We start from the raw sequence: 72089 nt of genomic DNA, 5'->3' as shown, positions 1-72089 counted from the left end.
TTCCAAAACCCTTTGAATGGCACTTCTCCATGTAGTTTCCTGATGTGGCTCAAGTTGAGAGTTAGATTGAGATGATTAGATACTACAGCAGGCTTTCATAGCTTTGAAATTTTTTTTCTTTTTAAAAGGTGTTTTGGGTACTTTGTAAACCCTGATGTGCATATATGTTGTTTAGAACTGGATAAATGGCTGAATCTGTGGATTTTCAGTAGTTTTAGGTTTGATTCTTATGACAACCTTGTGTTTGATGTCTTGAGTCCTACATTAACTTTGGCCCTCTTGTTTTGTGCATTAAGTGTTTAGAGTTGCTAAAATACTGGTCTTAACTTCTAGATAAGCAATAACTCTTAATAATGGTACTCACTTTTATTTGAATCAATAGTGTGAAGCTCATTCTTTAGAAGCCTGTGTTAGATATTTTGAATGGCTCTATTTAGTTGGAATACACATTCTGAGGTGCTTTTAAAGCTGAAAACTGCTTCCGTATCTCAACATGTTATAAATAATTAAATACAACATGTTGTTTGTTTTGTTTGGGGTGGGTTTTGCTAAGCCTTGTTCCAACAGTGGATGTGACATTTTCACGCTTGATATTTGGTTTAAACATCTGCTTATTTGTTGATATTACAACCTGATTTCTGAATCTCTGAGTGTGGTATCTTATATCTCCAGTTATTTCATAGAATCTGACCAAATGAACACAGTCTCCTTTTGATAAAAACAAAGGAATTGAGTATGTTCAGTTCTGTTTTATAAGAAAACTAAAAAAAAATGATTTTAACTTGAACATTGTATGATCATGTCTATTTAGTATTCACATTCATGTAAATCTTGATTTTCCTGCTTTCCATTATCTCTACACTAAGGCTTAGGTGTCACTTTATTCTTTTCCTACACTTAATTGCTGGTATGATGATAGAAGGAAAATGAGGCAGATCACATGGTTAGCTCAAGTTGAAAGTGAATAGATCATTGTGTGATGTGTGTTTGTGCCCATCATAAAAAATGTAGCCTGTATGCTTTTCAGCATCATCAAGTTAGCCTAAAAACAAGAATTTTGTTTAAGTTGAGTTAAAAGGATTGGGTCTTTGTCTTAGGTTTCCAAAAGTTCTCGAAACATGGTGTGAGGGGTTTCAAACTGGTGAGGTAAAAAGCTCGTCTAATCCACCGTTCTTGTTTGAGGAGGTTGTTGTTGCTGTGCATTTGATAGATGTGTGTATGAAACTTCTAGGTGATAAAACCCCACTTGTGATTAGCTTGTCTGTCCTTAAAAGAGAAATGGTTTTAGAATAGATAAAAGGGGATAAGTATGAGTCTTAAAGAATGTAGAAAGGGATCGCATATGTGCTATGATCATAAAATCAGCATTCAACTATAGGGACAAGCTTTGAGTATTAAAGTACCAGTTCCTAAGATGTACTGCATGCCTAACATGGTCTGTTTGTTTATTACTGTGTGTTAGCTCCTGTTTTTCATTAACACTTGGTGTAACAAGATTTAAAAAATAAACTCGAACTTAAAATCTGTTCCAGTTCTAAGGGAGTAATTGACTTTAAAATCTCAATATGTAACTGTTCACTTATTTATGTAGCTCAAGATCAGATTAAGTATAGCTTGTTTGTTGAAATAATTTTCAAGGTTGAACTCCTTCGAGGTAAAGTTAGTCTTAGGTTTTAGTCCCATTGACAATGTTATTTATATTAGCTCCCCGTAATCTTATTCTGTTTGGTCAGATATTGATATAGAGTTTGCAATTCTGTATTTTGTTATAAGTTTGGGGTTAGTTGAATAGAAAATGGTTTCAAGGGAAAAGGAAACACTCATGTGAGTATGCCTTCTGTTGTTCATCCCTCCCTTGTTTTCTCATTGGTCCTTACACTTGATTGCTTGCCTTAAAATCTGTTTGCATCACTATTAATATGATCTACTTAGCTTAGTTCTTACTTTCAAAAAGTGATATTAGGATGAGCTCACTTCTTGCAGTATTTTGTTGTTAATTTGCTATTACAAAACGCATGTGTGTGAGAGAGACATTCGATTAAAGTAATGGCATATATGTGGAAAGTTTCCCTTATGAAGTTTACTGGATATTGTTTAAGGCAAGAATTATATGTGGTTTCTTGATTAGTTAGTTTTGTCATTACAATCTCTCCAGCTTGCTTCTAATCTTTTCTTTCTTTCTTTTTTTTTTTTCATGAACACACTTGGGAAAATATTGGAGTTATGGCAACTCCAAGTTCAGCCCAGAATTAGAAGAAATCAGTAGCAGCTGCATTTAAGCGCGTGTATAGATGTCCCTTATTTTCGTGTCAAAAGAGTCTCCGTCCCGCTTCCTCTCTTGACATTTTATATCTTTTGTATTATTATACATTATTTCCACCCTCAGACTAACATTTTATGGGTTTGTACTTGTAGGATTTTATTTCTTGTTTGTTCGTGAACTCGTGAATGGCCGAGCTTCGTCATTGGCCACTTTTCTTTAAATATAGATCTCGGTTTAAGGATAGCTTAGGATGAAGAAATGATAAACGTCCCTTTAACTTTGCGTATTTCACAGGTTATAAACATTTTTTTTAATAGATAAGGCCGAATTTTTCTTTTTTCTCTTTATAAAGTTAATTAACGTTCCCTTTTTAAATCCATTTTAACAAAATGAGCGATTTAAATAGGGGTTTCAAAAGGATAAGGTGTGTATTTTATAGGTAATCATTTTCTATTTTATGCTAACACATTGAACAGGTTAGGTTCATTAAGTTTAAATGAGGAAATCATATTAGGACCCAGGTATAGTGGTCCAAGTATTTTTCGAGAACTACAAGGTATATACTCTACTTTTATACAAAGATATCATTTTACATGTATTCCTTCAATCATTTTTCTCATCACATACATAGATACATCTCGTATTAATTATTTTCCTTCAACGTGAATATACCTATATACTATCTTCATAAACACGTATCATACCTATACTATCTTATTTTCACCAATTCCTTTAATCGTCTCTTCATAATATGCATATATATAAGTATTATCATGTTATCAATAACTATTTTTAAGTATACACCTAGGGTATACATGTCACAAGTATATTATTTTCTTAAAAAATATACATCTCCTTATTCTATATTTATACGTACTATCCTTATATAAAACAAATGTCACATACCTTCCTCATGCATGCATTATCATTAACTACTTCCTTTATAAAATAAGTATTTACTATGTTACTTTTAAAACCCCCCTTTTACACGAATATTTTGAGAGAGTAGTTTCTTTCCCGAAATTCTTTAAATAGGTGATAATAAATAAGAAATAATAATCCCCCTCTAGTGTTAATTAAACTAAGTTTAAAGACTGTCCTCGGATAGGCTCTGAGGGATGCTTAACACCTTCCCCTCGGGGTAAATAAAACCCTTACCTAGAATCTCACAGGTTTCAAAGACTAAAAATGGAGTTTACATTTTTACGAATGGTTTCCTAATATTTTCTTAAAATTAGGTGGCGACTCTGAAAATTTGCAAAACCAGAGGAAACATAATCATAAGTTGTGAACTAGTTTTAATCCGTTAAAAATAAGGCATGACAATAATTAAATTTGATATAAGTATATTTTTAATATATGAAAGCAAAACTTTCATTCCACTCCTTTAATATTTTAACTTCCATTTTGATGAAATTATTTACTTCAAATCAAATGCGGAGCGTAATTTGACATTTATAAGTTATGTATCCTAATTTTCTGAAGTTATTTAGTTCTAAATAAATAATCTATACATAGTTAATGAACTTTTAAGACAAATACATGATTTAACTTGTGCCGCGGATGGAGCTGCTCCTCCCTTAATTAGAGATTAGGGGTTCGAACATGGATATGAAAAAAATCTTTGAAGGGAGCGCTTCCCCTGAATGGGGGCGATACAGTGCGAATTATCTGAATTAATTGGGCTCGATACGCGGATATCGAACACCAAACGTAAAACCAAAGAAAAAAATGAGGTAGGAGGTTCGATAGCTTTTAAAAAAAGAAATTTTAAAAACAAAAAACAAAAAAATTTGACTTAAATAAATAAGATTAGGACTTAAAAGTAATTAATTAAAAAGTTTAAAAAATATTTAGAAATTCTTGTGAGGACGACAAAAGTCCCTAAGTTTGTCTTTATATGTAGTAGTAATATCCACCCAAAACTTTAAAACTTGTCTCTCACCCAAACAAATACTGAAATTGTTAAATTTCACCCAATACTTAATTATGGACATTAAGTACTGTTCTGTCCTAATTCAAACTGGTTGAATTCAATTAGGAGTACATATTCAATGTTTATTACATTCCCAATTTTCCATCATCTCAACAAAGAAAACAACGTCCAAATTTGTTACTATGATGTCCACTCAATCTGTGTGCGCGTGGGGCAAGAGAAAGAACGAGAAGGTGCCGTGGCCAACTTTCATTGCTGGACGGCTCGAGTGATATTCTTCGTAGCTGTTTGTTAAATAATAGTAACACTTAGGTTCAATTGTTTAATTGGGCCTTAGTTTATAATTAACCAAGTAAATGGAAGTTCCCCGTTTGGCCTCGGGAGGTACAACAAATAGCCGTTTCTAGGACCGTTAGTTATTTTAAAAATAATTAAAATTTAGCCATTTTAAAATTAAAATTCAGATCTCGTGTCTGAAGTTTAAGAAAGACTAGAGGTGTGAAAAACCGATTTAACCGATAAATCAAACAAAAAAAAAAAGTTATTGATTTAGTCGTATCGAGTTATTGGATTAACGGTTTTGTAAAACTACTTATTGGGTTGTCAGTTCGATTTTCGATTTTAAGTATTTAGTTAATGGTTAAACCAACGACCCAATCAACTTATATTAAAATTATATTTTTATCCCTAGTTATATGATAGTAGCTTTGAATTTTAATTTTTTAATAAAAACCCCATTCCTAAACTCTTACCGTAGACACGCTTATTCTCTCAATTCTCTTATCATTTCTACTTTCACAGTTAAGAATGCATTGAACAATTTGGAAGTTCATTATCATTTGATGATTTGTTGCTTGATTGCTACCGTGCATTTCATAGTTTTTGTCTTGTAATTTGTGTAGACTTTTATATACGAAGGCAGAGTATATATGAACAAATGAAAAATGAGGAAAAGAATGGTTAAACCGAAAATCAAATCGTTAAGGACCAAAAATCGATAAACCGAAAACCAGTAACGAATATCTCATCGGTTTGGTTATTTATCGCGTATTTACAAATCGAAAACCGATAAATCAAATCGGTAATACACACAACCAAACCGAACCAACCGATAAACACCCCTACTGACAATCGGCTAGCTAACTTCCGACCCCAAGATCTGAAATTAGATTTTGTCAGTCCAATATTTTAGACCCGTGATTTGAGGTTAGAAGAAAAAATTCATCGTTTATTCAAATTTTTAGATTGGCTCTTTATTTATGATTCTTTTAATATTCCTTCAATTTTTATGATATACAATTTTCTTTAATAGTTAATCCAAAAAATGAATTAGGATTAGTAGAGCTTTTCAAGTTCTCACATATGGATCACACAGCACTATTCTTAGTGGTCCAAAAATAGAAATCGTTCTAATATTCTAAGCAATTCATGAATATTTACGACAAAAATGATTAAGCACATCAAAATGCCGCTTGATGAATTTGAAGGAGGAGGAGGAGCAACTTAGTGGGGGCATATTAACATTCAAAAACATCCAGAGACTATAAACATAACGACAAATTGGCATTAAATTATTATAAAATATGTCTGTAGATATCAAATTTTTAGTTGAATTAATCCATACAAAATTTGAATTAAGTTCTAAGTTCATGTTGACCAAGTCAAATTTTGGTTAGTAAAGTCAAATTAATTATTTAAGTTAAAATTAGATGATTTGAATGAAATTCAAATTACATCTGGGTTTATCCATTAAATTGGGCCTCTACAAGACGAGCTCAACTCATGTCTTTTTAGCCCAAGGTCCGTTAGACTTACTTGAAAACCAAAATACTCTCAACCTCTAGCTCACACCTATATAAAGGATTGAGTTACACATCCCCTTTTAAAGACATGTTGAAAGTTGCATACCATCTTGACTAGAGGCAAAGGAGGCAACGACATCTACGTAAGTCTTCTGCAAAGGTCTTCAACAAGAAGGAGAGTTCGAGAGACGTCTTCCCTCAAGAACAATCCAAAGTCTTTGCTCAAAGTTCTTCCAAGATTCAACACATCAACAAAAGTCCATCCTTCATTTGAGAAAGACGCTACATTGACCCTCTATTCAAGGCGAACAACACGGAGATTAGAATTAAGGGATACATTGTAATTGTACTCACAAAATAATTAATAAAATGATTTTCTCTCACATTTATTTTATGATTGCAGTTATTTATTTTCTGCTAGCAAAATTTATCGTGAACAATGTCCAACATCATTATAACTTCAAAATACTATTTTGGAGCTTCACTTGTAGAAGTTAAAATTTCATGACAATGTGTCGGAGTTCTGTGATAGTGTTCCTGAGTTTGAACTGTTAGAATTTTATTAATTCTAATATGTGGCCCAATTAATTTAAAGCCCATAACTAATATTTAATGAAGAATAAATCTCGTCCGTTAGATCGGTTACTTGATGGACATACCAGATTAAGTCTCAACTCCTATAAATTGGTTCTCCCTCCACCCATTAGGGTTACCACTTATTCTATATACTTTTTCCATCACTGACAGTTGTGTTAACGTAAGGCTAGGGTAAGGAGGTAGAAACCAGTAATATACAAGTAATGCTTCCGCTTTCGTGCTAATGTGTTCCACATCATGTATGTTTTCAGTATGTTCTCTTCTTGTAAGATTATTGTGTTCAAGATCCTGGTATTTATTAAGTTAATCTTTCATGTGGCATCAGAGCCTGAATATTTGAACCGATAATCTTCGTAGAAGAAAGCCTATATTATGCTGAATGTATAATAATGCTAATGGTATTGCCGCTTTCAAAATCACGTTACCATGCCGGTAATGATTCACTGTTTATAAAAAGGGATTAGACGTTTTTGCTGTCTCTATTGATTTGCCCTATGATAATGTCTACTTCAGTTTTCTTTTATGTAGCATCTAAAGTTTACAGGCCATCCATAAAGCATTAATTTCCGGCTAATGGTGGCTAATAAAGAAAGAATGCTACCGAAGTGTTTATACTGGGAATTAAAACCTGTGGTACTATATTATTAATAATCTCACTACTGAAGTAGTACCTTTTTAATGTTTGGTCTCTTTATTAAGTTTTTCTTTTTGGTACCCATTTAAAGTTCAACACGTATGTTTAGTTTGATTTTTTATTTGGATGCCATAAAAGGGGTGTTCTGTTCCAACCTTTTAAACCCATAATGAAAAGATTTTAAGTTAGTTGCTTAATTGAGTTAGAATTGGACTCTTAACTGTTTACTTTAGGCCATAAAGTAATTTTGTTCTGAGCTATTTAAAGAATTTGGATCATTAAGTTATTGATAAAGCTATTATTGTTGATTTTATGTATGTGTTTAAAGCTATATAGTTTGTTAGTCACCAAAGTGGCCAAACTAGAATGTTTAATGTCAACCCATACATTATCTCCATGTTAACTTTATGCACGTATTATGTTTATATAGCTTATTAGTCACCAAAATGGCCGAACTAGATTGTTTATGAATTTTACATGCATAAAGTTATTAATTGTTTATATTATGTACGTGATTATGGTTTTATATTTTGTTAGTCACCAAAGTGGCCAAACTAGAATGTTCAAAATGTACGTACATAAGTTGTGTATTTATTTTATGCATGTATTAATGTCTATATAGTTTGTTAGTCATCAAAGTGGCCAAACTAGTATGTTTGTGAAAGACGTGCATATATAAATATTGTCGTTTGTCCATTAAACTAATGAAATGTCTATTATTGAAAATAAATGGATAAATTGACTTTCACTATTGCTAGAACTTATGGATTCACCCAAAGGTGAATCAATTATTCTATGAGTAGTGAACATAATGAGGTAAATTAATACTCTTTAATCAAATATGTATTGTATATCCAAAGATGTCGTATATGTTTGATTGAAAATATTTAATTGCCTATTAAAGTTGAAAATGACATTTAAATTATGATAGTGTGTCGTAGTATCACCCAAAGGAGAATTACGATATACTTTTATTGTTTGCTGAATCCATATTATTGTATCTCTATTTTGCATCTATTCCTCTTCAATCGCTTGCTTAATCTGTTACTGCGTTCAACGGATCGAACTTCTCTGAGTGACATGAACAAGTCCAGTTCCACTTAGGTGTGATGGATCTTGACTTGGCTCTACTTAAAAAGAAAAAAGAAAAAGAAAACCTGCTGTTATTACTGATACAAGCAGTGAGGATGAGAAGCCCTTCCATAAAGCATGGGAACACTCTAACAGATTGAGCCTTATGTTTATGCGAATGACTATTGCCAACAAAAGAGTACTATTCCACAGATAAAAAGTGCTAGGAAATACCTGGAGTTTGTGGAAGAATGTTTTCACTCTGCTGACAAGTCTCTCGCCGGTACACTAATGGTTGAACTCAAGACCATGAAGTTTGATAGGTCGCGTAGTATGTAAAATCATATCATCTAGATGACTGATATTGCAGCAAGACTTCAAACCTTGGGGATGAAGGCGAATGACACCTTTTTTATTCAGTTTATCCTGAACTCATTGCCTCTTGAGTATGGACAATTCGAAATTAACTACTCTTAAGATTAAATAGAATTTTAGTGAATTGTCCAGTATGTTTATTCAGGAGGTATCAATACTTAAGAAACAAGGAAGTCATTCTATTAACCTCATGGGTCAAGGAGTCGGTAAAGGACTTAAAGCGAAGGCCAACAAGTTCAAGAAGTTAAGAAAGCAATTCGCTAAAGTTCAACAGGATGCTCATAAGGAACTCAAGGCAGATGTGTGTTGTATCTGTAGAAAGGAAGGGCACTATCAGAAAGATTGCCTGAAACGTAAAATTTGATTCAAAAAGAAAAGGATTCATTATGATCCAAACCCAAATCCAAATAAGAATTTCTTATTCATGAAGAATCGTATAAAGATTCCAATTGAAGGCATAAGGACTTAATGTTTGATCTTGGAGACTGGGCATCACCTTTATCTATTACAAACTCCTTATATTCCTTCAATTTTAGAAATTTGATTTCTCTTTCAAGACTTGATATTTTGGATTTGACTTTTAGTTTGGATATGGATGTTTCAATTTATATAAGAATACCATTCTTTATGATTTTGGTGTTCTTATTGACGGTTTATATAAATTGAAACTCGATAATGTTTTTCTGAATTCTTTTTTGCTCTTCATCAAAATGTTGGAATTAAACATAGTTCATTAGATGAAAGTTCTGCTTACTTGTGGCACAGATTTTGGATCATATATCCAAAGAAAGGTTAGAAAGATTAGTAAAGAATGAGATTCTCTCAAATCTAGATTTTACTGATCTTGATATATGTTTGGATTGCATTAAGGGAAAGCAAACCAAGCACACTAAGAAAGGCGCCACAAGAAGCACCCAGCTTCTTGAAATTATACATACCAATATTTGCAGACCCTTTAATGTTCCATCTTTTGGTGGAGAAAAAATATTTTATCACTTTTATCGATGATTTTTCATGTTATGGATATATCTATTTGCTGAAAGAAAAATTTCAAGCAACGGATGCCCTCAAAGTATACGTCGATGAGGTTGAAAGGCAATTAGATAGAAAGGTGAAAATCATTAGGTCAGATAGAGGTGGTGAATGTTAAGAAAAATATAACGAATGTCCATGTCCATTTATAAAGTTCCTTGAGGAACATGGCATATGTGCACAATATACTATGCCAGTAACACCTTAACAAAATGAGGTTGTAGAAAGGCGTAATCGAACACTTATGAATATGGTTAGGAGTATGATAAGTAATTCCTCATTACCCAAATATTTGTGGATTTATGCTCTTAGTACCATTGTGTATTTATTAAACAGGATTCCTGGTAAGGCAGTTCAAAAGACTCCTTTTGAATTGTGGACTGGAAGGAAATCCAGTTTAAGGCACATGCATGTTTTGGGATGCCCAGCGGAGGCTACAATTTATAATCCACATGAAAAGAAATTGGATTCTCGAACAGTAAGTGGTTACTTTATTGCTTACCCAGAGAAATATAAAGGGTATAGGTTTTACTGTCCAAACCATAGCTCAAGAATTGTTGAAACCGGTAATGCAAGATTCATTGAAAATGGTGAAGTTAGTAGGAGTGTTGAATGGTGAATGTTCCATTGCCCATGAATGTGCTTACTTCCACACCAATAACAAATATTGCTCATGTTGTCGAAGAATATTTTGACAATACAGAACAACATTTGAATGAAACACTCCAGAAAGGAACTAGCTCACAAATATCTGACACAAATGAGCCACAAAGAATTCCATTAAAAAAAAATCGGCTATTCAAGATGATTACGTAGTTTGCAAGAGTCAGATTTTAACATTAGACTTATAAAGATCCGGTTTATTTTTCATAAGCCATAGAAAGTACTGAGTCTTATAAATGAATTGATGCCATGAAAGGAGAGTTAAAATCCATGGATACAACAAAGTCTGAGATCTTGTTAAATTGCCAGAAAGTTCTAAAAGAATCGATTGTAGATGGGTCTTTAGACCAAACGTGATTCAAATGGCAATATCGAATGATATAAAGTCAGACTCGTTCCCAAGGGTTATACTCAGAAAGGAGGCATTGATTATAAAGAGACCTTTTCACCGGTCTCAAAGAAAGACTCGTTAAGAATTATTATGGCTTCCGTGTTATTATGGCTTTGGTGGCTCATTATGATTTAGAGTTACACCAAATGAATGTGAAAACTGCCTTTCTTAACGGATACCTCAAGGAGGAAGTTTATGTGGACCAACCAGAGGGTTTCAAAATTAAAGGAAAAGGTCAGATGGTGTGTTTATGAAAGGATTCAATGTACGGGCTAAATATATCTCATGACTATGGTATATTAAGTTTAATAATACTGTAGTATCTTTTGGATTTAATAAAAGTATCGATAATCGGTGAATATACCAGAAGATCAGTGGGAGTATGTTTATATTTTAACCCATATGTTGATAATATATAATTTGTTGCTAATGATTTGGTGATTTTGCATGAAAGTTCTCTCAAAGAATTTTTGAAAGAAAGATACAAGTGAGACATCCTTTTGACATGAATGAAATATTTCTTGACAAGTCAGATTCATTGATGGGTTGTCTCAGAAATTGTGTCTCTTAAACCTCTAGAGAGATTGCATAAGTATTCACCTATAATTTATCACTTAAAAGATGCATAAAGTGTTGTGGTACCCGAAAGGAACAAATGATACATGTTTATGTATATGAGATCCAATATAATGACAGTTGATTGGATACTCGGATTCAGTTTTATCAATATTTTGACAGTTAAAAATAACAAATAAAATCACATATGTGAAGGAACAATGGTGTGAAATAATGTTAAGCAAATTGTCATTGTATTACCATTCATGGAAGTGAAATTTGTGACATTATGTTTGAAGTCACTATTCACGTTTATGATTGCAGAATTTTATTTCAAGACTTGGGGTTGTCGACGCCATTACCAAGCCGCTGAAACTTATGATGATTAGTCTGCAGTAGTGTTCTTCTAAGAATGACAAGTACTCTAGAGGTACCAAACTTATGAAGTAAAAATACTTTGTCAATAAAGAGAAGATTCAGAAACAAAGAGTGTCTATTAAAATGATCTCATGATTGTAGATCTATTAATGAAGGTTTACAACCAAAGACATTTAGAGAATATGTACATATAATGAGTCTTGGTTGTACTTATGACTGATGTACTTATAATATTTGACACTCTGAGCTCAATTATATGTTTCTGATATACATTAATGAATTTCCTGTTCTCCTGATGGTGTACACATTATTGTTTTGAGATATTACAGGATGAGTCTCCGTGAGACATTATTGTGGACCATAATGTTAAGTGTTTTATAGCTTATGAACCTAGTGTGATAAGTTGCTAATGTTGTAGTATATGGAAGGGAGTATGTAGCACAAAATTATGTATAACCGCCATAACTCGCATTAGTGGTTTGTCATATTATGGTATGTATGATGGACATTGTAGAAGAGATTTATTTTATGCGCTACTAATGTTTTATGTCATTTGATTAGTGTTATGTGATCATTGGGCCAAGTGGGAGAATGTTAGAATTTTATTAAGGGTCTTTGACATATATATACATCTTAAGGAGAAAAATTTACGAAACGTGACGATAGTTTTATATTTACAAAACATAACATTACAAATCATATACAAAACATGCTTTATATTTTTTTAAAAAAATTTTTTTTTAAAATTATTTTTTATTTTTTAAAAATCATTTTTTTAAAAAAATATTTTTTTTTTTTTTTTAAAAAATATTTTTTTAAAATTTATTTTTATTTTTTAAAAAAATTAATATTTTTTTTTGCTTAAAAACTTATGTATGAAAGTTGTATGAAATGTGTATATCTCGCTCAAGACTTAAAAAGTTTGCTCAAAATTTAGTGTATGAAAAATGTATGAAATGTGTATATCTCGTTCAAGGCTTAAAAATCCGCTCAAAATTGTGTGTATGAAAACAATATGAAATTTGTATCTTGCTCATGTCTTAAAATTTCGCTCACATTTTCATGTATAAAGTTTATGTTAGATTTCTGTAAAATTAATACAACTACAACAACATTGTATATAACTTTGATACAACATTCAAGACTTAAAATAATCGCTCAAATTTTTGTGTATGAAATGTGTATATCTTGATCAAGGCTTAAACATTATGCTTAAAATTTTATGCATGAGAATGGTATGAAATGTGTATATCTTCCTCAAGACTTAGAATTTCATTCACATTGTTTGTATATAAATTTCATATTAGCTTTTCGGAAAATTAATACAACTACAACAACATTGTAACAATTTTCATACAATATTCAAGGCTTAAAGTTTTCGCTCAAATTTTGTATATGAAAATTATATTAAAAATTTTGCTCACACATACACATTTCATACACAGAAATATGAGGTAATTTTTTAAGCCATTGAGCAAAAAAAAAAAAAAAAAAATATTTAAAAAAATATATATAAAAAATATTTTTTTAAAAAATATATATATTTTCTGGAAAAAAAATAAAAAAACGAAAAATATATGAAAATCCGTCATGTTTTGTAATATATCGTTATGTTTTGTAAATAAGGAAAACTATCGTTACGTTTCGTAAATATTTCTCCTTAACATGTATATATACGTAGTTTTCCCTTTTATTAATTCTAATATGTGGCCCAATTAATGTAAAGCCCATAACTAATATTTAATGACGAATAAATCTCGTCTGTTAGATCGGTTATTTGATGGACGTACCGGATTAAGTCTCAACTCCTATAAATTGGTCCTCCCTCCACCCATTAGGGTTACCACTTATTCTATATACTTTTTCCATCACTGACGGCTGTGGTAACGTAAGGCTAGGGCAAGGAGGTAGAAACTAGTTTATACAAGTAATGCTTCCGCTTTCGTGCTAATGTCTTCCACATCAGGCATGTTTTGGGTATGTTCTCTTCTTGTAAGATTATTGTGTTCAAGATCCTGGTATTCATTAAAGTTCTGCTTACATGAACATCTACAAGTGGAATCTCATAACAATATCTTGGAGAGACGGAAGGAGAATAAGAAGCGATTATATTTTGATTATATGCAGAGAGTTATTATCTCCTAAATATTACTTACTTATTGGAGAGTGCCTTAATTTCAAATAGTGTTGAAACAGTTGCTGATTTTTGTGAGCACTAGTAAAAGTTGCAATTTGTCAAAATCGTCTAAAATTTTAAAAATTGCAGAATTAAACCAAAATATAAGCATGCAGAGTGCAGACGCCTCTAAACTTGCAATGTCTCAATGGAAGTATTCAGAATTTTAACTTGACTGATTCAACCAATAAAGTAGGGGTGTACATGGATCGGATTGGTTCGGGTTTTTCAAATATCAAATTAAACTAATTGTATCGGAGTTTTAAATCTATAAACCGGATCAACAAAAGTCGGATTTTCTCGGGTTTCTCGATTTTCTTGGGTTTTTTCGGAAAGCTCTTAATACATAATATATAGCTTTTACTTCAAATGTTTTTTTATTCCTAGTAAGATACAACTATATAATTAGGGTGTTTCTTAAGAAAATAACACAAAATGTAATATGAATGATGACATCGGAATGAAATATTCAACAACAAAAATAATGAAATCGCATAAAATAAATATTGCTAATTAATAAGCCATAATAAAAAATGATCATAATCTAAAAATATAAAGTCATGCTAAAATAAGTACAGCTAATAAGTATTAATTAAATGACAAAGAAAAAATAAAATTAAGTTATATATTTTCACTGTCTAAACCAATGCAAAACTAAAGAATAAATATCAAACATTATTGTCATTCCTAGTGTTTGAATTGAATTTCTTTTGTTAAGACGTTAGTATTGATTCGTTTGGTCATCGCTTTATTGAGCTTACACATCATGTGGCTATAAAACACATAGTCAAGCTTAAAATAATATGTTAAAAGACAAAACCTATGAAAAAAAAAATAATACAAATAAATATTTTTATGTATAGAATATTTTTAAAAATTGTATAAATGTAATGTCGGATTGGTTTGGTTCGGTTTGACTTTTTTTAATTAAAATCAGACCAAACCAAACCAATTATGATCGGTTTTTTTTTTCCAATACCAAACTAAGTCAAACCAAATCACTAATCGAGTTTCTTTTTCGGTTTGATTCGGATTATCAATTGGTGCGGTTTGTCGGTTTTCTTTGTACACTCCTACCATAAAGTTCTTGGATTCATTACATTTTAAAATTATGAATTCAAATTTAATATTTTTAAAAAAAAATCATATATATAATTCTTCATATCGAAAACACTCGACTCAAGTGACCTTCCCTTGTACGAGTCATGTGTAGTTACACTACATAGACTGCATTTTTTGGGAATAAATCCTATGACAAAGAATATATATATATCAAAAAAGTTCCAGGTCATGATACCCAGGCCATCCAATAGAAAAGAAGTTTCAGGTATCTTGGGTCTATTAACCAAGGAAATAAAGAGATTGATGGTAATGTCACACATCCTATTGGTGCAGGGTGGATGAAATGGAAGCTTACTTTCTGAGTCTTATGTGATAAGAAGGTGCCACCAAAACTCAAAGGCAAGTTTTACAGGGTGGTGGTTAGGCCAACTATGTTAGGTGGGGCGGAGTGTTGGTTAGTCAAGAACTCTCACGTTCGTGTAAGATGAAAGTTGCGGAAATGAGGATGTTGCGATGGATGTGTGGGCATACTAGGATGGAGAGGATTAGGAATGAAGTTATTAGGGACAAGGTAGGAGTGGCCTCGGTGGAGGACAAGATACGGGAAGTGAGGCTGAGATGGTTTGGACATGTGAAAAGGAGAGGCACGGATGCTCCAGTGCGGAGGTGTGAGAGGTTGGCATGTACGGTTTCAGGAGATGTAGAGATAGGCCGAAGAAGTATTGGGGAGAAGTGATTAGAAAGGACATGACGTAGTTCCAGCATACCGAGGACATGGCCTTAGATAAGAGGTTATGGAGGACACAGATTAGGATAGAAGGTTAATAGGTCGTTGAGCGTTGTCCCGCTTAGCCTTTTCATACTAGGAGTCGCCTTACTCTTGTAGTTTCTTGTCCTTGGATTTTTGCTACCTTACTCCTGCAGTTTCTTGTCCTTCGATTTTTGCTACTATCTATTGTTGCTTGTACTTCGTTTATCGTTTAATTTGGTAGTTAGTGCGCTTTTTTCCAGACAGCTTTATTCACGCTTGTATAGTATTCTGTCATAGTATTTATTTCTTTTCCATACTGACCCCACTTTGTGAGAGTATGTTGTTGTATAAAAAAAGTAACATTTGATTATATACATGATATAACTTTCCGGCAAAAAATAATCAATTATTTGACATATAGCTACTCCCAGAGTGGCGAATGTTAACTGCAAATCCCAAATAGCATTTCCAAAAGTCGAGTAAAAAGATTGGACGATATTAGAGGATCTCTGTTATCGTCCATCTCCAATCTCAAAGTAACGCCTTGTGGGGTTGTTTTAACTGCACGACTGCATAAGACTGAAAAAGATTTGCCTCATCACCTCATACTTTTAATCTCACTTCACCAACTTTACAACCAAACAAGTCCCCACTCCTGGACCTACATAACATTCCAATCGCCATTTTTGTACAGCCCTTTCTATTCTGTTTCTTCGTTAATAAAAAACAACTAGGCATCAACATATCATATAATCATTTTCTCACCGAAAAAACCCTCAGTTTTGTTTTCCCTTTCCTTTTAACCCGACGATTTTGCGGTTGGCAAAAAGGTCTGCAGAATGCAGTAGACAAACATAAATACTACAAGGATGCCGTTGAAATATGACCAGTCTTACAGAAAATGAAACAAACAAGCCATGAATGAGAGTTCCTCTCAGATGAAAGAAATCCTATTATCTAAGACAAAGCTCACTGGAACACAAGACTGCAATAGAGGCTCTCCCCATAAAGAGATAACCCATTTAAAATGACTAAAATAGATATAAAAACTTTCAACCAAAATGAGATCCCTCCGACTAGACCTAACTTGCTGGGGGCAAGCTTCTACATCTCAACTTTCTCTCATCATTTCTTGGCGACGAGTTCCTCAATCAAGTCAGCAGCATCTTGAACTGTTGCAATAGTTTGTGCATTCTCTTCTTCCACAGTGATTCCAAAAGCCTCCTCAAGTCCCATGACAATCTCAACCTGGACATGAACGACAATATCAATAACAAAGTCCATTAGAGCAGAATTTACACAATTCAGAAATGACAAATCAGCTGCATTCCAAAATATGAATAAACTATTGGAGGTTCAAATACTAGATGAGAAAAGAAAACAAGCAGCTAAAGCTACCTTATTATAACTTAGGATGTCTTAGTAGCAGAAAATAAGAAAAAAACTTGGCATCTCTCGTATACTAAGGTTATACCAGCATTTTATCTATATTTTAAGATGTTCAGGTTGATCATTTCTAAAAATTCTGGTAACAATTTACAGACAGGAGTAGCTAGTCCCACTTTCTAAAGGAAAGCACCATTCTACCTTTACAATCCTTCAATACCACATTATCATTAGAGTTCTAAATATGTTAGATGAATCCCATCTGTTAATGGTTTCAGGAGCCATTTTGATCAACAAAACGTTGCAGGACTTGGCACTGCAAAATTTGTTCTAAACTCAACGTACCGTGTCAAGAGAATCTGCACCAAGTGCTGTAAATTTTGACTCTCCGTTGACTACTTTATCACCGGGAAGAGCCAGTTGTTTCTTCACAATTTCACACACTTTGTCAACTGTCTCTGGTTTAGCCTGCACATATACAATTCTTAATTGTTAATTAGTAGCATGGGACTGCTGAATCACTGATCTCTTACAACAATTAAACAAAATATAGCACCAAGCCAACCAATTTAAACATGCATCACTTGTGATATAACGAGAAATGCTAATCTCCCCTCACAAGAAAAAACAATATTTGAACAGCCTGGATTAGGACTCTGGTAAAAGAAAGCAGAAACATACCGCACAGTTAATGCTGAAGCGGCGAGTAGCTGGCTTCAATCTGAGGGAAGGGAAGCTTATTCCCTTGATAGAAAGGGAGGAGGTCTTCAAATATGCCTGAGCGATTCAACAGAAGAAGCTCAGTTAGAGACACAACACATCAAATACAGAGGAAAAGTAAAACACAGATAGAAGATTGTATAAAGCTTAATGATTTTTTATTTTGTAGAAAAGGTTGAAAATTATGAAAAACCCCACACTTTCTAAATGAAACAACGGACTTCCGTTTCCAGTAGCGTTTCATTCATATCTTTACTTAAGCGATTTCATGAAAGCTTTGGTTTTTAATAACTTGATCAACCATAGTTGAAAAAGAAAGTTTCAAACTCACAAAAGGAGATAAAAAGAACATGCACTGTATTCTAATTCTCTTAAGATTTAGAGTACAAACTCAAATGGTGAAGCAGCAAATGAAAATCTCTCCACCTCCAAAAAAACTTTCACAACCATCATAAACAGATCTATTAGAAAGATTTAAAAAAAGATATAAGCAAAACAACAAGGACCAGATTTGAAAAAACCATCTGCAAGGACAACGAAGACATTTACTATAAAAAGATTGTGCAAAATCAGATCTTTTTATAACCAAAAGAATCTTTCAAACAAATTCCCGTCTATTCCCAAATAAATCGTTAAAAAGACACATAAAATGACTAATAGAACTGCAAAATCAAGACATTTTAAAACACATCATCACGAAACTAGGGAAAAATGAAGCTTTTTCACACATAAGCGCACCTCAAATTTACACAAACTTATTAACACAAATACAACATCAAAAGATTGATCTGTACCACAGCAAACTAAAAAACTAAATCAAGAAAATCACAACAAAAGTAGATTTGAGAGTGAAAATAGACCTGGTTGGGCTTGAAGGAGGAGCATGAAAGGGAAGAGATGGCAAAGGAAGAAGCAGCCATTGATGATGATGAGATCTAAAAGAAAAAGAAAGAACGGATCTGAGAGGAAAGTGGCGGAGAACACAAAGATGGACAGCTAAAAATGATATACTAGTAGTAGTAAAAAGGGTAAGAGTCGTTTGGTTTTATAGACCCTTTTTTGTTGTTGTGTTTTCAGTCATAGTTCCTCTGCTGCTTTGGTACTATCGAAATTTTGGACTTTTTGGTTTAACTTCTCTAAAATACCATTTCTCTGAAAAAATAATAATATTAAAACTTCTTATTTCACTCACACAATTTTGGAATATTACAGGCGTTTCGTCGAACAATTAGGAAATAAAATTTTTGCACAAAGAGACAGAGTTTGGATGAAAAATTTATTCTTTTTCTTTTCAAAAAGAAAAAGGGATATTTTCAAAACATTTACGCCACTATCCCAATATACAATATCATATCTGGGAAAAAAAAATTATGCATAATTTATCAACATTGTATAAATTATATAATAGTTTATAAAAGGTGTTTATACATAAATATGAGTTAAACCGTGTACTTATACACAAAGTATGATCTACGTGGCGTAAATATTTTCAACAAAAGGCAGAGCGTAATTTTCCTAAAATCTCTCCCTCAAAATTGATCAACTGCACAAAAGCGGTATTTAGAACCCTTATGTAAATAATAGCCGAAATTTATCAATTCAAAAGTAATTTCAAGCATGCGAAATTGAAGTTGAAAACCACTTATTTGAAACTTCAGATATATAGGTCTAAAGTTGGGGACTATCAACTTTTGCATATTGCATATGCAGTTCTAACCAAAAGGTCTGAAGTTGAGGATTGTAAAGCCAAATTTTATACCTCAAATATCATTGGAGCAATATATCGAACACATTATTAGCAAAATCCCAATCCACCATATTTGGATGGATGGGTTCTTATGACCTCCTCCAACTTTTGAAATTATATAGCTGCATTTTCTAAAATTTACTTCAATCCCTTACCATGATTATGACATAAAGAATTTCACAAAACTTTGATCAACACTATCGCTCAGAATTTGAAAAAATGTCAAAAATGCTACAATATAGACTCAAATATTAACATTAGCATTATCCGAAATAGGTTTTGATAAATGAGCACTGAGTGAATGGAAGAGAGTTAGAAATTCATACTTGGAATTTTTAAGTTGCGGATTAAAAATGGGAATGGAAAGTAAGGAGGAAAAAGCAGCAGCAACGAAAACAATGCTTTTGTTTAGGGCCTATTTGGAAAGCCATCAGGTAATTGGAATTGGATGTTATTACACAGTTTGGCCTGTTTATTTGACCATGTAATTATACAGTTAAGTGGGAATTGGGTGTAATTGAGAGTGTGTAATTACACTCTCCAATTCTCAAGGGGGGCTGAGAATTGGGTGTAATTACACCCTGTAATTACATAGTTACTTTTTAGTTTATTTCTTTTTTATTTTATTTTAATTTCATTTCCTTTTTAATTTATTTTTTATTTATGTTATTTAATTTCTTTTTATTTTATTTTAATTTCTTTGCTTTTCTAATTTATTTTTTATTTCTATTAATTAATTTATTTTTTATTTTTACTTTATAATTATTTTTTAAAAATATATTATTTATATTTCATTTCCTTTCTTCTCATGCTCAACATTTACTTCTTGTGGTTCCATGTAATTGCTCATATTTTTTATTTTATTCATTTAGCATAACCGGTTATTATTCTAATTTTTGAAACTACATCTCTTAATATTAGAAATAATGGGTCATTAACAAACTTGACATATAAGGAGTGACGTTATTAAAGTAGAATTTCGTTGTGAATGTGGTTATAAACTTATATTTTCCCTTTCTTATGAATTATAGGAGCATTTACTTATGTTACGTTGGAACTTGCTTATGTAATGTTCGAATTTAACATAAGAGTATTATGTTAAATTTTTTTCTTTTGGATTTTGAATTTAGGTTATATTTTCGACTTCAATTTATTTGCTTTAAAATACCGACTCGTTATTTCACATCTCATTGCTGTTTATTTTTAAAATTGATAGAATTTTTGTTAAACATTTGAATAATGTTGTGGCATTATATTTATAAATATTCTTTTTTTGTCAAATATCCAATCCCATGATGTTCTCACAAAAAAAGTATGCTTTTAAGTTTTATAATCAATTAAAATTAAAATATTATTAATTTGAAATTATATATCAACTTTTACAATATTAGTTACAAATATATGATTATTTATTAACATATTTTCAAGAAATAATGTGTTATTAAATAGCTAATTTAATATCATTTATAAAGGCACATATTTTTTAAATATTAATTTTAAATTTTTTATAATTAAGTTTTGTTTTTAAATTAAACTAACTGTGTAATTACACTTGTGCAACCAAACAAAGATGCTTGTAATTACACCGTAATTACATTACGACAAACACGTTGTAATTATAATCTGTCGTGTAATTATAAATTTTGTGTAATTACTAGGGTAGTAATTACACCATTTCCAATTACCAGGTGGCTTTCCAAACAGACCCTTAAAGTTTCCCTCCGCAGGCTAAAGTTTAAATACTCTAAAAAGTAGTTAGGCTTAAATATGGGAGCGCAAATTGGTATCTGGTGCAATTCCTGCTTTAACTTTTAACCAAATACACTCAAAATAACGGAAAAACCCTTTAATGCAAAGAAAATGGCCGAAGTGCACGCATAGGAAATTTGAGGACCACTATTAAGACAGAGACAAAATTCATACCATTTTGTAAGTTTGGCCGCTATAAAAAATCTTTTTTTTGCGCCGATTGCCCTTCATTTGGGGTGGTATTTAATTTTTGTCAAATTAGGTTTTAAGTTTTGTCTCAATTTTGTTTTAACTTTTCGCCTCTCGCATTTCGCAAATTTTGCCTTAAGGCCAAATTTCGCCTTTGCAAAGACAGAGGACAAAAATTAAAGACCGCCAATTTGAGGGACAAAAATTAAAGACCACCCCCAGCGAAGAACAATCCTGCAAATTGCCCCTAGAACATCAACTCCGGACTTAGGGTCTTAACTTGGGCTTGCCAAAGCCTATATCCAGACCCATATGTTTGAACTTTGCACTACCAAAACTAGCTACAAACCGAAATGTTTGAAGTTGGCATAGCCCCAATATGAAGTTGATTATTTAATTATGGATGATTAATTTCTGAATATCATATTCTAGAGCCCCTTTGTCATATTTTTTATTTAAAATGGCTCATGAAAAAGATCATTGGGTGACAATGTCCTAAAGCTAAAAGTCCTGCTGTATTGTCTTGAGTAAAATGTTGAGTAGGATATGCCTATGCCGTCCACTCTTTTCTGCATTTTTCTTGTTTCTTCTAAACATTAACACTGATTTGTATATTGTTAGGATATATCTATTGATCATGTATTTGGATACAATATTTATTATAGAATAACTATTTATTCAATTTTTAATAAAGATTTAAATAGATTATTTATTCGTCGGTGTGTCAGTTTCCTTATATAGTAGATTTAGTGTATAGAGTTTTAGCTTATATACGCAAGATTAAATCATCGATTCTTATAATTATAAAGTTTATGTTCACAATCTAAGATGAAAATTGAACAAGCTATCGGTATGATTGTAGCACAAGATTAACTATAATTTAGCTTAATTATGAGTACGATATAGTTCGAAACTTCTTGTGTTAGTACATTTTGTATGTATTAAATGGTCACAAGTAGAGATGAGTATTTTATACTGACTTAATAAACTAATTCTCTAGTCCATAAATGTACTTATACTCTTAATCTTGATATGGTTATTATTAGTTGTGTATATCGTTTATTGTTTTGATTTATTAAAAATCGAGATTCTTTTATGGGTCAATATGCCTGATAAATTAGATGATAACAATATACATTGGTGGAGCAATAGCTAGGTGATGGAATCCATGTCTCGGTCTAGAGATTGATGATACACCTTAATGAAATTTTATAAATATTCATGCGTAAACCCTGCAGATGAATTTTATATCCGGCATATGAAATAAGTTAAGCGAAAGTCTAAAGGAAATAATCAATAAATTAACAGTAATTTACTTTAATTGATTAGTATCTGTATCTTAACATGGGAGTTACATAAGATTTAATGGAAGAATTTTGAAATGAACTGAGGAGTGCAATTACGAATTTTTAGTGAAATAATTCATTATTTATTACGGTCAAAATATTTCGAATTAATTTCATAATAGGAAGCCTCGTTAATTAAATTATGTGGTTCCTGATGTGCTGGAATAATTACGAGTTAAATGAAATATGATTCTTGGCGGAAAAAGAAGACCCAGCAGGTTTGAGAATTGTGGCTACATAAAGGGTCTTATTCCATCAAGGAGGCTGAGCTTTTTTCATAGAAATTTTCCTGTAGGTTTGGATATACAACCTGCACCAGTTGTCATACAATCATATTGATAGTATGTACTAGACTGTTAAATCTCATTTTTCTCATGCTTGATTGTGTTCCTTTTTAATGATAGTTGGAACCTTCAACATTGGCCTATAATCAGCCTTGCACCAATTGCTTATCATGTATGGTAAACGTTGTCCCACCAGTTGTATACCTGCAAAATTAGCAAACATTCTCCATAGTTTTAAGGTTGTAGGAGGTTAGAAAAATGTGGGATAATGTCTTCTGCTGTGAGCTATACAATATCAACATTTGGATGGTAAACATACTCCTTTCCTACACAGTATCTCATCCACAAGTAGCATAAACTTACATGCTCTCCATAATAGGAAAGAGAACTTGAATGGTAAATGTTTTATCCAACTTCTCCTCCTTGTATCGCACATAGTCCACAACACTTTTGACAAAAAAAAATCCCATTCTTTTCAAGTAACCACCATATTCTATCTTCATCTGCATTACGATCAGGAGGTGGAATGTTATGCACAACATGCTGCACATAGTCCTCAGGTATGTATTGTCTCAAAGCCTGAGAATCTCATCCTTTTGTATTAGCAAACTGATTAACTTCTATTTCCTCTACAGTCCTCAGGCAAAACATGATATAAAGTTCCTTGGTTGGTCCAATTATCAAACCAAAAGCTAGAGTCACCTCTCTTGATTTGCCACCAGATCTGATGTTCAACCAGTTCTCTCACTGCAACTAGTGTCTTCCATATAGGTGATTCCCCTTTGGCTTGTGCTATTACTAGATGCATCTTTTCGTAGTATTTGTTGATCATAAAGGAACTCCAAAAGGAAGGTTTAATTCTCAAATTCCACCACAATTTACAAAAGAGTGCACTTGATACTTCAAAGAGTGATCTAAAACTCAGTTCCCCTTTCTCCTTTGGCAAAGTTAAGATATCCCATTTTAGCCAGCGTACACCTTTGCTGTCCATTAAACTGCACCATAAAAACTTAGTGAATATGTTATTCATATGTCTTATGAAACCTTTAGGGCGATTGATTCCAGATAAAAGGTATACTGGTACACTTTGAAGTACATGAGTGATTAGAGTTGTTCTCCAAGCCTATGATTGTTACACCTCGAATTTTTTCGTTCATGTATAGTGAATAGACTAGCGAAGGGCATGAAGTATACGATGTTTCGATAAGTAAGAAATAGCACTTGATGATCCTAATTGAGATTTCAAAGGCATTCGAAGTAAGAGAAGAAAGTTTGCTAAGAAAGGCAAGGTATACGTTACTAATCGGAAAGGATTTACAAGTGATAAGTTAGTGATGGCTTAATGATGTTTTGGAGAAGAGTTATAATGTCCCTTAGATTGTTAACGAGGTGTTAAACAAGTGTCAAGAAGGTTCCATAAGGATTGGAGATCAAACGAACGACGGAGATCATTTCAGGGAAATGGGGTTATACGATCGACTTATACGGTCCGTATAAGGGTTTGTATAACACCCAGCAGAGATGATGTTTGCCTGGTGGTGAACCACGACCACTTACACGGGCCGTGCAATGTTATACGGACCGTATAAGTGTCCACATGGAAGCCCCGACGGCCGAGTTAAGTTCAATTATATAAATGTGATCCCACTTCACTAATTTCATTTCCCACACCTCTTCATCTCCCTCAAGGCTTCTAGAGGGTTCCACACACTTTTTCCATAAGAACTCAAGAGAGACTCAAGATCAACATCATCAAACCAAGAGAGTTAAGTGTAAGAAGCTCACTAGAGTTCATCCAAGACAAGGAATCTAAGTAGAAGTGAAGCTAGGGTTTTGGTGCAAGAGGAGTATCTCCGCTCAAGGCTTATTTTTACACTATCTAAGGTAAGTTTTATGATCATTCCATGTTGATTAAGATAATGAGAGGTTGAAAGACTTGGATTGTAGAAGAATATAGAAAATGGGTCATGAATGTGAGGATAGTGACATTTTGAGTGGTAGTTTAGAATAAGTCATGAATATTGATATGTTGTGATTGTAAGTATGCTATAAGTGACATTTAGGACATGGGATAAGCATTATATGTGAGAAAACGTAATAGCGTACTATGACCATGATTATGGGGGAATTAAAGTGAAATTGTGAAATGTGGATAACGTAGATGAATGATGATTGTTGCTTATGATATTGTGAATGTTGTCATGAATGTTTGGGAGTTGATATGTAATATGAGGAAAGTTGTATAAACAAAGGAAATCTTTGCCCAATTTTCTCTAGCTTTAGTAAGCATGTTCTTATAATCGATTAGCTTATGTTAATACGAACTTTCTTGAAGGTAGAAACGCGAGCATCGAAGGAGAACGATCAAATGATAGAATAGCTAAACGAAAGAAGTAAGTGAGGCTAATCCTTTCCTTCTATGGCATGACTCCTATGGCATGAATCCTCCTATTTTCCCATGATCTTCCTAAATAAAGGAAACTATGAGTCCATCACTGTACGAGCTATGTAGGCATAAGGTAAAGAAAAGAGATACAATATGAGCATGATAATGATAACGATGAATTTAAGTATAAAGAATCCTAGAGTAACATACGATGTCCATAAGGTTAATGATCCTGAATATGGTTCCATTGATGCTTTTCTTGTGTACACTCACCTTAAAATGTTAGTCCCCTCAAGGTGAGACATAATGATTATGATCACTCCATAATGTAATCGGGGGTTCACGACCTCATGTCACCTCGACATAGCCATAGTTGCCTTCAAGTTCTAATGTATGTTTGATGATAAATGTATAAGGACGCTAAGCTTATGATATGCCTATGCAATGTATGAAAATGTTTAGTTTACGATAGGTATATGACGATCCGATTCCACCGTGCCTAAATGGCCGGGCATGTCACCGCGAAGGCGGGCTGCATACGATTCCACCGTGCCTAAGTGGCCGGGCATGTCACCGCTAAGGCGGGCTGCTATGTTTACACCGAGCCTAGAGGGCCAGGCATGACACTACTAGTGGGCGGCATATGATGGTTACCCGGACGCGGGTTAACGATGATATATGCGCTATGATGATATATGTACTATGATTATATATAATATATGTACGAAATGTATCCACCCTTAAAAGTTACGCAGGTTATATCTTCATCTTATGTCTTGTGATTTATCTATTATGTTCATTTCATTCATGCCTTACATACTCGTACAATGTTCGTACTAACGTCGGGTTTTCTTTGGACGCCGTGTTCATGCCCACAGGTAGGCAGGGAGGTGATCCAGACTCGTAGGAGCTACTAGCAGACTTTGAGAGCACCCCATTATTCCGGAGGTGCCATTGATTTATTCTTTTGTGTATATATATATGTTTTGGGCATGACGGGGTCCTGTCCCGTCCATATGTCTAGTACTCTAGTAGAGGCTCGTAGATACGCATGTGTGGGTAGTATGGTCTCATGATGTCTTTATTGTATGTACATTATTTTGATAGCCGAAGGGCTTATGTATATAAAGGTAATTATGTTTCGAAGTGAAAAATGATTTTTTTTTCTTTCTATGACTTGAGTATAAGATTAACGAATGAACGCTTGATGAGTACGATGGGTAATGGTATGAGCGGTGCTCGGTGGTTAGCCTCAGGTACCCGTCATGGCCCCTAGTCGGGTCGTGACAATGATAATAACTTTTCCTGCCATGCTTAAACTCTTCTGGCTCTCTTTTTGATCACTGCATCATAATGTGAGATCTTGTAAACACCGGGCAGCCAAGATATGTGAAAGGAATGTACCTTTTTAATTTTAGTAATCTGTTTCAACCTTGAAACTAGACTTCTATGAACTTTCTCATGCATAAAGAAGACACTTTTGTTTAGATTCACCAACTGACCTGATGCTTTCTCATATCTAGCAATTACCTGCATAATCAACTTCAATAATTTCTTATTAACAGATACAAAATGTATTGTATCATCAGCATATGAGAGATGGTTAATCTTTGGACATCGTTGTAGCATATCAAACCCACAAAATCAGAATTTTCATATACTGCATTTACCTCCCTAGATACTGCCTCTGCTGCTAGAATAAATAAAGTAGGTGACAAAGGATCGCCTTGCTTCACTTCCCTTGAGGACTTGAAAAATCTATATGTCCATTCAGTAACACAGAATACTAGTTGTTAGATAATAGCCTATATACCATGTCAATAAGCACCTCACTGAATCCAAATTTTCTGAGAATTTTGGCGAGGAACAACTAAAAAACTGTGTCATATGCTTTTGTCATATCTAGTTTAACTACCACATTAGCAGATTTAGTTCTTATTATAATATCTCTAATAATTTCCTGAGCAAGCAACATGTTTTCCATTATACTTCTACCTTTCATAAAGACTGACTGATCTATGAAAATCAGATGTGGAAGCAATTCACCAATCTGTCATATATGAAGCATTCTAGACAAGATCTTTTAATAAAATTACTTAAACTAATTGGCCTCATATCAATGAAAGTTCGTACCTGTTCCTTCTTTAGAATAAGAACCAAGTTTGTCTGTATAATGAACCATGGTAATTCTTGCCTCACAAAAAAAAGCCTTAATCATGTCAACAATGTCCACCTTGATTATCTCCCAGTATGTTTGAAAGAACAAGCATGTAAAAGCATCCGGTCCACAAACACTTTCACCATTTAATGTAAAAACAACCTCCGTGCAGATTGAAGAGACACAACGCACTTCTTTTTCTCCTTCAATAATTTTGTTAATTATATATTCAGTTTGAGCAAGTTCTTCAATTTGAATTGGTATTGTGTAAATGAGCTTCTCAGAAGTTCTGTTGGATCAAAAACATATTTTAACAGTGTGCCCAATTGGTGGAGAAGTTTAAAAGTCTACTCTTTTGCGAGATAACTAAGGTAAATTAGTCTAAGGAATCAAATGGTAAAGCTAGTGCTTTTTTTTTTTAATCATTCGGTGTTTAGTATTTTTATGGCATGGCTTGAGTAATTTAGATTTGTACTATGTAGAGCCTATTAAAGAGAAAAATGCTTTCTAGTGGAAATTTCTCCATCTTGAGTCTCAAATGTTACACCACTGGTTAAGGGCGAATTACTATCCATCCTATCACATTCCTCGATGACATAAAACTACTCACAATAGGAAAGGGCTTAGAATATTTGGAAAAAAAAATACTACCTCTGGTCCACTTTACTTGTTCACATTTTTTGTTTACACGTCCCTTAAGAAACTATGTGTTTTGCCTATCATACCCTTATTTATTATTTTTTAATCATTTAGAATGTTAATCTCTCTTCAATAAATATTCTCTTAATCTCTCTTTACTTATGTTTCCTATGCTAATTAGTCAATGTTTATTACTTCTAAGAATAATTATTACTAGCGCAAAATGGGAAGAATGTACTCAATTATATCTTAATTTTCTAATATGATAATTAGTTTGAACCATCTATTTGACGACAAGTAAAATGGACTAGATGGAGTACTTCCAGGTTCTAGGTACTTGTAGGAATGAAAAACAGGTTGTGCCAAGATTAGTAGGTAGTGGTAAGGCATGGTAGGAGAACTAATTAATGTTAATTGTGTAGGTTTTTAATTTTCAACAACCAGAATTTTCTTCTGCACATTTCCCTTTGTTAAAGTTGGATGGCCTAACGCCCATTCATGCACATCACTTTCCGATAGATACTTTTGAGAACATGGAAAATCATATGTTTTCTATCTAGCCTCTTGTAAAACTGGAAAAGAAGAATTGAAGAAAGTGACACAACCACCATCCAACAACCAGAACTTGAATCTTTAAAGCTAGCTTTTGAGATTATATTTATATTTATTTTCAGATTCCGCGTTTGTATACACGCATCAAAATTTACACACATATTATATAAGATTTCAATGAAAGTTTTATACGATCTCCTAACATGTGGCTACTTGGTCAGCATTATTAGAGTTTCTTGCATATCTAATTCCATACACAGATCTTTAAAAGAATAAAATAAAATATGTTGAATTATTGATAGCATAAAATCGTATTTCTAAATTCCTTAGAAGAATGGTAGTCTTCGAAGTCCCAGGTCAGTTCATCTATTTAATTGGTTGTGTGAATTTTGACATCAAATTCTTTGTAATTTTTAGATAAAAATTATATATTTTAAATTTTCATATATGTATCACAGGTCACCTAGGTAAATAATACATTTCCTAATTTGTTTGTAGATTTGTAATAAGAAAAGATTTGCGATTTACCAAAAACCAAAAATACAAATTTCCCAAATAATAATAGTGTCATATAAATGAGTTTATACTAAATCATTGAGTTTATAATATTATAATTATTTAATATTCAATTTATTATAGTCATAGTTAGTCAATACATATTCTCACCTTAATTTATGATTTACCAATAGTAAATTAATATACCTTGATATAAACACTGAGTGCAACTAAATTTTTTCCATGTACAAAAGTTTAAGGGAAAATAACCCTCTATGACTATTTAGAAAAAATAATTACCCGAAATAGCCCATGTTTGTAATATTATCCGAAATAGCCCATGTTTGTAATATTATCCGAAATGGCCCAATTTGTACCCTCACTTCAAAAGCCTATAAATGTGATTCCATCAGGCAGGGGGTGCCTTGGATATAACATAAGTGATAATACAATTGAAAAAATATTGTATATTGTTGTATATAATTGAATTTTCTTGATATAAACACCTCTTATACATTATTATACAATTTTATACAAGGTTGATAAATTATCTACTCCTGATTTATAAAGTTGTATAATGTTGTATATTGTGAAAAAGTGGCTATGCGGGGTGTAATTTAAAAATATGACTACGCAAATGTAATTTTGTATCTTTAGATTGTAGATTATTAAAATTTTGCCAAATTTTAAATGAGTATACAAGGTTTCCGCAGTCACAATATTGAAAAGCGGCTTGGTTGGACTAATTAATGAACTATCCAAGTAAAAGAAAGGTATTACCCCCTCCATTTCATATTACTTGGTCTATGTTAACATGACACACCCATTAAAAAAGCTTTCATGAGGGGTGTATTTTACTAAACTAATTTTATTAATGATGCTATGGAACTCTAAATTTGACTAATAGTACGTTATGTAGTTATCTAATACTAAAAGTAGTATGAGAAAAAAAAAATACAACTCTTTTGACCTGGTAAACTGGATAAGCAAAATGAAAAATCTTAATTTAATCTTAGAGGCCAAGTAAAATAAAAAGGAGGGAGTATCAGACAACTCTTTTTATTTTTTTATTTTCAAAAGGGATAAAATCGTAGATCCCGATTATGCTGTAGGAGCCACTTAACTGGGGGTTATCCAATTAGGTGTTATTTTCCTTTATTCAAAAGCTTCACCTTTTCGAAAAAGAAGGGGAAAAAACATTTGAGAAAAAAGAAAAAAAAAAAAGCACCTAAAACTATAACAAAAGTACTTTAAGTAGATTTTTTTTTTTCTCAAAAAAGAAATTAAAGTCACTAAGTATTCTTCTTCAAATTGATTGGAGGACATAAAGTTATGAGCGAAGATCCCAAGCTGCTTAGATAATAAAACGGAAAGTTGATTTAAAAAACACCAACTCAACTTTGTGCCTTTACACGAAGTTATGAACACCATCTTTTTGCTACTCATCAATTATTACTATATGTAACAAGTGGCAATGAAAAGATTGTGTCGTCCTTGGTTCCATTTAAACTATTTGGTTGTGAAGTTTGTTAACCAAAAGGATTTGCTTTTACCAAACTATTCTTATATTTGATATTTATTGCAACATGTACTAAGTATGTTTCCAATGAATCAAAAAAATTCTTTTTAGTAATACATGGGCTCTTAGTTCAACTTTTTGAATGTACCATAACTTTTTTCTATGTCATATATTTAGCCTTACTTTATTCCTTTATTACTTAATTTGCCATAATCAATTTGGTAAATTTAGCAAAGTTTGAGACCCTTTAAAATGCTTAAAAAGTGGTGAATGGTGATGATGTCATCTAATAAAAATAACTATGCACAAAGGTAAGAAAATAATAACTTTGAAGAACTCATTTAATATTAAAAAGTACTTTGTCAATGATATTTTCATTTTGTACATTCTAAGATTATAGTTAAAATTCTCCTGATCTTATATCTTAATAATCATTTTATTTTAAAAATATAAATTTAAATAAAATATTCTAACACAATTTTGTGTAAGAGAAAACAAATTTCAAAATCGATCCTTAAAAAAAAGCGGGAAGGAACAAAATTATTAGGTACGTCGTTGCATTGAGACATGATTTACTTTTTTAATTTAGTAGACTCTAACTACTTGGGACTTATAACATAATTATAATATTATTATGATGTAAATTTTACAAAATAATATTCCACTTAGACTAAACAAAAGGAAGAAATATCTTACATGCTTTTTTTTGAAAGGAAAAAGAAAGTCAAAAATAAGAAAAGTAGTTATTTTTTATATTTTGTATGATTTGACTAGAATTAGCATATATTAATATTAGTTTAAAGTGTCAAATTTTTTATTTTTAATTTAATTTAATTTATAAATAAAAACACTAATTTCTAAACAAGAATAAATGTAAAATGTAGTTTGATGTTTTTTACTTGAACCAAATTATATAATTATTTTGAAAACAGTAATTTATAATTCATAAAACATGGTTGTTATTAATCGAGCATATGAAACCACAAGTCCTTCTAACAACTTTTCTTTCTTAGATTTTACGTTAAATCTTAGGTTTTTTGGATGAACTAGCTTTTAGTACATTATGGTATTAACACTTTTTAAGAATTAATATATTAAGAGCTTTGGAAATAAAAGAAAAAGAACTTTTAAATTTTATTCAATCTGTTTAATTAAGTGCGTGTGTGTGTTTGGGGGGGGGGGGGGGGGGGGGTCAGAAAAGAGAAACGGATATAACTGTGCTTACTAAGTAATCATCTTCTCAATCTCACCTTTACATTTGTTTTTAATAGCATTTAACTTTTTAAATTTTTTGTAACTTTTAAAGTTAATTTTGTTATTTATCTTTTCTACTCTTGAATATTTTTTAGTTTAACTAAACATAGGCTTTTACGGTGATATGGTATATTTTCAGACAACGATGCAACAATTCGTGGTGAAGAAATAAAGAAATTCTTTTATATCGAAATCTTAGTTAAAAATTAATAGAAAAATTCTTGAATCACCACAGAGAAGAAGCAAAATAGAAGTCAACTATTGCTATAGTTAGTTTGAAATTATTTAAATACGTTCACCACAGAGAAGAAGCAAAATAGAAGTCGACTACTGTTATAGTTTGTTTGAAGTTATTTAAATACTTCAAGCTATGTTGGTTTACAAAATATCAAATTATTTATTTTCTAATTTAAACTATTATGGAGTTTTCTACCTTGATCTTGGGCCTGGGCTCAGCACGGGCTTCTGCAGATTAGTTACAATAATAAAAGAAGAGATATAAACTAATATTAACTTACCCACAAGGGTGACCGAGTTGGTTGAACAGGTGACCTAAATGGGGGCTCCAGGTTCGAAACCCATGTGTACTTACCCGGTCGAGCTGGTTGTACAGGGTTTGCTTGGTGCAATTTTTCTCTCCTATGTGTTTTGTGGGCTGTTAAACTGGAGCGACGTTTACCTTGTGCATACCCGAAGGATAGCGACTGCGGGCTGCAAGTTCCCTTGTAAGGGAAAAAAAAAAAAAAGAGCTAATATTAAGTAACAATTTCCAACTATTGGTTCAAAATTTATTAGTATGTGTATCTCTTTCACAGAATGTATAGAAGTTACCTATATTACGTTTCAAGACTTTGCATGTAAGTGGCAATGTACTCGTCTAAATGTGTTAATTTTGTTTGACGGGGCTAAAGAGTGAGCAAGTTTGATATGAATCAACGTTAAGGGTAAGAAGTCTAATCCCAATATAAGCTTTAATGTTTTGATATGGTCTTATTGATTATTAATTAGGTGTACGCAGATATATATATTTTTTATTGGTGTAACTAAATGATATTATAAGGTTTTTTTTTTTTTTTTTTTTTCAATTTAAATCATCATCCCTCCCTTCAAAGAGAAGGCATCCTGAATTTGTACATTTATTTCACACACATCTTTAACTGCCTTATCTCTCACACCACAGCCAGCTCAATCCCTTATGGGTCGTTTGTTTCAGTTTTTTTTTTTTTTGCTTGAGAGTTAAGTTGTGCACAGATGATTAGCATAGATATGCGGCAATTAGTAATACGAAAATTATGATGTGTGCGTTAATAATAAATAAATTAGTAATGCAAGGATTATTTTTGGTTGAATGATGATTGATATGTTACAACTTTGTGTCTAATATATAACTTAATTTTTTTTTTAAATAAAAAATATTTTAACCACTATGAGGGTTAATTTATCATTTTAAAAATTTATCCACATATTATTAATAATCACATTCGTATTCGACATTCTACCTCACATAAATAATACATAGAATTTTACATAATTTATGCAAATGTTTTTTATGAGAAAAGAATCCAATCAAATATGATACTATCTCCGGTTTAAAATAAGTGTTGACTTAACTTTTTTAATTTTGTCAAAATACCTATTTTTTTCTAGGAGTTAATGTTTTCTGTTAGTGTTTTCTTGAGGGGCGTAAAAAAGGTTAAGTGACACTTATTATGAACCGAAAGGATTAGAAAAGAATAGTAGATTTTAGATATAATGATAAAAAAAAACACTTTAAGTATCACTTTTTGGTGAGTTTCCCACCTGAGCTATTAGGTGTTTGCGTTTCCTACCTGAACTATCACTAATTATTTATCAAAGCACACGCCAACTAGTATCTTCAGATGTGTTTTGACCATTCTCTCTCTCTCTCTCTCTCTCTCTCTCTCTCTGTTTTTCTTTTAATTTTTAATTACTTCCTTTAATTATCAACGTGGAGTGCCACTTGGCACCATTTTTAAAGAAATAAAAAAATGTACACCACGCACTATTAGATATTAGTCGATGTGCGTTTTGATAAATTAGTGATAGTTTAGCTAGAAAAAACTCACTAAAAATAACACTTGAGATGTGACTTTTGACCATTATCTCTAAATTTTATGTAGAGATTAATTCTCCTCTAGCCCAAACCAAAAGGCATCTAACAACTTGGTGCGGAGCTGGAGCTCCGTTACTGGGAAGGAACTTAAATGCTCCACTTGACTAACGTCGAGGACCATTTTGGTCCAAACAAACAAACGTTTGCTATTTATAGTAACTTTTAGAGGAAATTTGACACTATGGAGTGAATACTAGATTCCATCTTTAGACCCCGTTTGTCCATAGATATAAAAAAAAAATCACTTTTTTTGAAATTTTGGAGTTGGAATTGTAGTTGGAGTTGTGTTTGGCCATAGTTTTTGAAATTATAGTTTTTGATGAAATGTAGTTGTAAAAAAGTGAAAAAAGTGATTTTTTTTTTTAAAAAATAAGTTTTTTGAGTTTTGGGTATTCCGGAATACAACTTCAAGTTGTATTCGAAATTCTCATGGCCAAACGTTGATTCCCAAAAAATGTGAAAAAAAATTTCGGAATAAAGTGAATAATTCTTATGGCCAAACAGGCGCTTAATTTATGAGGCGTTCAACCTTTGATTTGATCAGAATGTTTTTTCAAAAAAAAAAAAAAAAACGCGTAAAATTGGAAAAAAAAGGAAAAGACGCATTATTAATAAATTGAAAGGAGGAGTATGGAGCGCTGCAGGTAATCAATCATAACTCCGTTAAGAGAGAGAGAGCGCAACCGTTTCCACATCCTTTGGATTCAAGTCTTCTTCACACCATTTTTGCAACTACTTTCTTCTGAGTGTTTCACATCACCTTCTCTCTCTCTCTCTCTCTATATATATATATATATTAAGTATCAATTGGGTTTCATCAGAACCGGAGAATTCTGTCTTCGGAATTTGAATATCTTGTAAGCAATCTGAGTTTGCTTTATTACTCCCTTTTTTTAAGTTGTTGTTGATTTGTCGTATGATTACTTGATCACTTTGTTGAAAGTTAGTTTTTGCATTTCAAATTGGACTTTTACTTGATTTCTCTGATTCAACTTTATAACTACTACCACAATTTGAAATCAGTCGATACAAAATTATATGCGTGTGTGAGTGAGAGAAAGAGAGAGAGATCTGATCTGCCTCAGTTTACTACTGCTTAGTAACATTCTCACAAGTGCTTAACATCACTTACTATCCATTCAACCACTTACTTTTAACTAAATCGAAGCAAATTCTAAGTGGTTTTCCCGAGTTTGAGTATTTACTTCAACTACATGCTTCTCAATATCTAAGCTCTGGATTTCATGTTGCTTGCTGTTACTGATACTGAACTTATATTTAAATTGCTCACTAACTCCGAGTCATTCAATTCAAATTTTGCCTGCTGTTTTTCTGGCTTCAAGCCTTCAAATACAAATGTGATGATATAACCACTGACAGAGCGCATCCAAAATTTGAAATCAGTCGATACAAAGTGATATGTGTGTGTGTGGGAGAGAGAGAGAGATCTGCGTTAGTTTACTACTACGCGTACTAACATTTCTTCTTACAAGTGTTTAAGATCACCTACTTTCACAAAATCGACCAAATTCTAATTTGTTATTCGGAGTTTGAGTATTTACAATTTTTAGGAACTTAATGAAATTAGATGCTTCTTATTAATTAAGCACTGGCTTTGATGCTTTTTTTTTTTTTTTGGTTGATTCCTCGTGTGATCACTGTCATTGGAGTTTTTGCAGTTGATACTGGATTTAAATTTAAATTTTGCACTAATGTGATTCATTCAATTCAAAATTTGCCTGCTGTTTTCTGGCTTCAAGCCTTAGAATACAAATGTGATGATATAAAGTAGTGTTATTATGTATGAGCCTGTTTGGATTGGCTTATTTTAGGTGCTTTTAGGCCAAAATAACTTTAAGCACTTTTGTAGTGTTTGGGTAAGATAAAAAAAGTGCTTTTAAGCACTTATTTTTAAGCCCAAATAACAAAGATAAGCCAAAAGCCCATCCAAACGGGCTCTATATTGATGTTGTTAAGTACAGCAATGTTTTGATGTACAAATTTCTTTTGCAGTCAGATAAGCCGGCAGTGCGGTTAATTGATTCTGATTTGGACCTGTTAAGTTGAAAGTATGTTAAGTACTATATAAGCACCTGATTATATTTTCCCAGGCCATCCCTTGTCCTTTTTTTGCTCATTTTTATTTTGTGGTGTTTCTGTTTTGCTTCGTTGAGTAACTTATTACTATGATTGCAGGTCAAGAATAATGACAAACACACAACTAGTGGAGATTCAACCTCGTGAACTCGAGTTCCCATGTAAGTACTTGAAACTTTGCAGTGACTTCCTTACAAATTTAATAAAGAGTGAAATTACAAAGAAATATGGGGTGCACTTGGCATTTCCTGGCCTTCAATTGCATTCAGCACCAACTATATCGAACTAAACATATGAAAGCATCACCATCAGCTAAACGAAGAATACATGCTATTTGATCGAATCAATGTACAGAGTTGCCTTTGTTATGGACTACTATTTTGAGTGGTAATGAGTTGTTTTTGACTACACTAAACTGAGGAAGCCTGTTGTGGTTGCATATCTTCTAACATTACTAGATGTGTGTTTCTCACATTGCTTGTAATGGTATCCAGAAGTACTGAAAAGGCAATTAATTAAGATGTTATTTAATCTCTTATGCTCTACTTTGGTTGATAGATGAAATAGGTAATTACTGGATTTAACTACCTTAGCTATCGTTTATCACTATTTGACATTTAGCCAGATAAGAAATGTTTCTTATAACACCTTCGCGGTTCAGGAGGAAGACAGTTTAATAAAGAGTTAAACTTTTGAGACTAGCAGATTAGGATCCATCAAAGATGTCTGTTTATTTTTGAGTTGCGCTTCATAAGCACCTATTATCTCGTTTTGTACTTGTCTTGGATTGAAGGATGTGCTTCTAACTCTTATCTTTGGTTTTAGTTGAGGTGAAGAAACAAAGTTCATGTGCAGTTCACATAGCTAATATCACAGACCAATACGTAGCTTTCAAGGTATGATAATTTTGTTGACAATATGAATAACAAGCCATTCACATAAACTTTTTAGAGATGAGATACATGCACAGCTTCCTCTTGTTGAGATTTAGAGAAAGGCCATCCAACTCTGTTTCTTTTTTCTTTTTCAGGTGAAGACCACATCACCTAAGAAATACTGTGTCCGGCCTAATATAGGTGTTATCAAACCAAAGTCAACATATGACTTCACAGGTATATATAATTTCCCTTACTTGATCACATTCATTGACAATGATGAAGTCAGTTATCCTTGCATTGCTAAGCATGCTTCTTCAAGTGAGTAGTCATCTATGAGTTTGGCGGGGAAGACATTGCAGTAAAATATATGTTGCTTCTGTTACTGCTCCTGTTTACTGAATCCTTTTAGTGATGTAAACGTCAATGTGGAGATAAGCAACATGTGAGAGGAAGTTTCATTCAACTAAGTTTCTCCTTTCTATGCTCATGCTTGATGGTAGTTTGAGGTACTGGTGATTTGACCCATCAAGATGAGTTTACAAGATATGTCATGTCAGATTTGACCCTGAAAATAGTATTTGTCTCATATTTGACTGTGAATTCAAATAGTATATAGTAAAACTAGTCCAACCAAGCAAAAATGTGTTGAACTTTGGCTCTGTGCTAGTTAATTGGGACCCTGGTCACAACAGCATTTTTCAGTTTCTGATACTGATCTTATCTTGGGATGCAGTTACAATGCAAGCTCAGAGGACCGCTCCATCCGATATGCAATGCAAGGATAAATTCTTGATTCAGTGCACAGTTGTCCCTTTTGGAACTAGTGAAGAGGAAATTCCATCCAGCATGGTAAAAATTTGCAGTGCATCATCTGAATCTACTACTCTCTCCGGAACTAAAAGAGTGTCCACTTTGCACACCCCTTAAGAAAATAGTAACTCCAAGAAAAAAATAGGTAATTTGCATAAACTGCCACTAATTAAATAGGTCTTGGGATTTGATCACGTAGCACTTAATAGGGGCAAATTTGGAAAGCTAAGGTTAATTCTTTCTTGATTTGATAAGTGGACACTCTTTTTGACCCAAGAAACAAAGGCTAAGTAGACACTCTTTTTGATCCGGAGGGAGTATTTTATAGTTTCTCATTTTCATTTTGGTTTTTCTCCAGTTCAGCAAAGATAATGGAAAATATATCGAAGAGTGCAAATTAAAGGTAGTTCTGGTTAGCCAGTCTCCAGTTCTGCAGGCAGCTAATGGAAATTCCAAGCAAGGTGCATCTATTGAGACTTCAATGCAACAGGAAAAATTTCCAAGTGGAGTTGAAAATCTTCCTCCAGCTCAAACTGTACGTTGCGTTATCGTCACTTTTTACTAACCTGTATGGAAGTGCCTTCCAGGATTTGGGTATTTAGTTATCTGATAAAAACCATAGAGAATGTCAAGTAGTGAATTACTGGTTGGTCACGATTTTACCTTGCATATTTCCATACCTTTTGGGTCAGCTAATAAACTTTGATGACATTAAATTTTGGTGCGGCTGGTGTTGGTCATTGTCAGCAAGAGAAAAACATATTATCTTAACACATTTCCTTTTCTGAAACTGTGATAATCCAGTTGGAAAAGTTTTCTTCATAAATACAGGTGGTTAAGAACAACAAGGATATTAAATTTGACGAAGAAACAGAGGAGCCAAGATTGGGTAAAATTGTGGATGTCACAGATTTGAACTTTGCAAAAAATATAGAGCCCAATAGTGATGAGGTTGACGGAACAATGTGTCAGGTATGTGTAAAAGACATTTATATAATGACAACATTTTGGGCTGTGACGATTTATTTGACAATTGCTTCTCAATGCAGGTGGTTGAGAACAACAAGGCTGCAGTTTTTGATGCAGAAGAAGAGGAGCCAAGATTGGCAAAGACTGTGGAAGACGTCAAGTTGAATTCTCCTACGATCAAGGAGTCTAATACCAATGAGGTTGTCAAACCAAGACATCTAAACATGGAGACAAAATTGTCACTATCGAAAGATGTTGAGGAGCTAAAGTCTAAGATAAATTCACTGGATTCTCAGCTAATTGAGGTTAGTCTTCTTGTACTAGATTCTTGGTACTCTACAATTTGAGTATATTTGGTTATGCACTATCACTGCATCCCTCTATGTCCTGCAAACCAGGATAGTGAACTCGTACTGGTTTTAGTCGGTAATCAACTGTTAAAAGCCTGCAGCATTTTGTTCCCCACCCCAACACACACACTCTCTCACCCCTTGGCGCAGATTAATCAAGGATCCTTTAGCAATCTTGTGGCCTAGCATTTCTATATGAAACAAAGAGTTCGGAACTTGATGAAAATTTACTTACAGGCTGAACGCGTAATTGCAAAGTTTAAAGAAGAGGAGCGAATTACCATCAAAGACATGGAAACTTTGAAGCAAGAATTGGTTAGTGACCTGTCTCTCTTCTTTGTACTCTGTGTATATATCGTGTGCTTTTCTGTAACAAATTGTGCTGCTATTATCCTAATATCTCCTAAGAGAAAGCCAAGATAATGAACCATCCAGGTTGAACGAGTGTTACCAGGTTAATGAGGAGTTTATTGTTGATTTCCCTACTGCTAACTGACAATAATTGGGAACTGCAGAACCTTTTCACCTCCTAAAACTCAATTGTTAAATAATCCAGAATTTGTAGAGTGATAAGATTAATCAGGGCCATTTGTGTGGAAGAAGTTTGATGAAGCAGTTAGGATGCAGATCCTATGTACATAAAAACAAAGAAATGAATGACCCTGCCAGAGTTGCTTTAGAATCTGAAGCAATGTTGCTCTTGCGCTTCAGGCAGAAGCGCAACTTCTCTTAAAGTGTTCTATCTCCATTTTATGCTGATTAAGGCTATGCTGATTTTGTTCTTTAGAGAATACAATATATGCTCCTCTCTATTACAATGGAGTATAGAGTCCTGCTAGATATTGTGGTCTTTCGAATCGCAAAGAAACTCAGCTCTTATCCATTGCCCTAAGTTCTACATTTATGCTTTGCTTTCTGAGTTGAGGTGTAATAAATGTCCTCAGTAAGAACAACATTTTCCAATCTTTCGCAATGAAGAACTTCCTAAAGAATTGATTTATTGATCATAAATTAGCTTCCTCCTAATGACACGATAAAGCTCGCTAGTTCTGCCAGCATGCAACTAGATGCTGCATATGTATAGGAAAATCACTTGCTCAGTTAATTACAATGATGATTGATTCAAGACTCGTTATATTGAGTTAAATTGACTTCACAGTAAATGGAAGTCATATTTACCTCAAGGCTGTCTCTGAACTTTAAAATTTGAATCTGTCATTTTTTACAGGCATTACTAAGGACAAAGGGTGTTGGAAGGAGAGCTCAAGTTGGTTTTCCCCCGTTATTCCTTTGCATGGTTGCATTGATTTGTCTCACCATTGGATATTTTTTACGTGCTTAACAAGGATTTTGTTTGGTTTTGGTATATTGGAATTGCTTAGGAGCTTACAATTTCTTCAGCATATTGACATTGCATCTTTTTTAGCTGTCAACCTAACGAGTTTTTTTAAAAATGAGTAGTATGTAAAAGTGTTCATAAGGAAAAAGAAAGTTTCAGTGAAGGATGGAGTAATAGTTATGTATTCTGGAAGCACTTTGCTAGAGCAGAGCAAATGACAATTGGGTTGGTCTATTTTTTCCTGCTCATTTCTTAATTGTCGTGTAATATCATCCCATTAATAACTAGAAGTACCTTGCCGTCTCCAAAAATGAATCTCTTTCACTTTTTCTTTTTCACATAGTTAATAGGGAGTAGGAAAAGTTAAAACTGGCAACCATACAATTATGGAACTGTTGGAACATGAACTACTACAGTGTGATTCAAATTGTGGTCTTTAGTCATCTGGATTCTCTTTGAAGACTTTCCTTTTTATACATTGAAGTGGTAAAAAAGCTGTCGGTTATGAGAAAGAAACAACAACATACCCTATGAAATCCCACAAAGTGGGATCTGGGGAGGGTAGAGTGTACGCATACCTTGGGAGGTAAAGAGGCTGTCTCCGGCAGGGCTTAAGGACAAGCAATTCAAAGCAATACAAAAAAGAAATAACGGAAGAGAATAAGTCACAACAAAAGATCCTAAGGTAGTAGCCTTATCGATATACTATTTGCTCATTGTATTCCTGGAAAGTGGGTGACGGAGATAATAAAAATGTTCACTAGTTTCTGGAAGTCATTATTATGGAGCATTAAGTAACCACAACTCCGCAAGCAGGGGCGAATTTTTGTATAGGACCACTCAACTAAACTCGGTATATTATATATATAATCCTGAAAATAGTATCTAATATTAGCTGAAGGAACGCATAGTCAAACAAGATTGAGTGTAACACTGGTTAAGTGCTGGATTAAATCGGTGAATCTATCCTCTTGAACCCTGGATTCACCTCTGTTCGCAAGCCCACCAAATTTATCATGAGCTAATTCATAACATTTTTTACTTGTTCATCTTCTTCCATTCCATAAAATGAGAAGAAAGATATGCTTGACCTATCATAAAAACATGAACTAATACATCACGTTTTTAACTTGTTCGTCTTCTTCCATTCCGATGTCTTTTCTTTTCATTTTAGCCCCATTCCCTCCTTCTCACTTGATTGAACCCTATTTCCTTTTCTTTCCGATACTGTGTAGCGATACTAGCTCTCTCTCTCTCCCTTTTTTTTTGTTTTTGTTTTTGTTTGTAACACCTTTAAATACTAGAACAAGAAAAACCTATTTCCTTTTATAGTGGTGGTGCTCACTGGTGATTTCTGTGTACGTCGATGGTTCAATGATGAGGTAATGGAGATGTGCTTTTCCTTCTCTTCGGTGACCTTCTATGTTGTTTCCTCTCCTCTCTTGTACCATCTATTTCTGTGTCTATCCCTCTCAAGTCTTCCAGAACGATGTTCCCAAAGCTTCAAGTCTTCGCCGACCAAGAAATCTTGCATCTTAGCTAATTTTTACATGCACTTCAATAAAAAAATGTTTGACGTTACCCTGCCAAGTCAGGTAAATTTAGCCCTGTCAAGTCCATAACTGCGGTAAAAAATGTCCGAAGTTAGATCTTGGCAAATCATTTCAAAAAATGTCTATGTTTGACCTTAGCGCGTTAAATGGCATCCCCAAAAGCGCGTATTTGTGCACTTAACCCGTATTTCTTCTGAATATGGTTGCAAACTCAAGTGCTAAGTGGCATGAGGAAGGGATATAAAAAAAATTCATCCACGACGTCAAGGACTTATCAATTAGCCTAGGAATTTCCAAAAATGTGCACTGAACGGCCAAGAGTTCACCAGAAATTTTGTATCAAAGTAACTTTCCTGAGCAATGAGAATGTTACAACCATATGAAATCTACATATCAAGAACCAATCTCTAACCTGCAGAAATTTTTTACAAGATAATTAAGGTCGCTACGCCACATGCATTACAGAATATACACCTATTTGGTGTTCCGATATATTACCCAAAAAAAAAAAAAAAAAAAAAAATGGTCAGGGAGAAAACCTAGGAATTCCCGCAGAAATTGTCAGGAATCACCAAAAGGAAGAACTGAGCTGAAAACATGATCACTCAAATAAATAAACTTATCTGCAACCTATAAACTAGACAACCCCTTTTTAGCCACATGGAAACACTCAATAGCTATTAACAGAAAACAAAACCTCAAACCAAAAAACTGCCATCTTCCTTCTGCAAGGCCGAAACGATTTTCTGATCTCCATCAGTTCAATTAAGACCACTTGGTTCAGTCGGTGATCCTGGAACGAAAGGTACAAAACCTCGTCCACCGAAAACGGGACGCATGAATGCATTGTCAAATCTTCTCCAGTAACGATGTACAGTGTGAGATGGGGTTGTTAGGAGCATCCGCAAACTGTGGGGACGGGGTACACTTTGGCCCAGATCAGCATCCGAGTCTTGTGTATTACTGTCAAGTAGTGGCACAATGAAGGATTTTGGGGTCGTCGGTTCAGAAGAGATCATTCTGGTCAAGTTTTTTGGTGAGGGTAGCAATAATCTAATTATAGGTTTTGTCATCAACCCAAACACCTGTAAAAGCCAAAACCAGAACATTAAAAACCCGTTCAAAATGTTCCAATTTTCCTCAAGTCTTTCTTTTATTTGGATTGTTTCTTGTTGAAAGAATAGGTCTCACAGAAGTCCTTACTTTATCATTTGAATCAGGGGAAGTAGTTATTTTGAATAAAATGACACGTCCAATGTTAACATAAACAATCTCCTATATATTTCACTCCTATGCTGCCGAACCACAGAGAGCCAGCATGATAACTATCAACATTATTAGAGCTCAACTTAGGGATTTGCAATTTATATTTGGAGCCACACAGCCTCTGGTACCAAGTATTTTTGCTAGATGCATAACCAGTCAAACCCATGAATTTTAGCTGGAAACTTGTTTCTAAATCTTTCATGAGCTAGGAAGTACTACACAAGTACTAGAGGAATGTTGCCAGTCTGGCTGGTTCAAAGTTTTGTTTGAAAGCATGTAGTTGAAGTTCTCAAAACAAGAAAAGAACACTCGAGATGCTCAATTTCTTGACCATGAAGGCGCACGCTTTTTGTGTATGTTTCTCTACTTCATGTATGTATGTCAAATTGTATACAGATAGTTTAGATATCTTACCATTGTACTGAAAAGGACAACTGTTATAGTACTTGTGATCATTATTGCATTGCCACGTAACTGAGTATGACCTCCCCTGGTAAACTGCAAGCATAAAATTAAGGAATAAGTCAAAAGAAATTAAGACTATGTAACATGCAAAAGTGCCACCAAATTTGGTAACAGCGCGATAACAGATACATGTATTTTACCTGATTATAAGCAAGAGCCACTGAAACGGCACCTCGCATAAGTCCAGCCCACCATATTGTAATCTGCAAAGGGTTAAATGAGAGGCTATCTGATTTGAGGGGATATTAGAGACTATAGTTATTAGCACATACTTGTTTGTTAAAGCTAATCTTCTCCTCTGAAGACTTCTTCACCAAGTTGGACAAAAATGACAAGGGGAAAACAAAGGCTGCCCTTCCAACCATAACAAGACCCAATAGTATTGAGCTAACCTGAACTGATAATTCAGGGCTGCAAATAGATTTAAAACAAAAAATCATCAATCATGTAAATTTTTTGCCACTTACATATAATCAATAGTATATAATGAACTTCAATGATATAGAATATTCACCTGTCGCTTACAGATCTCCACTTCTCGATGTCCAAAGCATCCATACCAACATAAAGAAATATGAATATTTCAGCAATAAATGACAATGTAGCAAAAGCGTGCCTGGGAAACAGTTGAAGATCATATGTTAGGATAAAACCATCTTATGGGCTGCAAGAGGAGCAATTGAACACACTCCATCAATATAGTTCGAAAAGTTGTATGATATACTTGGTGGTGACTCTTGAGCTCTCAGTCACATTATGCCAGGTGTAGTGAGACATCACGATGCCAGAGAAAAACACAGTGAGAATAGCACTTAAACCGAATAACTGCAATCAACATAGTTTTAGACTTTCAGTGTACTCTATAGAAAGATGAATATTTCCAAGAAAGGGAGTGATTAATTTTCTTAGGGAAAGAGAAAAAAGTTAGCAACTAACTTAGTCGAGAAACTTACTTCAGCAAGCATGTATGATAGGTAAGCCATGAGTATCATTATAGCGACCTCACGATCAGTGGAGTGCCTGAAGTTCATCAAGAAGTAAGTAATCAAAGTCCTTTATCTGAGACAATATCTTTATTCTCTATCATGTAAGCTTAAAATTGTGCAATCTAAGAGAACAAAATTTCTAAGAAGACACCGGTCGTCAATTTTCTTGACTAGTCTCTCGCACAAGCCCGCAGTGGCCAACTTCAGGACAAATATGTATTATATCCAAATATTTGCCTATTGCAACTACCTAATAGGAGCATACAAAAGGATGTTTATTTGTGTAAGCAAATACATACGCACCTTCCAAAGTAGAGTTTTTTAATTATATAAGCGCTCAGTAGACCAGCCTGCATCAGGGAAATAATTAAATGTTGGTCATACGTCAATAGTGCAACACACACACACACGAAATCGAAAAGTACACACAAGCATGCACTGAGAGAGACAGACTCACAGCAACCCCTAAGATGGTGCTTGAGGCAAACAAGTATAGAAAGTTTCCAACTAATTGCAGAGCTTTGGTTGTGTTGATATGAGATAAGTCAAAGTTCTGGACAGCATTGAACAGAACTACAGATGTGGCATCATTTACAACACCTTCCCCAAACACCAGACTGTACAATAAGGGTGTTTCATCCTGACTAAGCACCTACACATTTTCCAAAGAACATGCTTGATCAGTTAGAGAGCAGCTAATCTAACCAGCCTACAGTGCTACGACTTATGGTTCATTTATTGGGTAAGTATGACTTACTTGTAAGGTGCAAACAGAATCTGTTGCAGAGAAGATTGCTCCAATAGCTGGAAACGAACAAAGAAAGATGAGCGACAAGCAGAGAAGTTATCAATAACAATTTTGAAAATAAATAACATAAGAGGAAACAACAGGAAGTACCAAGGTAATCTCCAATTTCAAGGCTTCCAATATTCATTTTCCTGAAAATGCCAATGGCACCTGATCATGAAAATAGACGTTATTACTAATGGATGAATCATGAATGTAATAAGTTTGATGAAACTTCCTAAACGGGAAAACAAAAAACAAAAGATGGAAAGGATAGAAAAACACACCTAACGATATCGTAATGAATGATATCAAGGTGCCAACTGCCCCAAAAAGCATGATAGTGCTGAAATTGCGGAAGAACGATTTCTTTTTCACCTGGAACCTGAGGAATGGAGTAAGATAGAGAAAAATTAAACTCATTGCAATCCTGCTGAACAATTTAAAAACTAGTCAAACTAAACAAATATCACATACTACTGAGTAGCTTGCCTTGTTAAAAGTCAATAAATTCACAAGACCAAAGAACTTCGACATTGTAAAAGGAAGAAGGGTTAGTGCGTGTTTGGTATGACTGAGGTCATTTTAGTGGAAAATATTTTCCTAGGAAATGATCACCGAGAAATATATTTCCAGAAAATGATTTACGCTGTTTGGTTAGTGATGGAAAATATTTTCCGGAAAAACCATATATTAAAATTAGTAAGATCAAATTGGAGAGTATTCTGATGAAACTTTTAAGTACTAAACATCAATAAACAATGTCTAAGTGTTACTTTGAGAAAGTAATATTATGTTTTTTTTTTTTTTTTTAATAGTGGAGAAATAGGAACAACCGCAGCCTTCGAAGCTGGGGGATAACGGGTCCACCCGTCTACTCTTCTCACTTATATACCATGCTTAGTTCGCATGGCGCAAGGCTAGAACCCATAATTTCTTTGCTCGTATAAACTAATTTGGTTATTGAAAAAAAAGTAAAGATAGTCAAGCGGAAAATAATTTCAGCCAATCATTTTCCCCATTTTGATTACGTTTTCTGGCAACCAAACATTAGAAAGTAACTCCTTCATGGAAACATTTTCTCATGATAAACACGCGCTTAATATCAGTTGACTATAGCTCAAAAATTTGCTAGGTTAAAATTTCCTGAACTGATATAAAACCTGACAAGCCCTAAAAACCAACCCCAATATAGGAAAGAAAATCCTCAATTAAGAAGTTTGGAAGCTCCAAATGAAAACCTATGAAGTGCTTAGAAGTTAGATCTCCAACATCTGGAACGCAAGAGAGTTAGAATTTAGCAACCAATTATTGATTCACCCGACGATTTCTTTTTATCAGACACAAACAGGCGACTTTATCCTAGAAACAGAAGAAATTCTATTCATTTCTCTGATAGAGACAGAAAAAAAACCAGTAAGACATGATTAGAAGTGTAAATCAAGCAATGCTAACAGATACAGCATTTTGGAAAGCTTAAAGAACTAGATTGACCACAGTATATCTCCCCTTCTGAAAATCATAATAAGAAGGAAAAGAAAATAATTAAAGGAGGGTAAATGATAGCTGCCAAAATTAATTTAAGTCTAAGCTTTCAAAATATAATGCATCAGTTTCTCCCAAGCAGTCACTGGGTAGTTATTGTTGTTTATTGCAATCTAGAATGATGCTACAGAAACATTATGGATAACATGATAATATATAGATATTTTAAAAATGAAACCTACCCAGCATTAAAAATGATTGGTGGAAGAAGGTAAATGAAGAAAAGATCTTCACTGAACACTAAAATATGGGAGTTCTTTCCACCACTTATTAGTAAAATCACAACTCCAGTGCAAAGACCCTGTCATCCAAACACAAGTACACATATCAGTTCATTATCTACATCATAAAAAAAGCTTTGAACCACAAAACACTGATAGTATAACAAAATGAAACAAACTCACAATCACAAGGGCAGTTATGGATTCATTCATCCATCTATTTTCCTCTAATAGATGACCGATCACGATACACGCGCATATAAGTGCAACAAATAAGTTTATTGACACCACTGATTGATGATCAGATGTTGATAACTTGTTCAAACTTGCTAGCAGTATTCCAAAGTCAAACCCCATTTTTCAAGAACCTCAATACACCAAAAATTTATGAAAATTACAATAAAGTTTCCTCTTTTACACCAACTGAATTCCCAAGTTCCAGTCTTTGGAATCCTTACATCAAATTAACAAGTCCTGCAACAAAGCAATAACACTATTCTCAGATCACAAAGTAAAATATAGACAAAATCTACATATAGAAGCGTATAAATGCAGCTACAAACAATTACGTGACACGTGTGGATATAAAAAAATTTAGAAAAAGTCACAAGCAAGGATAAAAACTAGCCACATGAATTGACCTCTACAAACTCGTATATATTCTTGCTTTATTTCTTCAAATTAAATTAGCATTAGTATCAAAGCAAGGGTCATATCATAATTTATTTATTTATTTTTTTAAAAAAAAAGGAAACAGAAGAAAAATACAAATCCAAAATAATATAAATGAAGGAAGATATCAAAACTTTACCAATATGCCAATCAAAATTGCAGTGAAAACAGCCTGGAATTGAGCTTAGAACCACTGGAAATTTAATCAGATCTCAGATATTTAGCAAAAAACTCAAACTACTGCATTCAACAGCACCTTTTTTTTTATTTTTTTGCTAAAATACTAAAAACAAAAGACGAGAAACTATAATGAAAATGAAAGCAGGGCGTCTCAATAAAATTAGTGGCCTTGACTAAAAATTCTGGCGCTCAAAGATAAACAAACATTCACAGCCAATTGTGAGAAGTGACAAAGGAAAGTTGTAGAGAAATAACAATCATAAGAGAGAGATGAGAAAGGAGAGGATCGAGCGATATAAAGGGGCAAATGAAATTAAAGGCAAATTTATAGTTTGAGTGGAATCAAGATAGACACTGCTCTTTCTAAACCACGCTATACCCATCATCACCCTTCATTTTATTAATTCTGTGATGACCTGGCACCATTTTGACCCGTTGTGTTTATTTGTCAGTTAATCAGAGCATGATTCTCGATTAAACAATTAAAAGAATAAATATGCCGGTCGTCTCAATTTATGTAACACTATTTGATTTTATATCGAGTTTAAATAAGAAAGAAATATTTATAAAATTTATATCTATGACTATAAACCATCATATAAAGTTAGATTATTTTCAATATAGAAAGATGACATTCTTTAGGAATGGATTAAAAAGTAAAATGTGCCATATAAATTGAATAGAGGGAGTAAAACAATTTCCTAATGAAGATTAGTATTCCAAAAGTAAGTACTGTATTAATTATTTCTTCATTCAGTCAGGACAACTAAAAAAAAAGTTAATTATATCAGTTCAAGTCGGTCGAGTGACCTTCCATTTTTGTCACAAATTTGAATTTAATGCTTTTCTAATTCCTGGTGCATAATTGAGTGTTTTCTTCTTCTTTCATTTCTCTCTTAACTCTGTGTGAAGAAAGTAAAAGAAAGAAAGAGTTCGTTTAAAGACAGTTTAGTTACTAATTGTACTACTTAATAACTCCTATGTAGTGAAAAATAAAAAATAAAAAGAGTTAAAATAAAAGGAAACGGCTATTCTTTGAATGGAGAAGAGGAAGGGACCCAGCATTGCGATGATTGTGTCTTTTCGAATCTTAGGCTGTTTGTATTAATGTACCTTTTCACTTTTAGCCACGACTCATGCCGTTTCTTCTTTTGTTTCACTACAAGTGAGAATGATTTGGTTTCCTTCTAGATGTTTTATTTAAGTTCAGTTAATAAAAAAATAAAATTATACTGCATTTTTATAATTTATAATGATAACAATGCTTTTCTTGGCGAATAATAATTTTGTAAGGACAAAGGTTAGTATTCAAATATGAATTTAGGGGACGTTTGGACATAAAAATTGTGAAATTTTTAAAAGAAATAGTACTCCTATTTGTTTTCAAGCTGAAAATTGTATTTAGAAATTGAAGTTATGGTTATACATGAATACAAACTGGGGTTGTTTTTTGAACTTTTATAAGTGATTTGGAGTGAAATTGTGAAAACAGCTTTAATTTTTTGAGTTTTTGAATTCCGAAATTTTTTGGTAATAGTTATATATCCAAATAGTTTTCTTACACTATTGTTAAGTGCAAGTTAAGGGTTTCTAAGAATATATCACTTTTCTATTTGGTTCTTTATACGTTAGTCATTTGTGTCTAGGGATTGAAATTCACATATCTTTTGAAGACTCAATATTCTTTCGTCGTGTATAAATCAATAATGTGTTTCTTGATCCACAATTTAAATATTTTTATACTTCTTGATCTTGATTGCACTACATATCTTATCGAAATCACGGCATAACTAGCGGTCGTGATAAAACGGTTCCATGTTCGTTTATTTTTAGCAATACAACAACTATTCTTTCAATGACTGTAGTCGTATAAATGTGGTAGTTTGATCTAATATTTATAAATAAAAATAATCGTATATGAACATGCACACATGTTTGGCTATCCAAAAGATGTAATAGGAAGACAAGTTAGAATTGAGTTTTAGAAAATAGTGTGACTAAAAGAAGCCAACAAGTGTGATTGTAACACATCAACATTATAATTACTCCCTCCGTCTCATATTATAAGTTTCCATGTTTCGCTTTTTAAAGGTCAATTTGATTAATTTTCGGAGCTAAATTGAATTAGATTAAATAATATTTTAAAATTATGATTCAGATAATTCAAAACTATACGAAGAGTACTATAAGTTGAATTCTTCTCATATCAATACGGTGAAAAATATATCTCAAAATGTTAGTCCAAATTTATGTAGTTAGACTCTTAAAAGGAAAATGTGACAAGTATTTTGGGACGGAAGAAGCACTTGTGTTAGGAATAAGTCATTTTTTCCCCTTTTTTCTCAATAAATGAAGTTTTAATAAATACTGTATATATAAGCACAGCTCCTTCTCTCCTTTCACATGATAATCAGATCGACGCTAGGTTGGACATTGACAGGACCACTTCATACCCTCTACTCCATGTCTTTTCTTAGATTTTTTATTACTGTATCATACAAAGTTTGTTGTATATAGTTTTACATTTTTGGGAAATACAAAATAGACTCTAACATTGCCAGTTGTCCTGACAGCACTTGATGTTTACAGATGTTTATGCATCTTCTTATTTTTGTTTGGTAGTAGGATGACAATTTTTCTGTGTAAGAAGAATAACATAAACCCCAAATAGTTAAAAGCTATTTACACAGACTAGTTATATTCCTTTTTAGATTACGTGGTAAAAAGCTACTCTAAGGGTCCGTTTCTCCATGAGAATTATTCACTTTTTTTCGGAATATTTTTTCATTTTTTTTACTTTATGATGTTTGGCATAAAAATTTCGAATACAATTTCAGAAATTTGAAAAACAACTAAAACTTGTTTTTCACTTTCAATACATTCAAACAACCAAATATTCTTTGTAAAAAATATAACCAAACACAACTCCATCTTCAACTCCAACTCCAAAATACCAAGTAAAGTGAAAAATGTTTGATATTCATGGCCAAACGCCTACTAAGAATGGGGTTAGAATATTCTAAGAGCCCGTTTGGATTGGCTTATAAGTTGTTGAAAACAACTTATAAGTTGTTTTTCGCTTTTTTAGTGTTTGGGTATCATTAATTTAAGCATATTTTGTCTTAAAATAGCCTTAAAAAATAATTGGGGGCGCTTAACTTATCCAAAGCGGCTTTTTTTAAGCCCATCCAAACAGGCTCTAACTCCTTTTTGGTACAGGTAATTTCAGTGGCTTAAAATTTTACTTTATCACATTAAAGTGATTAATTAAATTACTTCTGTGATACAGAAATCTTTAATTTTGAATCAGTATCACAAATCACCAAAATTTATAATAAAATTATTCAACTTTAATGAACTGTCATGACAATTCAGATCAGGATACTAAAGAGCTTACATAAATCTATATTTAAAGTATACTAAAATTTAATAACTATTTTATCAGTTCTTGAACATACTAAAAATTTGCCTTTGATTTTAATACTTTTTTTTCTCGCGTAACTATACTTAGATTTTACTCTAGTGAACTTCGGATCTTTGCAAATTTTGTTGGTGAATAATAGTTCAAGAAGAAATTCATAGGAGAGAGTCATTAGGAGAAAAGATATGCAGTTACACTCGAATGAGGATTTCTTCTTGAACCATTATTCGCCATCAGAATCTGCAGCGATTCGCAGTTCACTAGAGTAAAATCTAGTGCAGTTATTTGAAGAAAAAAACATTAAAATCAGAGGCAAAATTTTAGAATTTTTAAAATTATAAGTTCAAATCAGATATTTGTTAAACCTTTTAGTAAATTTTAAGAAATTATAAGTTCAAACAATATTTCAAATCTTGAATTAAATTACTCACATCTTCATATTACTAAGATAATATACACAGTGAAATAATAATATAATACAATACGATGATCTTTTTGTTTGCTATAACATTTGTAATTGCAGTTTAATTATGAATGTTATGTTTAATAGCACAAACATATTACATAGTTTGATCCTTTTTTAAAAAAACTTTAAATAAAGCTAATTATAGAAAAAATAAAAAACTTTTTTCCAGGTCAACATGTAAACACGATTTAATGTTTGATTAACATATATGTAACTAAGAAATATTAAAAATGAAAAATAAAAGAATTCGAAAGCCCCAACTGAATGTTATTACTACCAGTCAATAATTGGAGAGTACCGTAATTTCCCCCCTTAATTGCACTTGATTTTAAGTTGACACTAAATCCAAACTTTCCAAACAAGTCCTAAAAATATTACTACATAACAGTTAACTAGATGGTTAATCTTCATAATCATGTGGGGATCTACTATTACGACAATACTCACGTCTTCAATTTGGATGATGTACATGTGTGTATATGTAAATATTTTTAAAAAAAAAATAATCAAATAAATAAAAAATCATGCTCGCTTGGAATTCTTAACTTCAATCAAATCTTAAATTTGCCACCGTCCTAAATGACGCTGTACAAAAGATGGAACGTCATATTCGACTCAAATAACAGTTGTGGAATCGAACCCTACTAAATGCACTTTTGCTTCTTTTTAAAAATAAAAAAAATCCTAAGCAACCTTTAACGTTTTGCTCTCCAATTTGTTGAAGTCACTATAAAATTTTATATTTTATCTTAAAAGCAATGGTGAACTCATCCTCTTGAAATTTTGGATTCGCCTCTGATCGAAGGTAAAGTCTGCGTACACTCTATCCTTCCCAGACCCCACCTGATTGGATTATGCTGGGTATGTTGTATTTGTTGTTCACTAATAAGCAACAATAAGAACCATACCCTTTCTCTTGTTTTCTCAGCCCTCTTTAGGCTTTAATTATCATGCATGCTCTCTGATTGAAATTGAAAAATAAGTATCTGAAATTAAAATTATGGCTAAATATGAATTTTATTTGAAAAAGAATTAATGTTCTATAATTAAAAATTATTATTTCGCTTAAAATATGTTTCTAACCAGTTTTTCAACTACAAATACCACCCTAATAACATAAGGTCCTTTGGCAAAGAAGGCAAGTGAACACAACTAGGCGAGGTTTACCTAGGGAAGCGTTTGAATACTTCTACAATACTTTTTATAGTCCTAATAATTGTATTTGGCCACCCACAATAATGTCTAAATTGTAGCATTTGACGTGTATTTGAACTTCAAAAAATGGAAAAGTAAACGTCGCGTAGAATTGATGATAACATAGAGAATTAGAAATTTAATTTTAAAAAGGATCTCCAGATACCATGGAATTATCTTTAGATTTGAAGTCTAGGCCATAATCAATCCTCGTTTTTCCTTTTGGCTATTTTAATTTATTTCGTTTTAGGTCGGTTTTGAAGTATTAATCAGTCAACATAATCGTCCACGTCTTCATGGTTTGAATTACTGCTATCCATGTATTCTCTGTTTGTGTTGGGGTGAACTTATGACGTCGTGATAAATTTGAAGTGCGTCATATTTTACTAACTAGATGGCGCTTTGGATTATAATGTATCTATGTATGTAGTTGTGTTTGAGTGGTAATATATATATATATATATATATATATATATATATATAGTTTATATTACATTGCTAATAAACATGTTTTTAGCATATATATATATATATATATATATATATATATATATATATATATATATATATATCGTGTTCAAAATACGATTAATATAACATTATAGTTTGTGTTTCGTATCCAAAACTTTATTATATTAGTGTTTGCTATGAATGATGACTTTCGATTTGGTTATCCAATTGAAAGATTTGAAATACACTTTCTCCCATCGAGTTTCATGTCATCATCTCTTTCTAATCAACAACACTGAAAAGCGCTTTCATGTGTCAGTATCTGCTGTAGTCTTAAATTTTTAAGTATAGACTAACTTCATCATTTTAAGAAAATATGTGTATACGTTTCTTGACCGTGTATATTTTGTCTTCTCGATGTTATTCCTCATTATTTGTATGAGATGTATGTATTTAAACTTATACCCAAAGGTATAAGTTTAAATCTTTTGGTTTTATGACTTTTTTAGCGGTTTTTGTGTTCAATTTAAATCGTTATTTCCTTTTTGCTAAATTTCTCTACTGTAAATTTTCTGTAAGCGTATGTTTACCATTTTCTGAACTTATTATTATTATTATTTAAATGTCCTATTTTTTTTTCTTCTTCACGTGTATCCCAGCATAATTTTTTTTTCCTGTAATTATTTCTTAATTCTTCACGTGGATCGCACCTTAATTTTTTTTATCTCAACTATTATGGAAGAGTGGGCCCCACCTTAAATTTGTTTTTTTTTTTTAAATTTATACTATTATAGAAAAGTGGCTCCAACTTAATTTTTTTTTAAAATTTTCTACTATTATAGAAGAGTGGGCCCCACTTTTTTTAAAAAAAAAAAATTTACTATTATAGAAGACAGTTTATATTCGCCTTCTTGATGTTATTCCTCATTATTGGTGTTAGACGTATGGTATAAGTTTTAAATCTTCTGATTTTATGACTTCTTTAGCAGTTTTTGTGTTCAATTTAAATCGTTATTTATTTTTTTCCGAACTTCTCTTCTTTACATTTTCTCTAAGCGTACCTTTACCATTTTCTGAACTTATTATCATTATTTAAATATCTTTTTTTTTCTGTTGCAATTGTCTCCTACTTCTTCACGTGGACCCCACCTTAATTTTTTTTTCAATTATCTCCTAATTCTCCACGCGGACCCCACCTTAATTTTTTTAATCTCTACTGTTATGGAAGAATGGGCACCACCTTAAATATTTTTATCCTAGCAATTGTCTCCTACTTTTTCACGTCGAACCATCTTATTTTTTTTTTTTTTTGCAATTGTCTCCTAATTCTCCACGTGGACCCCACCTTAATTTTTTAATCTCTACTTTTATGGAAGAGTGGGTCCTACCTTATTTTTTTTTCATTCCTACTATTATAGAAGATTGAGCCCCACCTTAATATATATATATATATTTTTTTTTTTTTACAATTTTTCTACCATTAGAGAAGATTGGGCCCCACCTTATTTTTTTATTTTTATAATTTTTCTACCATTAAAGAAGATTGGGGCCCACCCTTATTTTTTTTTATTTTTTAATAGAGACTGACGCGAAGCATGAGTTTAAACCCATACTTCTATATAGTTAAAAAAAAAAAATCTATTATAAAAAGTGGGCCCTAATTATTTTTTTTAAATTTCTACTATTATAGAAGAGTGGACTTACAATTGTTTTTTTTTTAATTTACTATTATACAAGATCGTTTATATTTTGCCTTCCCATGTTATTCCTCATTATTGGTGTTAGACGTATGGTATAAGTTTTAAATTTTTTGATTTTGTATTTAATTTCTTTAAATTTTGATTTCAATTTAAATCGTTATTTCATGGACCCATCTTAATTTTTTTTTTTTTTTTGCAATTGTCTCCTATTCTTTAACCGACCTTAATTTTTTAATATCTACTATTATAAAGTGGGTTCCACCTTAAATTTTTTTTTTCCATTCCTACAATTATTAAAAAAATTAAAAAATATATTAATATATATATATATATATATTTTTTTTTTCTTTTTTTCTACAATTTTTCTACCATTAGACTCCTATAAGATTTTGCCCACCCTTATTTTTTTTTTGAAATAGTGATCGCAACATGGGTTAAACCCATTATTGTCTATTGTTATAAAAAAAACTAGTAGAAAAATGAAATTTTTTTTTTAATAAATTTGACTATTAAGAAAGTGGGTTGTAATTTTTTTTTTTTAATTTACTATTATACAAGAATCGTTTAATTGCCTTCTTGATTAATTCCTCATTATTGGTTTTTGAGCAAGGGCTTGGATGATATAAGTTTTAAATCTTTTGATTTTATGAGCTTTTGGTATCATAGAAAGGTTAATTTTGTGTTCAATTTAAATCGTTATTTTTTGAACCACTTCTTTACATTTTCTCTAAACCTTTCATGTGTTTGCCACTCTTTCATCATTTAAATATCTTTTTTAAAACTGCAATGCCAATTCATCATGATGACCCCACCTTAATTTTTTTTTAATAATTGATATTCAAAATTTCTGCGAACCCCACCTTAATTTTTTTAATCTCCACTATTATGAAAGAGGGGCCAATATGTGTAGAAATAATTATTCATTCCTACTTTTCAACCCCATCTTTTTTTTTTTTTTTAAAAATTGTCTCCTAATTCTCCACGCGGATCCCACCTTAATTTTTTTAATCTCTATTATTATTACCAACACCTTAATTTTTTTTTCAATTCCTACTATTATAGAAGATTGGGCCCCACCTTAATTTTTTTGTTTAAAAACAATTTTTCTATCATTAGAGAAGATTGGGCCCCATCTTATTATTATTATTTTTTAAAAAAATTTCTACCATTAAAGAAGATTGGGGCCCACCCTTATTTTTTTTTAAATTTTTTTTGTTTTAATAGAGACTGACGACGAAGCATGGGTTTAAACCCATGCTTCTATATAGTTAAAATTTGAAAAGAAAAAAAAATCTTATAAAAATATTCTATATTATATTTATTGATTTCATGTGCAAGGTTTACAAATAGAGATGGACTTACAAAGTAAGGTATGAGTTCAACTAAATCTAATATTCCATCCATGACCAAAAAGATAAAAAAAGATTAATTAAATCTTTAAGAAATGACTGAGAAATCTTTTGAATCTTGTGGTTTAAAACAAGTCAAATAAATTTTGATTATCAATCATCTCATTACGGGTAAAATAAAAATTTTAGAGTTAAGTTGTTGTTAAATATAGAAATGTGTTATTCTTTTTGGAACTGACTAAAAAGAAAAAGTATCATATAAATTGAGATGGAGGGAATAGCTTTCGTGTAAACCTTATACAATTATTAAAAAAATTAAAAAATATATTAAATTTATATGGTAATATATTTTTAAATTCATAAAATTTGAATTTTGAATCTACCATAAATTGAACTCCCTATAACCCCGTTTTGCCTGCACAATACGTAAACTTGTTGAAATGTGATCGCAACACCCGTTAAACTAAGTTATCGTCATTGCAACCAAAAAAGTAAAAGTAGTTTCAAATGTAACTAAGTAACCCTACATATAATAATGACTAACAAGAAAGGAGGTTGTATTTTAATTATAATTATTTCTAGAACTCAAAATGGCCTTTAATTAAAAACTTTTTATTTTTTAAATGAGCAAGGGCTTGGAACTTTATGTAGTTTTGAAAAGTATGTATCAGCTTTTGGTGTCATAGAAAGGTTAATTTATGTGACTGAAAGAACAGAAAGCTCATGAACCACGCCCATGCCGAAAGCAACATTTCATATGTGTTTGCCACTCTTGCTGCACGAATGGTCATCTTTGATATAAAACTATGCCAATTCATCATGATGATATACTCTTCATTTTAAAAATGTTTTAATACATTGATATTCAAAATTTATTGGTCCGACTAATGTAGACTATTCATGTCGAATAGAGCTTACTGGAGGGGACAATATGTGTAGAAATAATATTCATTTTTTTTTTCCCACCCATTTAGGAGGATTTATAGTGTTTTCCACACTTTCCCTGCCACGGTGTGATCTAATCCTCCACGAAAATAATATTCATTAGCTACTTTTCAATCCAGTTTTTTTTTTTTTTTTTTTTTTTTTTTAAAAAAAAACTTGAGTTGATAATCCCAATTTATGTGTATTTTTTTAGATAATTTTTCAAGATGATAATCAAATTATTTTAACATTTTAAGATGTATTTTTTCACAAAATTGATATGAGAAAAGTTGCAATTTATAGTACTTTTCATGTTGTTTTCAAATATATAAACTTTAATCATAAAATATTGAGTTAATCTAATCCAATTTAGCTATAAAGTTTAATCAAATTGACTCTCGAAAAATAAAAAGTATAGTCATAATTTGAGACGGAGGGAGTAGTCAATACAACAGAGTTTCAAATTTTGCAGATGAGATTCCGGGATACTTAAAAATAACTATTATGATAGAGTTTCTAAATTCCATAAGTGCAACTCCAAGTCTTGAAATTTAAAACTTCAGAATAGTGATTATATTTCAATTACATGGGCTGAAAAGTAGATTATTTTTTAATTTTACCTGATAAAGCACTCCATGACCAAAAAAAAAAAAAAGATAAAAAGATTAATTAAATCTTTAATTAATGACTGAGAAATCTTTAACTATCTTGCTGTACTCATTGATGGTGGGTAATTTTCATCATCATGATATCCACTAATGTAGCAAGCAGTTTTTTCAAACTGAATTTCTTCGAGTGGCATATGTTAGTGCCTTTGTGTCACGGATGTTTGCAGTTTTGGAACATGAGACTCTTCTGGCCCTTTTTAAAAGCAGTTGGGCAAAGCAAGGGAAGCATAATTATGATTAGTGTTTATCTTTGGCTTAATTCTGCAAGACAATAGAAAGTTTAGTTGGTGAATTTTTGGTTACAAATCTAATCAATGCGACAATTGGTGCGTGCCATGAGTTGTGCGTCACTTGGCCCATGTCTAAGTCATCGATGATCTTTGCAAGAAAAGGAAGCATTTACATCTATAAATATATGTTTAAGTCAATAAATAAATTTATTTAAAGACCAAATTGCAGATCATCAAGTTTATCGCAATGTTTGCTTAAGTCATGTGAGGTCAACATGTTTTCAAAGAAGTTCTTTTTCAAAAGAAATAACTCTATAATTACTTCGAAAAAAACGTATTTAAAATATCATCATCAGTATAACCCTCGATTTGATTCTTCCACGGGTAAATTTTTTACTCGCACTTGATGTTTATATTAAGTATTGATACATATCAATTGTTCAAAAACACTTGATTCGATACCTCTTTTATTATTAATTAATAATTGGCATTCTCTGATCGGCCTAATCTCGTAATACATGGCTATGTCCCTGACCTGAGACTAATGGAATCAGTTCCTTCCTCCGTCTTCTCTTTCGACGTTCGCCAATCGGAGAGGAATGGGGGACATGACAGCACTAGAAGGATCAGGCTTCACCGACCTGTCCCCGTCAATGTGAATCTTTGTCAAGCCACGGTCCCCCGATTCGGATCTAATCCTCCACGAAAAGTAAGAAATTCCGCATATTTTGACCAATTCAAGGTTATATGTTAAAGCAAATTGATCTTATAAATAAATATTTGTGTGTTGGAATAGAAGTATTGAGTTGATAATAAACAATAAGTGTACGTGTATTAGTTAAAAAGATAGATAATTTTAAAGCAGATGATAATCAAATTATTTTAATCAAAATAATGTAAATTCCCTTAAAGCTATTTACAAAAAGTATAAATTTAAAAGTATGTTTCACATGGAAAGGATGAATGATTAAAATGAAATGGAGAGGTAGATAGGATCGGAGTTTTGCTTTGGTGGTTGGAAAAATATTAAGGATAAAATTATACTATAGTCTTTTGATGATTTTGCTTATTCTGTCACATGGTTTATAAGGACTTTTGATCTTTATTGACCATATAGATAAATTTAAAATATTTATAAGCCTAGTTGAATATCTTTTAAGCTTAATCAATCACCTTACTAATTTTGTTTATATCAGACAATTGTGTTGAGTGAATTCCTCCGTACAATTGCATTTGACGCCTTGGAGAGTAAAAGCAATATCTCACCAATTTTAAAAGAACAAATCCTAGGCCTGCACAAAGCTGTGATTAGCTACTATTGTCTATTGCTGATCTCAAGCAGTATTTGTAGCATACTTTTGAAACAGTGGTGAGCCCCAGCTATGCTCAAATGGCGGACAATTAAAAGGCACTTGAAATCCAGAGCATGAGATGCCACTTTATTATTACTAGATTTGCCCTTTTCTAAGTTTGGAACCATTTTGATGCTAAATACGAATATTAGCCCCGTTTTGGAATGTTTTGAGGCCTCTTTCGTATCATTTGTCACCAAATTGATTTGATTCTGTCCTTTTTTTTAATCTTTACATAGATAGCCGGCATATCTCATTTTTTACGTTTTCTAATCTATATGCATAAATTATACGCTAATTATATACGGTCATGTACATATTATTTATGAAATATACATATATCGTATATTTATCAGCTATTTTTTAATTTAAGCGTTGGATGGGTAACTATTTATTATTTAGGTTGATTTTTGATAAACCATCTATTATTTGATATTTACGGTCATACTAATTTGAATTCACACCGTATTAGTCCTGTTAAAGGATAAGCACACTTGCAAAAGAAATTTATCAGTTGCAATATTTAAACCCAAAATCTCTAATTAAAGGCGGAAGGATCTCATCCACTCCCCCGTATATTCCTTTGTGGTGAACCCTTCGGTTCTTTCTCATTCAACTATCAAATATCAACTAGTACTATTGCAAATATCTAACAACTAGCATAAATAAAATCTCCCACATCCACTTTGCTTTTTACCTTGTGTGGTAATGCATGCTCCAATACCTACATATATAAAGAGATATATAGAGACGCAAAGACGGTGATATTTCGAATGAGATATATCACAAATATTAGATTACATTACCGCTAATATCACAAGTAATAGTTTTGCATATATGCCTTTTTTCATATTACTTGAGCCTTTATCTCTTAGTCAAAAAGTCTATCAAATATCAACTATTACTTCGTAAAATACAGTGATAAAATGGGTAAAATCACCCCCTATCAATTTCCTAATTAAGATTTTTTTAATTTGACCTAGCTAATTCACTCAAAGTCGAAACATGATCCAATAATTTACTCATAACCGTCCAAGTAATCGATTTCGGACTTTGATGTGGACTAAGGGTTGATTTTGACTTTGACTTTTTTCAAAATTGTGGATACGGACCACCTACTCCTAGCCTAATTTGACACATTGTTCGATATTTTGCATAGATTGAGGTGATTGGAAGTCGTTCAGGAAGAGAATTAGACAGCGGTAGGTTGGAGGAAATTACTTTGAGGCGAGTGAGACTTTGTAGGCGTTTGACCATAGGATTTGGGACCAATTTCAAGTTTTCATTTGAAATCAACATTTTGTTTATAAAATTTGCACAAAACTCCAACTTTAAATCTCAAATTCTCCAAAAAGTAAAATTTCAAATTTCAAAATTTTTAAATGTAAAACCTGACCCATAAGTTTATATTTTGTAAAAAAAAAATATTATTATTTTAAATTTTGCAAAACAAGATTCACGTTCGACGTGAAGAGATTGTCCGTACCATGTGGGAAGATTATATTTCTGTGATTATGTTGTTTGGGGTCGTAAGGCAATTATATCTAATTTGTGTTTTTTGGGTTGACGAACAATTATTTTAAGTCGTATTTTATGTTCTTTGTGGATTATGGTGGATGATGAACTATATATATATATATATATATATATATATATATATATATATATATATATATATATATATATATATATATTGTGTTCAATACCAGTATATTATATGTTTTACTATGTATTTCAATTGTTGAAATTATGTTCAGTAGTTTTAAACAAGTCACGGAGTCGTTGTAATAGATTCCTCACCTATTGGAAAAAATCAAACAGTTGTTGAAACTGTTGCAACAGATGAGGAAGTTTGCAACAGATGAGGAAGTTGTTCCAACAGATTCCTCACCCGTTGGAAAAATCAAACAATTGTTGAAGCAGTTGAAACAAATGAGGAAGTTGTTGCAACAGATGAGGAAACTATTGCAACATATTCATAACCTGTAAGATCAAACAATTGCTTTTAGAATTTGTTGCAACAGCTTCCTCATCTATTGCAACAGATTCCTCACCTTGTTAGAAAAAATCCAACAGTTGTTGAAGCTGTTGCAATAGGTGAGGAATTTGTTGCAACGGATTCCTCACTTGTTGGGAAAAAAACAAACAGTTGCTGAAGGTGTTGCAACACCTGTGGAATCTGTTGCCACAACTTCCTCATCTGTTGCGACATTTTGCGTTATTAATCACTAAATAGCATTGAATCAGTTTGTTGACCACTAAATATGGTTGATTCAAGTAGTTCACCTCAAATCACTCTAATGATCACTATATTTAGCTCGACTACACTTAGTCTTCCCAGTACCATCTGCGTACTTTAGCAACATCATAAACACACCTACACCTCAATCCTAAACTAGTTGGGTTAGGCTATATGACTACTCTACATCTATTTCCGTCCATTTGCGCAAGTTTTATTCCAATAATGCTACTCAACTGAAACTTATCCTACAACAATCACTCCTTCTTTATCCCAGCCTTAAACCAGCAATGAAAAACTCAAATATGATGTGAACCCCATATAAACTAAATAGCAATGTCATGAATAAATAAAAAAATTACCCCCTCTCATTTCAATTTGTTTGTCTTACTTTATTTTTAGTCCGTTTCAACACGAATGCCTCTTTCTTTCTCGACAACTCTTTAATTCTAACTTTCCACATGAAATGTGTAAGACTACAGGATTAAAGGATATTTTGGTACATTCCAAATATCTCTAGTTTAAGACCTCTTTTTACTTTTTTAAACTCTGTGTCAAGTCAAAACCCGACAAACAAATTAAAACGGAAGGAGTATTACTTTGTTTTGAATATATGCAAATGCTCTTAAAAATGATGTTTTCCAACTTGCGTGCCAAACAAGTAGGAAAATCACTTATTTTCCGAAAATATTTACTTGGAGAATATTTTCCGTCATATCAAACACACCCACCGAATAACAACTTCACAAATAATTTTTAAAAATTACTTTTTTAATTGTTATTTATACCTAACTTTCTTGATGAGTATGGATTTGAGCTTACGAGCCAATTCTTGAGAATGTATTTTATGTTCAAGAATCTTACGAGCCAATACCCGCTTCTCCGAATTCTTAATATGGTGTAACTGCTCAAGCTTTATAAGCCTTTCCATTCCACTAGACTGCATTTTCCTCTGCATTAAAAACAATGCTTGGTCTAAGTTGTTGTTCGTAACCTTCACTCTTATTACTCGCCATTGTTGTAGCTCCCAATTTGGCCTATTGAAAATGGTTGATACTTGATTCACCACTGACCTAAACATTGATAGGGTTTTGTCCAGAAATTGGGGTTCTTTTTTCCAAGTTATCTGCAGTTTTTGGTATTACTTGTTTCTTTCTCCTTTAAGTACCGTGATTAACAAGAATAAATTGATAAATGCACATTATTCCATGCAGTTTTACCTATGTTGATTTAAACCCCTTGTAGTATAAAAAAAAGTCTTGCCTCCATCCCAATTTATAGTTTTTTTTTTTAATTATAAAAGAAATGGTCCAAAATAAGTCTTAGATATCTATATCACTGCAAACAAATCTCATAAAGTTAAATTGTTTCTATAATAGAGAGACCAAACTTTTTCTAGGGCAGATTAAAAAAGAAAGCGCGCCACATAAATTGAGAACAGAGGGATTATTTGATTTAAGCCTGCTTTGGATATTTTTTTTAAGCTGAGGTTCATCAGAAACAACCTCTCTTCCACACACAAAAATAAGAGTATTTGTTGCAACCAGTATCATTGTTGTTGAACAAGTCATATCACTTGTCGGAAAAAGCACACGAAGTCTTTCCGCTGGTTGGAAAAAATCAAACAACCAACCTTGTTGTTGTAACAAGTCGTGTCACTTGTTGGAAAAAAGCGAACAAGTAATGTAGTTGTTGCAACAGATGTGTTACTTGTTAGAGACTATTCCACGGATTTTCAATAGGGCATGAGTTATTAGTTGTTGCAACAAGCCGTGACACTTGTTGAAAATAGCATAACACATACATACTTGTTGCAACAAGTCCTATCACTCGTTGAGAAAAACCCCAACAAGTTACAAAGTTTTTGCAACAGATTTCTTACTTGTTGGAAACTGTTTAGCAATTTGTTAATACGTACATTTGTGATATGGACAAGATCAACATTATCATATAAACTAATTTCACAAACACCAACAGCAAATTTAACATTACAAGAAAGAAAAACAACATTAAAATGTCATACAGCAAAGTTTGCAAACGTCAACAACAATACTTATTATTACAATACAGTGCAAGATTAACAACTATGAAGCATTTCGGTCTGGGCATGTAGTTCTTTTGTGCCAAAGTCTTGCATATGGAGCATTTATTTCTCCTCATCGGAAATGATTTCCCGACTCCACACCTCCTCTTTGTCCTCCTTCTTCCCGGTTTGCCTGACTCAACATGTCGTTCACTCTCTTTGGACAGTTATCACTATCGTTTCTACAATGTCACTAGCCTTCCGACGCCAAATAAATTGATGGTTATTCTCGACCCATTCACCATGACAATCAACCCCTATTATTATTAAGTCCCCCATTAATGGTGTTCGAGGTACCTGAAGATATTGTTTTAATAGAATGGTCATGACAGTACATACCAAACTGTAACAAAATGAAACAACTGCAGTGCTTGTTGCAACAACTTAAGTTGTTGCAACAATTGAAGTATCTGTTGCAACAAGTAACATAGAAGTTGCAACAACCTATTGAGTTATTGGAGGCAGCTTAAATTGAGACGCAGGGACAACAATAACAACAACATACCCAGTGTCTTCCCACAAAGTGGGCTCTGGGGAGGGTAGAGTGTACGCATACCTTACCCCTACCTTGGCAAGATAGAGAGAAGTTGTTTCCGATAGACCCTTGGCTCAAGTAAAGCTGAAATAAAAAAAAATATGAAAACATACACGGTAACAACAACAGGATAGTAAGAAAATTGAAGCATAAAGATACAATAAATTGTAATAGAAAACTTGGAATAAGGAATACTAGGATACTAAAATTTAATTGTTATTTGTTACCTAACTTTCTTGATGAGGATGGATTTGAGCTTACGAGCGAGTTCTTGAGAACGAATTTTACGTTCAAGAATCTTACGAGCCAATACCCGTTTCTGTGAGTTTTTAATATGATGTAACAATTCACGCTTAATCAACCTTTCCATTCCACTAGACTGCATTTTCCTCTGCATAAAAAATAATGCTCGGTCTAAGTTGTTGTTCCTAACCTTCACTCTTACTCCTCGCCATTGTTGTAGCTCCCAATTTAGTGGATTTAAGGCTACATTTGGCCTATTGAAGATGGTCGATACATGCTTCACTACTGATTTGATCATTTTCTAGGATTTCTCAATTTTGCCAGGGGTTTTGTAATGAAATTGGGGATTTTTTAAGTTTTGGGTATTTAATGTTTCTTTCTCCTTAAGGATCGCGATTAACGAGAATAAACAAATGGATAATTTCGCATTATTCCATGAGGTTTTACCTGTGTTCAATTTAAACCCCTTGTAGTATGAGGATAGTCATAGTATGCTTTTGTTTAAAGAAACACTCAACACAAGTTCACTTTGAGAACTCTTTTGAAAAAAACATTTGGAGCTCATTTGGTATGAGGGATAAGGATAATTAATTTCGGGATTAAATTTGAGATGAGTTTATTCGCATTTGTTTGGAATAAAATCGCAATATAACTAATCTCGGGATTGTAGTATTATTTGTATCTCTATGGAAGGGTGGGATAACAATCCCGAGATAATTAATTCTGGCAGAACGTGTTGCACAACCAAATGCCCCTTGGTGTTCCAAATGCATATGAATTTGGATTAGGTAACGATTTTAGTTGTGATTTGTTTTAATTTGAAATTTTAATTTTATTGTTTATGAGTCTTTAAATATGATTTTAAGAGAGTTGCTTTTAAAAATTTTATGAGTTATTTGTACAATCCAAACACGTTTGGATTTGTTTGTAAGAACAAACAAGGTGTACATTTTCAGTGTCCCAGCACGATCCACTGAGAACAGTGAAATCTTTCCTACACTATAACAACACAAAATAGTCAGCTTCGAGTTCTCAAGTTGCTATTTTTCTACATTTCCAAATGGCATCCTTAAGGAATAGAATTATCTTTGTGAATTCTAGTCAACATTGGCAATCAATTCACGTCATCTAGCTTATGCTAATCATAAAAGTTTCTGGACTATCTCCTAAAACAGTCGACTGGCACGGATAAAATCCACTACATTTCCAGTTTCCCAGCACGATCCACTGAGAGCAGTGAAATCTTTCCTACACTATAACATCACAAAATAATTAGCTTCGAGTTCTCAGTTTCTATTTTTCTACTTTTCCAAATGGCATCCTTAAGGAATAGAATTATCTGTGTGAATTCTAGTCAATATGGGCAATCAATTCACGTCATCTAGCTTATTCTAATCATAAAAGTTTCTGAACTATCTCCCCAACATAGTTGACTGGCACTGATAAAATCCACTACATTTCCAGTGTCCCAGCACGATCCACTGATAGCAATGAAATCTTTCCAACACTATAACAACACAAAATAGTTAGCTTCGAGTTCTCAAGTTGCTATTTTTATACTTTTCTAAATGGCATCCTTAAGGAATAGAATTATCTTTGTGAATTCTAGTCAATATTGGCAATCAATTCTCGTCATCTAGCTTGTGCTAATCATAAAAGTTTCTGGACTATCTCCCTAACACAGTCGATTGGCACCGACAAAATCCACTACATTTCCAGTGTCCCAGTACCATTTCCTTACTTTAGCAAGATCATAAAAAATAGCTACACCTCAATCCCAAACTAGTTGGGTCAGGCTATATGAATCCTCTATATCTGTTCACTCCATTTGAGCCCGTTACATTTTGTGCTACTTCTAAACTGAAACTCATCCTACAACAATCACTCCTTCTTTATCAGAACCTTAAACTAGCAATGCAAATCTCAAAAATGATGTGAAGCCCACATAGAAGGAATAGCAACTTCATAAATAATTTTAAAAATTACTCCCTCCGTTCCAATTCAAGTGTCTTACTTTCCAGAGTGCCTCTTTCTAAATTTAATAAGTTGACAATTCAAGCATCCTACACAACAAGTTTAAAACCACATGATCTAAAGAACATTATAGTACATTACACACATCTTTAATTTAGAACCCCAAGATTCAAAAGTCTATTTTTATTCCTTACACACATTTTTTTTATGACGTATTATATAGTTTATAGCAGTAAAAATATACTGCTATATAGTATGTTTTTTTGAAAATGGATATAGTTTTCCTTTTGGAAGAAGAGTTGAGAACCAAAAAATAACTTTTCACAGCTTCACATTTAACTTTGCAATTAAATGTGTGTAGATTTCATATGAAAATGGGAATTATCTCAAATGCAGTTCACTTAGGCAACTGTGGAACTATGAATGTAGTAGGCAACAGAAACAAAGCTCCATACGCACACATCACAAAACTTGAAAGAAGAAGGGAAAGCAAGCACCGCCAAAAAGTATTGCAACTGGTGCAAGATATAGTCTTCAAGTTTGAGATTAACAATACCTACCGTTTTTGTTTTTTCCTTTTATACACTCTTATGAATGGGATGTGAAACCTTCACTCGATACTCATTAAAAGCTTCAGAGTATTCCTTCTAAACCCTTGTGCATGCTATAACATGCTGTTTATTTTTGGAAAGATTAAGTAAAAGACATTCTATTGAATGCATCACTTTCATTTGCTCTAACAATTTCTATACAGACTTAATTTCCAAATATCTTCATGCTCTACAAATTATACTTGCGCACAATTAAAGTGAGACAAAAAGGAATAAATCAGTTAGCTAGACAAAACATTGTAGTGCACAGATCTTTTATCCCATTTTTTCCTTTCGTTCAGTGGTCTTGATGAGAATTAGATGACATTTTACTCTCCTACTATTTTACCTGGTGTCTACTTTTGTCTTTGGCCACCATACTTTCTGTTGCCCATTTGCCCATAATATTTTAAAGTATAAATGATGAACAAGATAATCTTTTCTTATTTGGATTCCATAACACAAGTCATTCATGATCTTTGGTAAGAAAAACTGGGAAAAGTTAGACATTCTTCCGAGAAAAAAAAAGCTCCTTTTCTTTTAGCTTGCCAGATCCTCATGATCTTGTCCCTACCATACCTTTCAGCTTCCTATCCCTTTGGGCTCTAAGGTTCTCCACTCTCCATGCACTGATCAGCTTTTGGCCCTTCAATCCGAGGGGTGAATCTAGAACAAGAGCACCGTAGAAATGAGCAGAGACGGAGAACTAGAAATGGCTAATGTTCACCAGAATCATTTTAGTCATTTCTTGAATGGGCGTTTGCTCTAAGACAGAAAGATTGAACAAATAGACTACAAACTGCTTGCATTTATCCATATGCCCAATCCCTTCATTTAAGTGAAATGCTCGCAAAATCCAAACTCTGAAGCCGGCATATTCAGATTTGGTATAACAACATAGTAAAGACAACATGTGTTTTACATTACTCTAAACACTTGCATAGAAAACTGAATCTCAACTCAAGGAACTTATCTAAATTCAACTTAAATAGGAGCACACACTTTATAATTATGCAGTTTCTTTGATATTTATATATACCTAAGCTCTTCCCTTTTGTACATAGGCAAAACCAAATATGGGGAGATGGACAATTGGGTAACTATAGAAGTCACTACTCCTTATGGTGTTAGCCTTTGGAGAACCATCAGGTTCTTCTGGACATTCCTCAAAAGTCAGTCTAATATCAAGGTCCACAATGGAAAAAAGACTCGTTTCTGGAAAGACAAGTGGATGGATTCTGACAGCGTACAAGGCACTTTTTCTAATATTTATGCTCTGTCCCGGCGCTAACACAAGACAGTAGCTGAAATGTGGACACAACAAGGATGAGATTTGGTACTTAGAAGACATCTGAATGATTAGGAGATCCGAGAGTGGTTGAATTGTACAAGCATCTAGAAAGTTTCCATGGAGTACAGAGTGGAGAGGACTGTTTATGGTGGAATGAGAATACCAAAGGTATATATAAGGTGAAGGAAGGCTAAAACAAGCCAAATCAAGTTGAACCTCAGATTACCAACTGGCCTTGGAAACATATTTGGAGAGTTAAAGTGCCATATAAAGTGGCATGTTTCACTTGGCTCCTAACTAATGAGGATGTTCTAACTCTTGACCATCTAGCAAAGAAGGGAATCCCCTTATGCAATAGGTGTTTCTTATGTGGTAGGGATACTGAGACAGTTAGACACCTTTTCCTATACTGCAAAGTAACTAACCAACTGTGGCAAATTTTTATCAATCTCAGAGGCATCTCATGGACAATGCCTAGTAAGATTGGTGACACTCTTTTCAGTTGGGAGGAAGCTGGATTTGGTTCTAAAAATAGAGATAGATGGAGGATCATTCCTGCTTGTATTTGGTGGACTATATGGAAGGAAAGAAATGACAAATGTTTTGAAAATAGGAGTAGCAACGTTTAGAAGATTAAGCTTAACTGTGTTTTGTTGTTCTGCTTTTGGTGTACAAAGTTTTCCCTAATGAGACAGAGACAATTCTAGATGCTTTAGGTTTTATCTAGTATCGTAGGCTCAGTTTTGGAAGTTTTTTTCTTTCTTTCTTCCTTTTTTGTAAATATGGTTTCTCCAGGACAACCCAAGTACTGAATTCAATACAAATGTTACCAGTTTCGAAAAAAAAAAGTGCTATGGCCATTAAATTCTTAAATCTCTGTCTTCTGAACCAAATAGAAGAAAAAGTCAATTTTAAAACAGCTTCAGAAATAAATTCTCCCTTCAGTCATCACTATGGTAAAACACACCCTATCACAAATCGTTCAATGATCTACATTGCACACATTTAGATTTTATTGTGCATTACGACTTTTGTGTTAGAGTCCTTTTATCCCACCTTGTGTTATATTAGATACGCAAATGCAGCCATATGTAAGTGTGCTGGTGGGTTTAATGTTACAGACATACTGAAATGGAACAAGAAGTCATATGTAAAAATTATTGGAATCTTTGCAAGAAAAGGATAGGTTTTGGATCCAATGGATTCAGACTTAATACATTTTTCACACTTACTACATTAAAAATCAATCCATTGAGGAAGCTAACCCCGACTAGGTTGCTTGGATAATCAAGAAGATTCTCAAGGCTAAGGAGACAGTGGCTAAAGCTGGCTACACACAGATGGAATTTCAGCAGCTTCCGGAGTTCAAAATCAAGTCCATATACAATGCCATAAAGGATAGCCTGCCTAAGGTCAGCTGGAGAAGGCTTGTTTGTAACAATGTTGGGTGCCCCAAGTGGATATTTAACTTGACTCTGGTAGCTCTGTAACGACCTGTTCGATCGTTATTGCGTTTTTGACCACTTTGCCCCGTTAACTAGTTCTCGAGCCTTATTAGTACCATTTTGACCCGCGGGGACAGGTGGCATAATTCCTTTAGGCATTGGAGTGAGTTTTGATGTGACTTTTGGAAAATTTGGCTTTTAAGTGAAAAACGTGTGACTCATAGTTGACTTTTGGGTAAACAGACCTTTTTTCGAATATCTGTCAATTCCGAGAGGTCTGAATAGTCGTTTAGAACTTGTATGTATATTCGGTTCGGTTCCCAATGCGCTCGGGTGCATTTTGGGGCTTGGTTGTAAAGTTGATTTTAGGTTGTTGGGGAGTTGACTTGGAAAATAAGACCTCGTAGGAATTTCAAGGCCACGAGTGTGTTCATTGCGTGTTTTTATGTATATCTGCATATTTGGTTTGGGTCCGGAAGGTTTCGGGGTGATTTTGGGTGTTGATTTCAAGTTTGAAAGACACCAAAATTTTTCTGGTGTCTGGTGAGTGCCATAGTGGTGGGGTGACCGCTGTAGCAGCGGGTCTTTAGCGGTTGGGGTGACCGAAATAGCGGTGGCGCCATAGCGGTAGTCGGCCATGGCGGGGGGCCTCGACGGCGTGATCGGAGTATTTAATGATATAAAACCCCAAGTCTTTTCATTCATTTATTATTCCGAAAGTGGTTTATCTTGGGAGCTTTTCTATAGGTTTCTTGGGGCAAACTCTTAGAGACTTTGATTATCTTGAGGCTCAATGTAAAGGAAGGGTGCAAGTTTGACTTGAGATTACTGCTCGGCCTGCCCGATAGGTTACAGTTTACCTTTGTGGTGAGACTTCAACTAGCGAAGGGTATATTTAGATGATATTGTCAGAGATTTCATGTAAACCTTCGGGTATGAAGGTGGGTTGGATGTTGCATTAGGGTTTGGTATTGCTTGTGATTTGTTTGATTAGGCTAGGGGCCTGTAGACTCCATAGGACCCTATTTTGGTACGTTGTGTATAAATTGGTGGATTGTTTTTGTGATTTGGGAGTAAATCGAAAATTTGAAATTACTTGATATTGATATTGGTACTTAGTGTACACCTCGTTATTGGTATAGACATTGTGAGATAGTTTGCTCTTATTATTATGAAAAATTAGAAATTCATTATGATTACTGTGTGGATTACTTGTTGATGATATTGGTGTCTTTGTGTGTGGCACAACTTGAACTTGATATTCTTCATTGTCTGTATTTGCATCGTTCCATATTCATTTCATATCATCTTATTATACTGTGTGACTGGCACTATTGAGGGAAATGAGAAGGGACATTGATGATTATGGAACATGGTGTGTCACCTCTAAGGCTGTGTGGAGGGGCTGATTATGGAATATGGTAAGTCACCTCTGAGCTGTGTGCGGAGGGGGCTAATATGGAAAATCGATATTGTGACACTGGTTGATAATTGAGTCATCTGAGCTGTGTGCAGAGTGACGGTACTTGGACTTCGCGGGTCCCCCATGGGCTGTGCTACCGAGGCGTGGAGG

The 72089-nt window shown here is 33.0% G+C and overlaps 4 protein-coding genes and 2 long non-coding RNA genes across 7 annotated transcripts in view; 1 reads left to right on the top strand and 5 right to left on the bottom strand.

The window, feature by feature from the left end:
• Nucleotides 1–16545: 16545 nt before the first annotated feature.
• LOC132034308 (acyl carrier protein 1, chloroplastic-like) lies at nt 16546–18824 on the bottom strand. Its single transcript, XM_059424611.1, has 4 exons — nt 18653–18824; nt 17754–17849; nt 17418–17540; nt 16546–16934 (listed from the first exon to the last, which is right to left on the bottom strand). The coding sequence occupies exons 1-4, from the start codon at nt 18710–18712 to the stop codon at nt 16812–16814; spliced, it is 402 nt and encodes a 133-aa protein (XP_059280594.1). The 5' UTR covers nt 18713–18824; the 3' UTR covers nt 16546–16811.
• A 16215-nt stretch (nt 18825–35039) lies between these two features.
• On the top strand, nt 35040–40935 carry LOC132034306 (vesicle-associated protein 2-2-like). Of its 2 annotated transcripts, XM_059424609.1 has the most exons (11): nt 35040–35101; nt 36258–36313; nt 36441–36502; nt 37167–37237; nt 37372–37453; nt 37953–38068; nt 38388–38564; nt 38861–39001; nt 39079–39303; nt 39586–39663; nt 40577–40935. In XM_059424609.1, exons 3-11 carry the CDS (start codon nt 36451–36453, stop codon nt 40688–40690), a joined length of 1056 nt encoding a protein of 351 aa, XP_059280592.1. In that variant the 5' UTR covers nt 35040–35101; nt 36258–36313; nt 36441–36450; the 3' UTR covers nt 40691–40935. The 2 variants fall into 2 exon arrangements, with proteins under 2 accessions (XP_059280592.1, XP_059280593.1); XM_059424610.1 differs by lacking the exon at nt 36258–36313 and having other exon boundaries at nt 35046–35101.
• Nucleotides 40723–57947, bottom strand: LOC132034307 (uncharacterized). The gene is made up of 2 exons (XR_009409021.1): nt 57909–57947; nt 40723–40782 (listed from the first exon to the last, which is right to left on the bottom strand). It is a non-coding gene; the product is annotated as an uncharacterized LOC132034307 (long non-coding RNA).
• LOC132034305 (sodium/hydrogen exchanger 2-like) lies at nt 42634–48444 on the bottom strand. The gene is made up of 15 exons (XM_059424608.1): nt 48322–48444; nt 47694–47984; nt 47472–47590; nt 46032–46129; nt 45856–45915; nt 45715–45761; nt 45415–45609; nt 45261–45307; nt 44925–44991; nt 44696–44796; nt 44486–44587; nt 44244–44382; nt 44112–44174; nt 43921–44004; nt 42634–43325 (listed from the first exon to the last, which is right to left on the bottom strand). Exons 2-15 carry the CDS (start codon nt 47865–47867, stop codon nt 43002–43004), a joined length of 1620 nt encoding a protein of 539 aa, XP_059280591.1. The 5' UTR covers nt 47868–47984; nt 48322–48444; the 3' UTR covers nt 42634–43001.
• A 4072-nt stretch (nt 57948–62019) lies between the features above and the next one.
• LOC132035023 (uncharacterized) lies at nt 62020–63436 on the bottom strand. Its single transcript, XM_059425346.1, has 3 exons — nt 63149–63436; nt 62244–62316; nt 62020–62099 (listed from the first exon to the last, which is right to left on the bottom strand). Exons 1-3 carry the CDS (start codon nt 63434–63436, stop codon nt 62020–62022), a joined length of 441 nt encoding a protein of 146 aa, XP_059281329.1.
• Nucleotides 63437–68160: 4724 nt separating this feature from the next.
• LOC132034304 (uncharacterized) overlaps nt 68161–72089 on the bottom strand; it is a 6009-nt gene continuing 2080 nt past the window's right edge. Inside the window, exon 2 of the long non-coding RNA XR_009409020.1 lies at nt 68161–70565. This is a non-coding gene — a long non-coding RNA (uncharacterized LOC132034304). The remainder of the gene's footprint in view (nt 70566–72089) is intronic.

Source organism: Lycium ferocissimum, chromosome 10 (genome assembly GCF_029784015.1).
Source record: "Lycium ferocissimum isolate CSIRO_LF1 chromosome 10, AGI_CSIRO_Lferr_CH_V1, whole genome shotgun sequence".
NCBI lineage: Eukaryota > Viridiplantae > Streptophyta > Magnoliopsida > Solanales > Solanaceae > Lycium > Lycium ferocissimum.
Note: the sequence above shows the minus strand (reverse complement) of the source record. Positions and strands in the feature narration are given on the sequence as shown.

Coding starts and splice junctions, on each gene's coding strand:
- LOC132034308 (XM_059424611.1), bottom strand. CDS start 18,712: ATGGCTGCTTCTTCCTTTGCCATCTCTTCCCTTTCATGCTCCTCCTTC. Junction 17,850..18,652: donor CCTCCTTCAAGCCCAACCAG/GTCTATTTTCAC, acceptor TGAATCGCTCAG/GCATATTTGAAGACCTCCTC. Junction 17,541..17,753: donor GCTTCAGCATTAACTGTGCG/GTATGTTTCTGC, acceptor GTATATGTGCAG/GCTAAACCAGAGACAGTTGA.
- LOC132034306 (XM_059424609.1), top strand. CDS start 36,451: ATGACAAACACACAACTAGTGGAGATTCAACCTCGTGAACTCGAGTTC. Junction 39,002..39,078: donor TTGACGGAACAATGTGTCAG/GTATGTGTAAAA, acceptor TTCTCAATGCAG/GTGGTTGAGAACAACAAGGC. Junction 39,664..40,576: donor AAACTTTGAAGCAAGAATTG/GTTAGTGACCTG, acceptor CATTTTTTACAG/GCATTACTAAGGACAAAGGG.
- LOC132034305 (XM_059424608.1), bottom strand. CDS start 47,867: ATGGGGTTTGACTTTGGAATACTGCTAGCAAGTTTGAACAAGTTATCA. Junction 45,916..46,031: donor ATTCATTACGATATCGTTAG/GTGTGTTTTTCT, acceptor TTTCATGATCAG/GTGCCATTGGCATTTTCAGG. Junction 45,308..45,414: donor GCACCATCTTAGGGGTTGCT/GTGAGTCTGTCT, acceptor TCCCTGATGCAG/GCTGGTCTACTGAGCGCTTA.
- LOC132035023 (XM_059425346.1), bottom strand. CDS start 63,436: ATGTTTAGGTCAGTGGTGAATCAAGTATCAACCATTTTCAATAGGCCA. Junction 62,317..63,148: donor AATCCATACTCATCAAGAAA/GTTAGGTATAAA, acceptor ATGTCGCAACAG/ATGAGGAAGTTGTGGCAACA. Junction 62,100..62,243: donor GTTTGTTTTTTTCCCAACAA/GTGAGGAATCCG, acceptor TTGATCTTACAG/GTTATGAATATGTTGCAATA.